This window comes from Eriocheir sinensis, unplaced genomic scaffold, assembly GCF_024679095.1.
Source record: "Eriocheir sinensis breed Jianghai 21 unplaced genomic scaffold, ASM2467909v1 Scaffold645, whole genome shotgun sequence".
Taxonomy (NCBI): Eukaryota; Metazoa; Arthropoda; class Malacostraca; order Decapoda; family Varunidae; genus Eriocheir; species Eriocheir sinensis.
Genome location: NW_026111993.1, coordinates 112,861 through 184,949, shown reverse-complemented (window position 1 = coordinate 184,949; position 72,089 = coordinate 112,861). Strand labels below are relative to the sequence as shown.

The following is a 72,089-nucleotide window of genomic DNA, read 5'->3' as shown; positions in this document are numbered from 1 at the left end:
ACGCTATTATTGGACATATGAGATTGATATCATTAATTCGAATGTTAGCCCTTGATGTAGCCAATACCAGTCTGAAAGGTTGACCTCCCATGCACAAGTACTGTAAGGCACTTGTAAATGCTTAACAATATAAAATATTTATGAATATTTGGAAAACTAAGAAAATTTTGTGTATTAATTATATTTCGTGTTGACTCAAACCTACTCATATAAAATATACACCTAAAATTTAATTTTGAGCTACTGATATTTTTCTTATGAAGGACTGCCAAGTACAGGCCCAGATTGATACACAATAGGTGAGGTGGGGGTAACAAAGTGTGTAGTATATACTTTTGAGGGATTTGGGTGTGAGATTATTGCGGACTCTAAACAAAATACCGCACATCCTTGCTAATTTATTTGTAACAAAAGAGATCTGTTGATTCCAATTCATATTCTCATCTATAAAAACACCCAATAATTTTGTGAATTTAACTCTGTCTATTGTGTTTCCCTCTATGTTTATAGGAGGAATGTTATATTGTAATGAACTTGATTTTGAAAAAATATGTAATTAGTTTTGCAATATTCAGACTCAATTCATTAATTTTAGTCCAATAAAATTAATTTTTCTAGTTCTGTAACTAAATTTATATGAAGATCGTTAATGTTTACATTATTTAATAAAAAAGATTTGTATCGTCAGCATTAAATCGTATATTTGAATTTAGAACTTACATTAACAATGTCGTTTATATAGATGAGAAAGAGTATCGGTCTAATATGGACCCTGCGGTACACCCTTGTTGATTGCCCTAAAAGAAGAATACATTGGCGTTGCAATATACAGACTTTATGACCTATTGGTTAAATAACTTTCAAATAGTTTTACAAGGAATTACCTCCCTAACGCCATAGTGACTTAGCTTACTCAATAAAATTTTGTGATTCAATGCTTATCAGATGCCTTAGATAAATCTAAAATATTCCAATTAAATAATGTTTCTTTCTAAATACTGATATACATTAGATATGAACTGTAAAATAGCTGTTTCTGTTAGGAACGACCTGCCCTAAACCCATGCTGGTAGTCTGTGAGTAGATTATTGTTTCAAAAAATTTACAAGACGGGAAGTAATAACTTTTTCAAAAACCTTGCTAAATGCTGGAAGTATTGAAATAGGTCTATAGTTTTTAATATCGGATCTACTGCCTGATTTAAGTAGTGGTACAACTTTGGCTTTTTAGTGCATCCCGAAATATTCCAGTTTTAACATCAGATTCACTATGTTATTGTTAATGGAATGGATATATTATTAACTGTGCGTTTCAAAACAATTGGGAAATATCATCAAATCCGGAGGAAGAAGTTTTAAATGCCGTAATATATTTTCAATTTTCTAAGTTTGTGGCTTGGCAGGAAATAAATACATAGAAAAAAAGTGGGAGAGTTGTGTAAAATAATTTAAAATTCATTACCTATAGCTTCTGCTGCTTGCTGACTTGCTTTCAAAAAATGTTCATTAAATTTATCTGGAATGTTATATAACAAATTGATCATAGCTCAATTTCACTGTTTTTACCATCTGTAGATCTACCTAATAAGTTATTTATTGACTTCCAGTGAGACTTAGGGTTGCCTTGGCTATTAGCTAATAAGTTGGTCTTGGTGATACTTCTTCTTTGCTTCTTTAAAAGTGATGTTAGCTCCTTATTTCTGAAAAGTCTCTATATTGCTTCTCGAAAGTTAAAAGGCCATTTATATGCTAGTTTTTCAAGTCTATATTTTTCTCTAATGCCTTTCTCTTTAATTAATGCTGGAGTAATGTGGACTGCGATTATTTTTGTTACTAACTTTAATTGTTTGTTTTCTTAGGGAAGCAATTATCATAATTTGTTTTGAAATTGCTGTAAAAATAGATTATAGGAGTTGTTAGAACATGTACAGTTTATGAGGTCAGACCAATCTGTGTGAGAAAGTGCAGCCTTCTGAAAATGTGTCTAAAAGCTTCCTGGGTGAACGTTCTTTCGTGATATGAATGTGTGGGAGGAGATGAATATTGTAGATTTAAATAAAGATATCACTGGAAAATGATCAGTAATATCAGTTTTGATTACATAATTTCTACGTTGTTCTCAACACATGTAATGGACCAAATGTGATCTATAAAGGGTGGCGGATGTGGCCGTAACTCGTGTTGGCAGGGTTGTCAGTGGAAACAGGGAATAACTATACATTAAATTCATAAGGTCCTGAATGTTACCGTCATTATTATGTAATAAATTCATATTTAAATCTCCAAAAATAAATATTTCACTAGGATTTTGTGTCTTTTTGCAGTAGTTAAAATTTCATTGAGAACATTAAGAAAATTATTCTCATTACCTTGGAGGAGGTCTATATATACATATAAATAAAATATTTTACCATTAAATTTTATTTCCACTGCCACACTCTCAATAAATGTTTCCATTCGACTGGAATTCAATTACTTTATGACTCATATTATTGCCTGTTCGAGACGTAACAGCCACAGCCACACCCCCACCATACCTGTTTCCTGTTATTTGTGAACATATCCTATATGCTGTCAGATAATACAATGTAGAAATGTTGCTGCGTCGAGCCTTCGGTTTCAGTGAAACATCAAGCACGTCATAAATTACATTGTCAGACAGTACAGTGTCTTTGAAATATTGGAAATTGGTGGATATGGATCTTACATTCAGTGTTAATAAATTAAAATCACTATTGTTGCTAAAGAGAAGATAGATTATCAAGAAAAATATATTCAGATTTTAGGAAGAGTTAATGTTTCTAGATCTTATATAAAACTGATTGACATCGATATCATTGTTATAATTGTTATCTTGCACACTTTAAGGGATCAAAGCTTTCATAAATTTCTTGCCTGAATATTTCATCGAAATTAAAAACATCCATCAAATCTTCATCACGAAACATTGTTAAAAGGAAACATGTGGTTATCTAACGTAGTAGTAGTAGCAGTAATGGTAGTAGTAGCAGCAGTGGTAGAAGTAACAGAAGCTGGGAAGTGGCTGAGTAGTAGTAGTAGAAGTTGTTAGTAGTTGGCAGCAGTAATAGTAGTAGTAGTAGTAGTAGTAGTGGTAGTAGTGGTAGTGGTAGTAGCAATGTGTAGTAGCATAGCAGCAGTAGTAAGCCAACAATGGTAGTAGTAATAGCAGCAGTGGGTAGTAGTAGTAGTAGCAACAGTAGTAGTAGTAGTAGTAGTAGCAGTAGTGTGTAGTAGCAGTAGTAGCTAATGCGTGTAGCAGTAGTAGCAGTAGCTACTACTTGCCAGTTGTATGTGTCTGCTTCCTGCCTGCCTGTCTGTCTGTATAAGTCTTGTGTGCTTGTATGGTATTGTAAGTCTGCATCCCAAATAGACAGATTTTCAGCCAGGGTCAGCATCCCACCCAGGCAGTTAAGCCAAGGGTCAGCATCCCACCCAGGCACTAAGCAAGGGTCAGCATCCCACCCAGGCAGTTAAGCTTCAGGGTCAGCATCCCACCCAGGCAGTTAAGCCGGGTCAGCATCCCACCCAGGCAGTTAAGCCAAGGACAGCATCCCACCCAGGCAGTTAAGCCAGGGTCAGCATCCCACCCAGGCAGTTAAGCCAGGGTCATCATCCCACCCAGGCAGTTAAGCCAAGGTCAGCATCCCACCCAGGCAGTTAAGCCAGGGTCAGCATCCCACCCAGGCAGTTAAGCCAAGGTCAGCATCCCACCCAGGCAGTTAAGCCAGGTCAGCATCCCACCAGGCAGTTAAGACCAGGTCAGCATCCCACCCAGGCAGTTAAGCCAAGGTCAGCATCCCACCCAGGCAGTTAAGCCAAGGTCAGCATCCCACACAGGCAGTAAAGCCAAGGTCAGCATCCCACCAGGCAGTTGCCAAGGTCAGCATCCCAGGCAGTTAAGCCAAGGTCAGCATCCCACCCAGGCAGTTAAGCCAAAGGGTCAGCATCCCACCCAGGCAGTTAAGCCATGGTCAGCAGCCCCCCAGGCAGTTAAGCCAAGGTCAGCATCCCACCCAGGCAGTTAAGACAAGGTCAGCATCCCACCCAGGCAGTTAAGCCAAGGTCAGCATCCCACCCAGGCAGTTAAGCCAAGGTCAGCATCCAACCCAGGCAGGTAATACAAGGACAGCATCCCACCCAGGCAGTTAAGCCAAGGTCAGCATCCCACCCAGGCAGTTAAGCCAAGGTCAGCATCCCACCCAGGCAGTTAAGCCAAGGTCAGCATCCCACCCAGGCAGTTAAGCCAAGGTCAGCATCCCACCCAGGCAGTTAAGCCAAGGTCAGCATCCCACCCAGGCAGTTAAGCCAGGTCAGCAGCCCACCCAGACAGTTAAGCAGGTGTAGCTACATGGAATGGGGCCAAGCCAGGGTCTTCATCCCTTCCCATTACTTTTATTTTTGATACCCTTTCGTTGTTGTGGTCTTCCCCCTTCTCCCAAACACACACACACACACACACTCACACAGTCCTATTGTTTGTGCAGTTGGCAACGTTTTTTCTGCATTTTACAAGATTTTCTTCAAGCGCCGGACGACTGTTGTGAGTGGAATCCTTGCTCCTTTTTCAACGTTAAACTTAAATCCTTATTTAAATTAAAGTTAAACTGAACTGAAACTTAACCAAGTTGTAAAACCTTGCACACATTTTTTTTGGTCTTATCTTTTTTGCTTGTTTTTTTGGCTGTTTTTTTATTTTTTTTATTTTTTTTTACTTGTTTTACTTTTCTTTTTTAAAGGCCATAGCGCTGCCGGGCAGGGCGGGTGAGATGCTTAGTGCATCGTTTTGGCACTCTTCGCTTCTGGCGCCGACTGCTCCTCCCCTTCCCTCGCTCGCTTCACCCTCGGTAGAATAGGCCTAACAAACTGCTCAAGCGGCCAGCCGGTCTCTTTATACATCCTTTCCTCCTGTTGCTTGATCCTCTCGGCATCCCGCCTCACCGTCTCTTGGGCCGCGAGAAACTGCGCCCTGACCTCCGCCATGTTCTCCCCCGGCCTCTCTCCCAGCCAGCTGGCTCGCAGTTCAGGTACTGCTCCACTTCTCCTCTTCACGTCTCCGTTTGGCCTCCTTTCTGTCCTCCGCTCTCTCCCTCGCCCGCCTCTTTTTCTCCTCCTCCTCTTGCTCTCGCAGCAGGCGGTCCCGGTGTTCAACAAACCTCTTCAACTCCTCCTGCTGACGGATCCGTTCCTGTTCCCGCCTCTCCCTCTCCTGCTCGTACAGCATCTGTCTGTACTCCCTCTCCTGCTCCATCCTCTCCTCCTCCTCCTCCAGCCAACGACGCTCCTCCTCCTCCTCCCTCTCCTTGCGGCGGCGATGTCTCCAGTACTTCCGATCGGCTCGCCGCTTTTCCCGCTCAAATTCTGTCTCCGCGCTCCCCTTGGGGCTCTTCTTGGGCTCTTTCTTTTGCTTCTTTTTCTCTCTCGGCGGGGCCTCGCTCTGACCACCTTCCTTCCCGAAACACTTGGTGCATCCGGGCTTCCCGCAGCCCCCTTTTTTCGACGACTTTTTCTCTTTCCGAGGAGCCTCCTGCCCGCCCTCGGCCCGCTGAGCTTTCCTCCTGAAGCACTTGGTGCACCCAGGTTTCCCGCAACCCCCCTTCTTCCGCGGCAGGCCCCTCTCCTCCCGCTCCTTCAGCACCCTGAAGGCAGACTGTAGCGCCTGGAACTGCTTGGTGGCAGCCTTAATATTGTCCGGGTTTTTGTCGGGGTGAAGCCGCAGGGCCGCCTTGTGGTAGGCCTTCTTCACCTCGGCGAAGGGCGCGTCCTCGGCCACGCCAAGGAAGCGGTAGATGCTGCGTTGGGGGCAGGCCATCGGGGCTCTCGTGCTATCATAAGGGCGCCGATTCAACACGTCACCTCGGTTTGGCATTGGCGGATTTAGGTAGCCTGGAGTTGACATTGCACCCCCCCCGAGTCTAGAGCTGGTGGCACCCAAGACCTTGGTGGCACCTGCTGCTGAACTCTGACGACTTCACGCGCCTCACTCCCCCTGTTTCCTGACACTGTCGCTTGATATTAAGAAAACTGCGGCCGCCATCGTCTCCCGCAGAAACTTCCGCATCATATTGCCGCGAATCTGCAACAGTAATGTGAACATAAGGATGCACATAATTATCTTCTCGCCCATGTTATTGAGATCCATGAAAGGACACGTTTCCTTCCATCTAATGCGGCGTCCACACAATGCGTGACTTGTTATAATTCCCCTGCCATTCCTCTGCTTCCCTTCCCTTCCCCTGGCCCCCCCCACCCCCCCCCGGCCGCCCCCGCTCATTCCTGTGCTGCCCGTCCCCTGCCGGCGCCACCTGACCCCGTCCGACCCCGTGCCCTTCCTCGGTGTCCCTTCCCCTCGCCACCCCGTCTCTGCCTTCCTTCCCTTGCCATTCCTTTGCCTCCTTCTTTCTTTTTCCCCTGCCACGCCCTCCCTGGATTCCTTCCTTCCCCCTTCCATTCCTCTGTTTTCCTTCCCCTGCCGCACCCTTCCCTGTCATCCTTCCGCCCCCCAGCCATTCTCCTGCTGCCATACTTTAACCCTATCTCACTTCCTCCCCCTGCCAGTCCTCTGCTTCCATTCTTAAACCCTACCTCACCAACCTGTCTTACTTCCTCCCCCTGCCATTCCTCTGCTTTTGCTTTCCCTGCACGCCCTCCTGCCTTCCTTCCTCCCCTTGACGTTATTAGAACTTAATTTATCTGATTAAATTTGAAAACGTCTAATGTCTGGGCAAAGAAGGAGAGGGAGAGGGCGAGGAGTGTGAGAGGGCGAGTCAGAGGAATGCACGAAGACCTAACTTAACTCTGCCTTACCTGACCTGACCTAGCAACCTAATCTATCTTAGCGACAGGGCAAGGGCGAGAGAAAGGGAGAGGTGAGAGGGACGACTTACCTAACCTAACTTTACCAAGCCTTACCTAACCTAACTTAACCTAATTTATCTTAGCGAGGGCAAGAGGAGAGGGAGAGGGCGAGGGAGAGGGGGGGAGACGAGGGAGAGGGGGGAGACGAGGGGGAGGGGGGAGGCAATGGGTGTGACAGGGAGGCTAGAGAAATGCACAAAGACCTAACCTAACCTAATCTATCTTAACGAGAGGGCAAGGGCGAGAGAGAGGGAGAGGGTAAGGGTGTAAGAGGGACGCCTTCGCTTAACCTAACCTAACCTAGCTTATCCTAGCCTTACTTAACCACATCTAACCTTACCTTACTTTCCTAACCTTACCTAACCTAGCTTATCCTAGCCTTACTTAACCACATCTAACCTTACTAACTTTCCTAACCTAACCTAACCTAGCTTATCCTAGCCTTACTTAACCACATCTAACCTTACCTAACACCACCTAACCTAACCTAACCTAGTTTATCCTAGCCTTACTTAAACACATCTAACCTTACCTAACTTTCCTAACCTTACCTAACCTAGCTTATCCTAGCCTTACTTAACCACATCTAACCTTACCTAACTTTCCTAACCTAACCTAACCTAGCTTATCCTAGCATTACTTAAACACATCTAACCTTACCTAACTTCCCTAACCTTACCTAACCTAGCTTATCCTAGCCTTACTTAACCACATCTAACCTTACCTAGCTTTCCTAACTTTACCTAACCTCACCTAGCACCGAGCCTTCCCTAACCTAACCTTGTAGCAGCCACCGCTCAAGCAGTCGCGTGCTCTCTTCCAGTGAAAACGGAAAATGGGGCGTTGCAGTATAGACTCATTGTTCATTCTTATTTTGTGTCAATGTTTTCGTTCGTGCTCCCGTCTCGCTGTTTCTTGTGCGTCTAATTGTTTATCTCTTGTTACTTGTTTACCTTTGACTGTCCGTCCACGTTCTCTTGTTGTCCACCGTTACACATTGTTCCACACATACACCAACACTTAAATGTTAACCTACACAAACAACATTCACACAAACGCATACACAAACAAACACCTATCATATGTGTTGTCCTTGTGATGATGAGGTGTGTAAGTTCTGTCCAATAAAGTAACCCTGGCGGATATGACTTTCTCTATTCGTGAACCGATTAGCACTTAGAACACTCGTTACCACCAACAATTGGTGACCCCGGAGTGTTGCTATGGTTCAAGGTGGCTTATAGCCGGTGCCGTTTTAAGGGCACTCTCTCCTAGAGTGGAGGACCTGGGCAGGGTAACTTGTCCATTCGTCCGCCCTCTCCTGGGGCAAAAATCCTCACCTCCATTCGGGGTTCGTGGGGCTGAGCACTCAGGTCGGGAGAAACATTACGCCATAGGCGTAGTTGCCACCTTCAGGGTTTTCCCCCGCCCTCCCCTAGGCGCCTTCTGCGCCTTCCCCAGGCACCCTCTGTGCCTTCCCCAGGCACCCTCTGTGCCTTCCCCAGGCACCCTCTGTGCGCCTCTTCCAGGCACCCTCTGTGCGCCTCATCCAGGCACCCTCTGTGCGCCTCTTCCAGGGACCCTCTGTGCGCCTCTTCCAGGCACCCTCTGCGCGCCTCTTCCGGGCACCCTCTGTGCGCCTCTTCCAGGCACCCTCTGTGCGCCTCTTCCAGGCTCCCTCTGTGCGCCTCTTCTAGGCTCCCTCTGTGCGCCTCTTCTAGGCTCCCTCTGTGCGCCTCCTCCAGGCATCTTCAGCGCCCTTCAGGCATCTTTTGTGCCCCATGGTGCTTCTCCCGGCGCTCACCCACCCACCCCCACCCTTCCTCCTCCCTGCTTTTCTGCTGGTCCGGCGACTGAGACACGCACACCGTGTGACACACTACACAGACTCAGTGAACACTCAAACACAGTGCGACACAATATTGAGACACACAGTGCCACACAGACTCAGTGTACACGCCACACAGACTCAGTGTACATGCCACACACAGACTCAGTGTACACGCCACACACACTCAGTGTATACGCCGCCACACACCACACAGACTCAGAGACACGCAAACACAGTGTGACACCCCACTGGGATTACTAGCTGCCCCCTGGATTAACCACCGCCTCCTGGATCTACCACCGCCGTCTTGGATTATCCTACACTTGTGGATCCTTGTGTATAGTGCAGTGTGTCCAGCAACAGTTCAGTGCAGCAAGTCCCCAGCAACAGTTAGTGTCACAGTGTTCCCACTAAGTGTACAGTGTTGTGTTACAGTGCCTTTTTGAACACTAGTTCACTCCCCGAGCCACAGAGGCCCCTGGCACGTGCCAGCGCCTACAGTACACGCAGTTCGTTTTACTCTCACGACTGCCGCGGCTCCTGGCATATGCTTGCGCCCCTCAATTCTCTACCGGCTGTGGTCCCTGGCACGCTGGCATCTAGCGCCTTACCACGCAGTCATTCGACGCCCTCACGGACTGCCGAGGCCCCTGACACGCTGGCAGCTGGCGCCTTTAATACACGCAGTCGTTCTACTCTCACCGACTGCCGAGGCCCCTGACACGCTGTCAGCTAGCGCCTTCACACGCAGTTCCCTCGACGCACTCTATGACTGCCGTGGCCCCCGGCGCGTTTACGCCAGTGCCTATTGCCCATCTCCACGCCGCTCGACTTCACCATACCTGACGACGACATGCAACTTTTCCTTTACTACGGCGGTGTCCTTCAGAGCACCACTCTTCTGCTCAGGACCCGTCTACGTGGTTCGCGATTCGGGAGTGCGGATTCAAGCCTTCCAGGATCTATTAAACAGCCAACCACTCAACCCACCGCAGCCCACCTTACGCAGCCCACCTTACGCAGCCCACCTCACGCTGCTCAACCCCTCGCTGCTCAACCCCTCGCTGCTCAACTCATCGCTGCTCAACACTTCAGCTCGACTCACCGTAGCTGTCTCCTACGCGCTACTCACTCCAGCTCGACTCACCGTAGCTGTCTCCTACGCGCTACTCACTCCAGCTCGACTCACCGTAGCTGTTGTCACTGCACTACTCACTCCAGCTCGACTCACCGTAGCTGTTGTCACTGCACTACTCACTCCAGCTCGACTCACCGTAGCTGTTGTCACCGCATTACTCACTCCAGCTCGACTCACCGTAGCTGTTGTCACCGCATAATTCACTCCAGCTCGACTCACCGTAGCTGTTGTCGCTGCATTACTCACTCCAGCTCGACTCACCGTAGCTGTTGTCACTGCACTACTCACTCCAGCTCGACTCACCGTAGCTGTTGTCACTGCACTACTCACTCCAGCTCGACTCACCGTAGCTGTTGTCACCGCACTACTCACTCCAGCTCGACTCACCGTAGCTGTTGTCACTGCATTACTCACTCCAGCTCGACTCACCGTAGCTGTGTTCTCCGCTTTACTCACTCCAGCTCGACTCACCGTAGCTGTTGTCACTGCACTACTCACTCCAGCTCGACTCACCGTAGCTGTTGTCACTGCACTACTCACTCCAGCTCGACTTACTGTAGCTGTTGTCACTGCACTACTCACCTCAGCTCGACTCACCGTAGCTGAACACTACTCAACGCAACTCTACCCAGCGCAACTCACCGCGCAACACTACACACCGCAACGCATCAAAGTCTGCCACAGCGCCCCCGCACCTGGGAAGATTTCGTTCCTCCTTCCTCGTCACTGGGAGTAGTACTTGTAGCAGCCACCGCTCAAGCAGTCGCGTGCTCTCTTCCAGTGAAAACGGAAAATGGGGCGTTGCAGTATAGACTCATTGTTCATTCTTATTTTGTGTCAATGTTTTCGTTCGTGCTCCCGTCTCGCTGTTTCTTGTGCGTCTAATTGTTTATCTCTTGTTACTTGTTTACCTTTGACTGTCCGTCCACGTTCTCTTGTTGTCCACCGTTACACATTGTTCCACACATACACCAACACTTAAATGTTAACCTACACAAACAACATTCACACAAACGCATACACAAACAAACACCTATCATATGTGTTGTCCTTGTGATGATGAGGTGTGTAAGTTCTGTCCAATAAAGTAACCCTGGCGGATATGACTTTCTCTATCCGTGAACCGATTAGCACTTAGAACACTCGTTACCACCAACAACCTAACATTGCCGAGCCTTACCTAAGCTAACCTATCTTAACCTAGCTTTACCTTACCTAACCTACCTTAACCTATCCTCACTTAACCTAATATAATCTAATATATTCCAGCGCGCGCGCAGAGAGAGAGAGAGAGAGAGCCAGAACAGGTTCAGGGGAGGCGGTGGCTGAACGGATAGCGAGACGGCCCCGCGTTCAGGAGGACGCGAGTTCAATCCCCGACCGGTGCCACCAAGCTGGGATTTTTCAGCCGCCGCCGAGTGGCTTAAAACTACCCACATGCTGTCCAGAAGACCACCTATCAACCCGGACTCTAGATTCTAGGATTAAAGATGAGTTCCGGGAGGGCAGCATGAGCCAATGCAAGATGGCGCCACTATAAACATTCGCCAGCGCCAGATCGGGCTCGGCCGACCATCAGGACCCACCGGGAAGAAGCCTTGGACCGACCATCAGGATCCACCGGGAAGAGGCCTACCGGCGCAATAGGCCAAGACGTAAAAAAAAAGGTTTAAAATAGTCAGTGACGTGAGGCTGCCGGAGACCGTCTTGCTCCACCTGCACGGTGTCTCTGCCTGCCTGCCTGCCTGCCCCTCGCTGCCTCCCCCTGCTGCCCCCCCCCGCCACCCACCCACCTCCCACCCTCTCTACCCCCTCCACTACCCATCCACCCATTAACACCCACCCACAACTCTGACTTTCCACCTTCCCTTCCATTCCCTTCCCTTCCTTAACTCTGATTAATCCTTCTCCTTTTTTTCCATTCTACGTCCTCCTCCTCCTCCTTATCAGACTCCTCCACATTTTCTTCATTTCCTTCTCTTTCTTCTCCTGCACCTTCTTCTCCTTCTCCCTCTCTTCCTTCTCTCCTGCTTCTCTTCTCCCAAACCTTTTATTTAACCTTCCTTTCTTCTTCCTTCTCTTCTTTTCTTCTTCTGCTTCTTCTTTTTCTTCTTCTTCTTCTTCCTTTTCTTCTTCTTTTTCTTTTTTTAATTCTTCTTCTTTTTTTTTCTTCTTCTTCTATATCGTTTTCAGTTCCCGATGCCAATCCTTTCTCTTCCCCCACTCACCCAACACCCACTAACCCCGCCACCACCCATCTACCACCCCATCTACCACCCACTTACCGACCCAAACTACCCTCCCACTCTCCCTCTCTTCTTCCTGTTGCCGTTTCTTCTCCTCCTCCCTCCCCTTCCTCTCCCTTACCTACCCACCAACAACCTTATCCACAACCCCCGCTACCTACCCTCTCGCCCGCCCACTCGTCTCCGTGATGCCATTTCTCCGCCTTCCTTTCTCTTAGCTCTGATTACTCCTTCCCTTTCCTCGCTCCCGCCCACCCACCCACCTCCTCACCCACCCGCCCACCAGACTCCGTGATGCTCTTTCTTCACCTTTTCCCTTCCCTTCTTTTCCCTACTGTAATTCCTCCTCCTCCTCCTCCTCCTCCTCCTTTATCCACTTGTCCTCTTCATCCTATCCCATTTTCTTTTCTTCATTTCCTTCAGTTTTTTTTTATATTTTTACTTTCATCACATCTTGTTCTCTCCACTTTCCTCTTTCCTTAAACTCATATTCCCCTTTCCCTTTCAGTCACTTTCCTCTTCACTCAATTTCCTTTTCTACATTTTCTACCCACCTGATAATTCTGCTTTTATCATATTTCTTCTCTCATTTTTTATTTTCCCTTCCCTTTCCTTCCCTAAGTTCTAATTCCTCCTCCTTCCCTTCCTCACCCATCTCTCCTCTTTTCCAGCATAACCCTTCCTATCCTCAACAATATCCCCTACATTTCCTACCCTCTTTGGCATTCATTCTCCCCCCTTCGCTAATCTGTAATTCCTCCTTCCCTTCACCCAAGCCCTTCACCCAAGCCCTCTTCTCTACATGTCCTATCTCTCCCTCATCCATCTCCTTTTCTACATTTCCTAACCTCTCCGTAATGTCACTCTAAGCCAATTTACTTTAACAGGTCATTCATCTTTAACCTCCGTTCCCTATGTAACCTCTAACTCATTCCTTCCCCTTCCCATCCCCATAATCCTCATCCATTTTCTTTTCTATAATTCCTAATCTCTCTATAATATTACTCTCATCCCATTTTTTAACAGGTCATTCATCCTTAACCTTCCTTCCTTATGTAAACTCTAACTCATTCCTTCCCCTTCCCATCCCCATAATCCTCATCCATTTTCTTTTCTATAATTCCTAATCTCTCTATAATATTACTCTCATTCCATTTTTGAACAAGTCATTCATTCTTATCCTTCCTTCCTTATGTAACCTCTAACTCATTCCTTCCCCTTCCCATCCCTGTCATCCTTATCTATTTTCTTTCTATATTTACTACACTTCTTGAAAATATTACTCTCAGCACATTTTTTCCACACGAGGTCATTCATTCTTAACCTCCTTCCCTTATGTAACCTCTAACTCATTATTTCCCCTTCCCATCCCCTTTATCCTCACCCATTTCCTTCTCTACATTTACTAATCTCTTGATAATTTTACTATCAGCACATTTTTTCAACAGAAGGTCATTCATTCTTAACCTCCTTCCCTTATGTAACCTAACTCATTTTTTCCCTTTCCCATCCCCTTTATCCTCATCCACTTCCTTCTTTACATTTACTAACCTCTTGATAATTTTAGTCTCAGCACATTTCTTTTAACAGGAAAAAGAGGGAGAGAGCAGGTAAGGTTGAGGATGTGAGGGGGACGATTTTATACCTAACCTAACACCTATCCTAACCTAACCTACCTTAACCTAATCTAGCAAGCAGGCGAGCGGGCCAACCTAACCTTACCTAACCTTACCTAACACCTTACCTAACTTAACTCCTTTCCTTATATAACCTCTGACTCGTTCTTCCCCTTCTTATCCTTCTCTCCTCTACCCACACATCCACCCTCATCCTCATCCTTTCCCTCTTCTCCATTCACTCCCCTCTGCTCTACGGTTTTGGTCCCGGCTTTTTATTTTTCCTCACAGGCAAGCTATTTAGTCTCCCCAGCTTCTCTTTACTAAGTCTCTGATTCCTCCTTCCCCTTCCCCTCCTCGGTGTATCCGTTTTCAGTGTATTCCTCTCCTATATTTACTTTCCTCTGTTCTATTTATTTATCTACCTTTTATCAGCATTTTTTTTCAATCTCAAACTCACTCTCAGATTCTTTCAGCTCTCACAACTATTTCCAAAGGCTACAAAGGAGATTAGTCGGGTTCTCATGAGTGTTTCTTCACGTTCATGGTCCAGAAGCCTTGGCAAACTCTCACTAGGCTCATAAAACTACCCATGGAAATACTACTAACATGACCTCTACCAAAGTGTTATCTAATGTGTGAATCGTGAAATGTTTGAGACTATTGGCCTTTTTTTCAATCTCATGGTACAGTAGCCTTGTCAAAGTATCACCAGGCTCATAATACTACCCATGGAAATACTACTAACATAACCTCCACGAAAGCCTTGCCAAATGTGAGTGTGTGAGCCCCGAAATGTTTGAGAATATAGGCACTTTTCCACATACATAGTGCGGAAGCCTTGTTAAACTCCCCACAACTACTAACACAACTCCCACGAAAGCCTTACCATGTGTGTGAGGATATGTCAGCCTCGAAATACTTGAGTCACTCCTTTGCCTTATCTCCGTTTCGCTTCGGCACTACACAGCAGGCACCCGCATTTGGCAACTCCTCCCTTGGGTCCTCTACTGCCCTCATCGCTCACGTCCCTTTCCTTTCCTTTTTTTTTTTCTACCCTCTTCTACCTCTCCTCCTCTCCTCTCCTCCTCTTTGCTTACCCTCCGTTCTGCCTCCAATAGTCAGTCCCAGCTCTTGTTCCTTCACCTCCAGCTTGCCTTCCTTCCCTCATGGCCCTTTCCTCTTTTTCTGGCCTCTTCTGTCTGTTCTCCCTACCGCCTCCCACACTTTATTCCGCCACCTCTCTGCTCACCCTCCGTCCTGCCTTCAATGGTCAGTCCCAGCTCTTGTTCCTTCACCTCCAGCTCGCCTTCCTTTCCTCGAACCGCCAATCCTTTCGTCTGAACTCTTCTGATCTCTTTACATCCAACCCTCGCCTCAGCTTCCTCTCCTCCTCCCCTTCTCTGTGCTTTCACCGGTGTCTTAGAATAGAAGAGCAACGCTTGACAGAAGTGTGGCCGTGTGACATTTGATAATAGACATCTACTGAAGGGTACAAAGGCGGTGGCTGAGCGGTTAGAGTGGGAGCTATCAACCCAGACTCTCGATGCTTGCTCTAAAGAGGATCAAAGATGGGCTCCGTGGGGCAGCATCAGCCAAGCAAGCAAGAAAAAAAAAAAGAAAAAAATACTCCCTCGGTTGGAAATTTTATCTCTGTGCCTGGAAAGGTTATAATGCCGCCATGATGCTGATAGTTTATGAATAGTCGTGACTGCAATGGCCTCGGCTGTTATGTTTCACGTTGATTACGTTATAATTTTCTTGTCCACCCACATCCCATTTTAGGTGACGAGGGAAGGGCGAGGGCAAGGGCTTCCTGGACAATGGTAAGTGAATAAACAGATAAATGGTCTTTGTTCTTATCTTCTACGTCGTTTACGTTAAGGGTTGTCCATTTTTCCTCACCACATAATATTTTCTCACCCACCACAGGCTCAAAGGCTAATGTGACGGAGATGAGCACCGAGGCCACGCGCAGCTATAGCGGATGCTCTCAACTTTACTGCCTTACATAATATTTTGGATGGCCACGAAAGGGCAAGGGCGGGGGTGTGGGAGCAGCGATTAGCGGGCTTTGTTTTGTACACTTTTTTGTTGCCCTTGAGTTGACTCCCTTCCTGTAAATAAATAAATAAATAAATAAATAAACGACTAACCCAATCAATGACCTCTGCTGTAATTTTTCTATATGCTGCTCACGGTTCATCTTTATTTCTTAACCCATAACATTTAAGGCGAGAAGGAAAGGGCAAGGGCGAGGGTGAATGCTTCCTGGTAAACAACTAACCAAATCCATGACCTCTGCTGTAGTCATTTTTATATGCTGCTCACGGTTCATCTTTATTTCTCACCCCAGAACATTTAGGGCGAGAAGAAAAGGGCAAGGGCGAGGGTGGAGGCTCCTGGTAAACAACTAACCCAATCAATGACCTCTGCTGTAATCTTTCCTATATATTGCTCACGGTTCATCTTTATTTCTTAACCCAGAACATTTAGGGGGAGAAGAAAAGGGCAATGGCGGTGGAGGCTCCTGGTAAAAACTAACCCAATCAATGACCTCTGCTGTAACCTTTTATATATGCGGTTTAAGGTTTACCTTCATTTCTTACCCCATAACACTTTAGGTGACGAGGCAAGGGCGAGGGCGAAGGCTTCCTGGGAAACGACTAACCAAACCAATGACCTCTGCTTTAATCTTTTCTATACGTCGCTAACAATTCTTCTTTATTTCTTACGCCATAGCACTTTAGGAGACGAGGAAAGGGCAGTGACGAGGGTGAATGCTTCCTCGTAAACGACTAACACAATCAATGGCCTCTGCTGTAGCCTTTAATATATGCTGTTTACGGTTTACCTTCATTTCTCACCCCATAACACTTTAGGTGACAACGAAAGAGCAAGGGCGAGTGAAGGCTTCCTGGCAAACGACTAACCAATCAATGACTCGTGTTTCATCTCGCGGGCACAGCGGCTCCGTCTATCTCCATGACGAATGACCCGCCTGCCGATCGGTCACCCGGGTCGCTGTCCTGCACTAACACGACCATTTCCAGCAGCAGCGGCAGCGGCGGCCTAAAGGAGAGCGACAGGTGTTTGGTTGGTATTTTCAGACGCTTCCTCCTCACGCTCCTCTCACGTCAACTGTTTACAAAGGCCTAAAAGGAGATTAACAGGGTCTGCATGAGTGTATTTTTACGTTCATGGCACAGTGGAAGAATTGGACTACCACCAGGGTCATGAACGTACCTCTAGATATGTCCCAAACACCTCCGAAAGTCTTGTCAAACGTGTGTGTGCTGTGGGATCGAAAAGCTTAAGAATATGACCCTCAGACGCTTCCACCCCTTACATCAACTGTTTACAAAGGCCCAAAAGGAGATTAGTCCAGGTTTTCATGAGTGTTCTTTAACGTCCATGGTAAAGAAGAAGGATCAAACTACTACCGAGGTCATAAACGTACTTCTAGGAACGCCCAAACACCTACAGCTTTGTCAAATGAGTGTGTGCTTGGGGCCAGAAATATTCAAGAGTAAGGCCCAGTGACCTGAGTTTCTGCGCAGCGCTCAGTACATCAGTTGCTGGGTGATGCAGGGCAGTCGCTGCAAGCGATAGCCTTTAATAAATATATATATATATATATATATATATATATATATATATATATATATATATATATATATATATATATATATATATATATATATATATATATATATATATATATATATATATATATATATATATCATCTACATTTGTAGTAAGAGAGAAAGTACAGGAAAAGAAAGGCGAAATGTATTGCGATTATGTACTCTCTCTCTCTCTCTCTCTCTCTCTCTCTCTCTCTCTCTCTCTCTCTCTCTCTCTCTCTCTCTCTCTCTCTCTCTCTCTCTCTCTCTCTCTCTCTCTCTCTCTCTCTCTCTCTCTCTCTCTCTCTCTCTCTCTCTCATTTCAGCTAAGATGGCGCCTAAGAAGTGCAGTACTTGTAACGGTAGCTTCTCAGCTCACTTTTTTACAGGGCGTTCTGCTGTCTGTCGACTGTGTCTGTCCAGGCAGCATCTCGAGACAAGACTGCAGGAGCAGGAAGAGAAGATGGAAGAAGGCCAGAATAAAATAATAGAGCTTTCTCTCACCAGGCAGCATCTCGAGACCAGACTGCAGGAGCAAGAAGAGAAGATGGAAGCAGGTCAGAATAAAATAATAGAGCTTTCTCGCACTGTTGCCTCCTTGCAGGAATTCATCCAGGCTAACGTTGCTGTGGTGCCAAACCCTTCTCCAACCGCCCCCTTGCCCTCAGCGGTACCGTCGACACCAGCAGACAACACCACGCAACGGGAGGATGCTAGTGGCACCGCCCATGATGGCTTCACCGTCTTGAATGGAGGAGCCAAACCAGCCAGACAAGCGATTTATCCTGTTCATTGCTTCAACAGGTTTGCCATTCTGGAGGAGGAGGACGAGCAGGAGAGCACCTTCCTGGTGGGTGACTCCATGATTCGCCAGCAGGTCGTTGAGTTCTGCGGCAGAGTTCCTCGTCGAAGACGGAACTATTGCTATCCTGGTGCTGGGATCGACGACATAACTGCTGCTCTTGAGGAGATCTCCCCCCAGGCTACTAATGATTCACTGTTTGTTATTCACACAGGTACGAACGACGTCACCACGACCCGGTCTGAGGAACTCCTGGAGAAGTACCGTAGGCTCATCCAGCAGTATAAGACTAAATCCCCTAACATTTTGATTTCAGGAGTTCTACCAAGGACTTGGGCGGAGAGCGACTTTTTCAGTAAGGCCTTCAGCCTAAACAACCGCTTACAGACTCTTTATAGGGAGCTTGACGTGGAGTTCCTAAACGCATGGGACAATTTCTATGGACAAAATGAGCTCTTCCACAGGGACGGATTGCACCTTTCTCCCATCGGGGCAGCCAGACTCGGAAGGCTCCTCAACGAAGCAGTGCGTGTCATCCGAACAAAAACGAGTCACGGCCACGTCCTCCACCCCACCCGTGTAAATAGACGCCGTGCATCGCAACAAACCCGTAACCGTGATCCCGCAAGTACCACCACCTCTATTACTAAGCCTCTAGATAACTTAAAAATCCTTAATTTCAATGCGCGTAGCCTAAGAAACAAATTTGATGAACTGAGATGTCTTGCTTTAACAGAAAATTTTGACATAATTGCTATAACCGAAACATTTATCGACACCACAAATATTGATTTAAGTTCCGAATACAACATAGATGGCTACAGACTCTTCAACAAAGATCGTGTAAACCGTAGAGGCGGTGGCGTCGCCCTTTATGTCAAAAGCTATTTGCAACCCACTGACAAAACACCGGGAAACAGTAACGTTGAACATTTGTGCGTGCGAGTAAACATTGCAAAGTCAATTTAAATATATCTGTCACCTACAGACCTCCCGGGCAATCACTCGATGACGACCTTGAAATGTACAGCGTCTTAAGGCACTTAATAACAGCGACTCACTGATATTAGGAGACTTTAACCTCCCCCATATCGACTGGGCGACACTGTCAGGTACAGAAGGCGAGTCACATAGAATGATCGAATTTCTAGAAGAAAATTATCTAAGCCAAATGGTTTCTGAGCCAACTCGACAAAATAATATACTCGACCTTGTTATAACGACCCAAGATAACCTAATCAGTAGTGTCACGGTAGGAGAACACCTCGGTTCTTGCGATCATAAATTAGTGCGCGTCGACATTAAAGCTCAATCATCAGTGACTGAAAATAAAGTAAAGGTGCCCAATTTCAAAAGAGCTAACTTCGTAGAAATCCGACAAAAACTAACAGAAATACAACTATCAGATGACGGCAACGTAGAGGAAGCCTGGCTAAGCCTTAAAATCACTTACTCACTCAGCAGAACACATTCGTCCCCTTGTGCGAGAAGCGAATTAACACTAATAAAAGCCCACCGTGGTTTAATAGCGAAATTAAACAATCAGTCAATGAGAGAAAATTGTTTTACAGGTTAAAGAAAGAACAAAGCACGCCCGAAAACATTAGACTTTATAATGATGCCAGGCGACGAGTCAAAGACTAGTAGGTCAGGCAAAGCGTAGATACGAAGAAAATATTGCAGCCAACTGTAAAAATAATCCGAAATCTTTCTTCAGTTACATAAACAACAGAAAGGCGATCAAAAGTGGTATTGGACCTTTAACAAACAGCGACGGTGCACTAGTGACTGACAGCCAACACATTGCAAACCTCTTAAACAATTACTTTTCCTCGGTGTTTAATACTAACAGTCTTCCTCTCGCTACCACCAACACCAGTACTATTGTAAATCTCGAGCATGCATTGCCTAATTTTGAAATAACAACCGAGGAAGTCCTTAAAGCTCTCCATTCACTTAAAACAAATAAAAGTCCTGGACCTGACAAAGTATATCCAACTCTGCTGAAAGAAACCAAGAGCGAAATACTCTCCTCCCTCACAACCGTATTCAATATGTCCTTGCGACAAGGCATCGTCCCTTCAGATTGGAAAAAGGCTAACGTGACACCGATTTTCAAGAAAGGAGACAAAAACGTACCAGGTAATTACAGGCCCATTAGTCTAACTTCGGTTGTAGGTAAGCTACTTGAGGGCATAATTAGAGACAAAATTGTGAATTACCTTGAAAGCCACTCATTGATTGGGGACTCACAACATGGCTTCCGAAACAAAAGATCCTGCCTATCAAACCTATTAACCTTTTATAACGACCTCTTCACTGTTTATGACGTAACCAAATCACTGGACGTAGTCTATCTTGATTTCAGAAAGCGTTTGATAAAGTCCCGCATCATAAATTACTTTACAAATTAAAGCAAATAGGTATTGACGGTCAAGTAAACCAATGGATCGCGAATTGGTTGAGCAACAGACAACAAAGAGTAGTGATTGACGGATTTAACTCAGAGTGGGCGCCTGTCACTAGTGGCGTCCCTCAGGGCTCAGTCCTTGGCCCAGTGCTCTTCATTATTTACATCAACGACGTGGATGTTGGACTCAATAACCGCATTAGTAAATTTGCAGACGACACAAAGATTGGCAACTCGGTTCTCACTGACGAAGACAGGCAAAGCCTCCAAGAGGATTTGCACAAAATTTCAACTTGGTCGGATAGATGGGAGATGCCCTTTAACGTAGACAAGTGCCAGGTCCTTCAAGTTGGAACGAGGAATAAGAAGTTCGAATACGAAATGCGCGGCGTTAAACTCAAAAGCGTTCAATGCGTCAAAGACTTGGGGTCAAAATCGCGTCAAACCTCAAATTCTCACAGCAATGCATCGATGCAGCAAATAAAGCGAACAGAATGTTGGGCTTCATTAAAAGAAACTTTGTATTCAAGAATAAAGATGTAATACTCCCGCTCTACAACAGTTTAGTCAGACCCCACTTGGAATATGCGGTACAGTTTTGGTCTCCCCACCATGCAAAGGATATTGCTAAATTAGAAGGTGTTCAGCGTCGGGCAACGAAAATGATCCCTTCCTTGCGCAACAAATCCTACGAAGAAAGGCTTTCTACCCTTAACATGTTCTCTCTTGAGAAACGTCGCCTCCGAGGAAAACTGATCGAATGTTTTAAAATACTTAATGGTTTCACGAATGTAGACAGATCAACATTGTTTATGATCGATGACACTTTGCGCACGAGGAACAATGGCGTAAAACTCAGATGTAGACAAGTAAATTCAGACTGCACCAAATTTTTCTTCACCAACGTTGTAGTGCGAGAATGGAATAAGCTTCCACCGTCAGTGGTCCAGTGTAACACGATTGACTCCTTCAAAAATAAGCTCGACCGTCACTTCCTTCAACTTAATATCAACTAGAGTAGAAATGCAACGTTTTGGAGTCTTCTGATTAATGTAAAATCACTTAGGTTTAAGGACAGACCACCAAGTCTGGACCATGGGGTCTGTGTGGTCTGATTTTCTATGTAAATCTATGTAAATCTCTCTCTCTCTCTCTCTCTCTCTCTCTCTCTCTCTCTCTCTCTCTCTCTCTCTCTCTCTCTCTCTCTCTCTCTCTCTCTCTCTCTCTCTCTCTCTCTCTCTCTCTCTCTCTCTCACACACACACACACACACACACACACAGGCAAGGGAACAAACAGGGGAGGGGTTGAGGTGAAGGGAAGGCGCAGGAAGTGGTGCGGGCGTGCCCCTGGCGTGGCGGGGCCGGAATGTAAACACACAGGCCTCGGCGGACAGGTGCATGGGGAGGGCCTCGCCGCGCCGCCTCTGCCCGGCCCTGGCTGTACGTGTTCTTTTTCTCCTTTGTATGCCTTTGTTTAATGTTTTCAAGTTAAATATCTCCCACTCGTGTAAAACAGTTCGCCTATGTTGTAGTGGAATGTGTTCTCTTTCCGCCATCGCCAGAGCTGTCTTCCTTCAGTCTGGCGGCGGTGTGTTTCAAGCAGGTCGCAGCAGCCTCGTAACACGGCGGGGATTGTGTATGCAGCGCGTGCGTTCCCTGCTCGTGTGTCCTCTGCCTGCACCGGCAGCCCTGATCTTGGAGGCCGGAGCAGTAACTAAGTCAGTTCGCTCCACTTCAAAACAGTGCGCGGAAGGAACACGCCGGAGAATGTTCATTATTCAGGTACGAGCAAACAAATGCTGTTGTTCAGTTTATTTTATCCCTCTCATGCACATCGGCGCGCCATAGAAGGCAGCATTAGTTTTGTCACTTGACAACGGGCCGCGCCATTACGGTTGAGAGGACCACTTGACGCTACTCAACAGAAGGCCAGCCCGCCGAGCCCCCGCCGGGATACGGGCGGGGCGGGGCGGGAGGGCAGCGCCGCAGCACAGCGCCCGCACGGCTGGCGGCCCCGAGCCCCCACGGGCCCACAGGACGGCCGTGGCCCGGCCTTTTATGTTGGTGCCTGTTTTACCGAGTGACTGAGCTCCCGTGGAAAACAAGTTGGCTTTTACGCCGCACCAAAGAAATTACCGGCACAAAAAGGGCGAGTCCGAGTCACGCCAGGGAGGCCCGCACAAAACCTCGGCCAGCCCCGGCCAGGCGCCGCCACAATGGAAGGGCAGACTAACTTTCTTGCCGTCTGCAGGAAGGAGAAAGACAAAGAGCCGCGGAGGAGTTGCTCGTTATCTCCGTCGCCAGATTGCGCTCCCGGCCACTGGTGGATTACAGCAGCTTTCAAGATACATTTCCATTTATTGTAACTGTCAGCTGCGAGGGGAAAAAAAGACCAGAACGAGACGGGATAAAAGAAAAGGAGAAAATGGGATAGGGAGAAAACACGGGCTGAGCGAGGCTTTGATCAGCAGGGACAAAGGGAGAGAGGACGGAGTCACCTCGTCCTGCCTCGCCGTCTGCCGGGACGCAAAAAAACTACCTCACCTGCTGCGCCTCGCCTTTGTTTGTGCCGAGACTTTGTCCGACTCTTTGTGCCGCCCTCAAACTTTGTCTTGTGTCTCACGCTTCTTACGTCCCGGCCGTCATCGAGTTAACTTGAGGCTTCAGCTCTATTCAGGAGCAGTAAGTAGCGGCCTTTTTTTTTTTTTCATTATTGTTATCTTTTTTTCCATGCCCTTGAACTGTCTCCTTTTCTGTAAAAAAAAAAGAAATACTGACGGGACGCGACTTAAACAGAAAAAATATCCTGACCCTCAACATTTAAGTCTGTATTTTTAAACGTATCGGCCCTGCAGTTCGTCTGTTTGAAAAGCCTCTCGTGGAAGTCGCTGGGGTTCTCATGGGCTCCTATGAAAGCCTTGTCAAATGCGTGTTTCTTAGGTTCATGGTACATACGAAGTGTCATACTACAACCAGGGTGATTAAACTATCCCTGGAAATGCCCAAAACTCCTATGAAGGCGTTGTCAAATGCGTGTTTCTTAGGTTCATGGTACATACGAAGTGTCATACTAAAACCAGGGTGATTAAACTATCCCTGGAAATGCCCAAAACTCCTATGAAGGCGTTGTCAAATGCGTGTTTCTTAGGTTCATGGTACAGAAGAAGGGTCATACTACCACCAGGATCATTAAACTATCCCTGGAAATGCCCAAACTCCTAGGAAAGCCTTGCCATAATGTGTCCCTGGGCCCCGGAATGTTTAAGACAGTGACCCTTGGAAAACGCATGTAAATTCCGTGCATTACTTGGCTTTGTACCGCTTAATGTGACAAACGTTCAGTAGGAATGATAAAACAAATGCAAGTGACAAGCTGTAAGGAGAGCAATGGCGGGTTGTTCTTCACCGTTTGTCACAAATGTTAAGTAGGAATAAAAAAAAGTTAGTGACAAACCATAAGGAGAGGATTGGCGGGTGTTATTTTTTACCGTGTGTGTGTCTGTGTGTGTTGGGTGGGTGTCGCCAAGGCCATGAACAGACCCCAGTTCCATCCATAACAGCTCGGAAGGGAGGGGTTCACCAGGGTCCCAGAGAGGCTGCTGTGTCCTGGTAATGGGTGTGTTATTCTTTCCCGTAGCAGCTGTGTGTTGGGTTATGTCGCAAAGGTCATGAACAGACCCCATTCCACCCACCACAGCTAGTAAGGGTCGAGGGGGTTCAGCAGGGTCCCAGAGAAGCTGCTGTGTCCTGGCAATGGGTGTTATTCTTTCCCGTAGCAGCTGTGTGTTGGGTGCATGGCTGGGTAAGATCGCTAGAGCCAAGAACAGCGCCCCAACCAGCAGCGACAGCAGAGGGAGGGTCGAGGGGGTTCACCAGGGTCCCGGGAGGCTGCTGTGACCTGGATTGGCGGGTCGCGGTGATGAGCGAGCAAACAAACCTCGTCTTGACAAGCGCAGCGGAGGCGGAGCACTACCACCACCACAGGTTTATAAATGGATGAAGGGCTTTAATAAGGGAGATATTCATAAGGTTTTGTTGGTAAGAGAACCGGGTAGGACACGAAGTAATGGGTTTAAACTGGATAAATTCAGATTCAACAAGGACATAGGCAAAAATTGGTTTACTAACAGGGTTGTGGATGAGTGGAATAGGCTTAGCAGTCATGTGGTGAGTGCTAGTATGATAGTCACATTCAAAATAGTTTAGATAAATTCATTGACAGCGATATTAGGTGGGGTTAGATAAACGGAAGCTTAGGGTTAAAGGAGCTGCCTTGTATAGGCCTACCGGCCTCTTGCAGACTCCAGCGTTCTTATGTTCTTATGTTCTAGCCACCCACCCACTAACCTCTCCTCCAACCTTTCCGTGCGTGACCGCCAGGGAAGTCCTCAGTCAGAATACCACAAGACGAGTTACGAGAAGTTTCTCATGCGCGTGCAATCGTGTCCGACATCAAAGCTTACAGCGCCACCACGAAGGCAGCGAGCGACGATGAGTGGTCAGGCATATTCTCAAGCATTTCGGGCTTACACACACTTACATTTGTTAAAAATTTGGTTAGGTTATGTTAATATTTCCATGGGTAGTTTTATGAGCCTAGTGGTAGTCTGACAAGACCTCTGCACCATGAACGTGAAAGCGCACTCATTAGAACCCGACTCGTCTCCATTGTGTCCTTTGGAAATAGTTGTTGTAAGAGCCTTAGATCCATATCCTCAAACATTTCCAGGCTTACACACTCACCCACATTTGTTAAGGCTTTGGTATAGGTTAAGTTTATATTTCCAAGGGTTGTTTAATGAGCCTAGTGATAGTTTGACAAGGCCTCTGCACCATGAACGTAAAAACACACTCATTAGAACCCGACTCATCTCCTTTGTGGCCTTTGAAAAAAATGTTGTGAGTGTCGAAAGCGCCTGAGAACACGGACCTCAACTAATCAAGGATCTTTATACCGTGTCGGCGCAGAGCAATGTTTGAGAAGCCGTGTAACATCCATCTCACTGAACACATTCTTTGCATCATCTCCTCTTCCTCCCCCTGAAGTTACCTGGTCTCTTGTTTTAGTGCTTTCACTCCCAGCTGTCCTCATTTCCATCCGCTATTGTCCATGGATACTTTTTTTTACTGCATGCCAAGGGAGCCGCCAGAATGTGTGTTAGCTATGCCCCTCCAACCTCATTGCCACGTCTCTCATTTGTAGTCCTTCCTTTTGTGTTAGTCTAATGCTTGGGTATACAGGTTCATATCCATTTGACATATACTTTCCTCCACAAGTTGACTGGCTAAAGGGCACCACCAAAACATGTAGAAACTATGCCCCTCCCACCTCATCACCACGTCTTTCATTTGTATTCCTTCCTATTGTGTTGGTCTAATGTTCGGGAATACAAGGTCATATCCATTTGACATTCACCTTCTCCGTAAGTTGACTGGCTAAAGGGTGCCAACACAGTGTCTATTAATCATGCACTCTTCACCTAATTGCCACGTCTTTCATTGGTAGTCCTTCCTATTGTGTTATTCTACTCTTTGGCGATACAAGTTCATATCCATTTTGTCTTTAACTTCTAGTTCTTTCCATTGTGTTATTCTACTCTTTGGCGATACAGGTTCATATCCATTTAACATTCTTCTCTCTGCGCTGACCGGCTGAAGGGCAAACATACGCATTCCCAGCCTTCAGTTTTTAGTCTATTTCTATTCCTTCCTTCCGTGCTCTGTTGATGTTTGCCAGTGTACGTTCATAGCTTCATATCCACTTGACATAGTCTCCTCCATTCGTTGACTGTCTAAAGGTTAAGCTAAACACACACATTCCTGTCCTTCAACGTAACTCCACCTCGGGTCATTCTATCCACCACGCTGCCCTTCCCCTCCCTCCCTACTTCCCCCTTACTTCCTTTTCCCTTCAACTCCCTTCATTTGCCTCAGCCTCCTCTGTGCGCTGACTGACTAAAGAAAGGTTAAGTTAAACACGCATTCCTATCCGTCAATTTTTTACTCCCATATTCTTTCCTTTTGTGCTCTACTGATGGTCGTTAATACAAGTTCACACCCATTTGACACACACATATATACTTTCCTTCGTAAGTTGGCAGGTTAACTATTTTAACGATAAATATAGATGAATCTCGTTATTGGGGACCAGAAGACAGATTTTGGGTCGGAAGTCGGTAAATATAAGAGGCTGAGTACAGCAATCTGGCAACGTTGGTGCCTCAACGCATAGGCCTGGCTGCATGTATATAGTTATCCACTGAGGGGAGAGAGAGGGAGGGCAGTGGAAGAAACGGAGGAAGAAAAATATGTAAAAACACAAAAATAAGAGATTATCTATTAATTATCTATTTTAAAGGTCCCTCCCACCACCCATCTAATAACTAAGTCTTTCATGTACACTCCCTTGTTTTCTGCTTTATTCTGCCTTCTGTGTGGCGGCGTACGTTCATATCCATTTGACATTCTCCTTCTCTGTACGGTGACTGTCTAAAGGTTAAGCTAAACACACACATCAGCATTCCTGTCCTTCAACGTGACTCCTCCTCGGGACATTCTATCCAACACGCTGCCCCCATTCACCGCTCCTGCCTCGCCCACTCATGCCTCACCACCACCACCACCACCACCCACGGCTCCTCATCCTCGACCTTTCCTCCCTCACGCCACCCCTACATCCCCGTCCCCTTCCCGCCCAGACTCACACCCACACCCTCAATCATCCAATAGTCTCAGATCCGCGAGGCTTGTTCTATCAACACGCGAGTCACACACACACACACACACACACACACACACACACACACACACACACACACACACACACACACAGCAACTGGTAGAGCGCTGCGCTGCCGGGCTTCACGATCTGACAGGGCGGCGGTTCGAGCCCGCTCAGGCCGGATTCTTTCAGTTGACAAGAAGAGGTTACTGTCCCCCCTTGAGCAAGGGGAATGGGGTGTGTGAGGTCCTGGCAGTACCCAGAGATCGACTAAAGCCCCGTTCACACTGTGCCGACTCTGGACCACGACTACCCACGACTCTAGGGTGCACGAAGTCTTGGGTGTTGATGTGAAAGGGTCGGGCATATCTTGAAAGAGGTCTTGAGACTGTTGCCGAATGCTGCGCCGACATCGTGACGGGAGTCTGGAGTCGTGAGGGTTACACGACATACTGGCAACTAGTTTGCCGAATGTCCCAGACAGTCGGCAAGACACCAAGACCCCAATAAAACCTCGCCCCCTTCTCGGAGCGTGGGAACCAACTTGTCAAATGGAAAAGTCGCTGGGTTGTCGAGGCCAAGAGTCGGCACAGTGTGAACGGGGCTTAAATGAGCACTTGCTCTGTCAGGAGGGTACCTGCTAGCGATTACGAGTCCAACTCGCGATCAGGCCGTGGTGAAACACACACACACACACACACACACACACACACACACACACACACACACACACACACACACACACACACGTACATATTTGACAAGACTTTCTTAGGAGTTTTGGGGATTTCCAGGAGTAGTTTTGTGACCCTGGTGGTAGTGTGACCCTTCTTCTGTATCCTGAACGTGAAAAACACTCATAAAAACCCGATTCATCTCCTTTTGGCCTTTGAAATAGTTGATGTGAGCGGCGGAAGCGTCTGAGCATACCGACCACACACTCCTCCCCCTCCGTCTCTCTTCTCCCTCTCTCAGTAATTTTATCAGCCTTTCTTTTCTTCCTCCTCCTCTTAAGTCATTCCCGTATGCCCTCCCTTCTTTACATGCCCCTTCCTCTCTCTCTCTCTCTCTCTCTCTCTCTCTCTCTCTCTCTCTCTCTCTCACCTCTTTTCCTTCTTCCTTCCCTCTTTCCTTTCCTTCCTCTCCCTCCTTCTCCGTGCCTCTACCTTCCCTTCTCCTACTTTCTTCCTCGTCCTTTCCCATACCATTCTCCTCAAACCTTCCTTTCCTTCTCCTTCCCTTCCCTTCTCTTTCTCTTTCCTTCCCTTCTCTTCCTTCCTTCCTACCCTGTCCCTTCTCCCTTTCACCCTTTCCAAATCCCTTCCCCTTCCTTCTCCCACGTCCCATACCCTCCCCGTCCACTCCCCTAACTCTTTCCCTTCCTTTCCCTTCCCTAATTTTGTCAGCCATTTCTCATCCTCCTACAGTCCTTGCGTTCCCTTCCTTCTCAACAAGCGTGACCTCGTGCCATATCCTCGCTCTCTGATGCCGTACCCTCACTCGTTGAAATGCAGATCACCTTTTTTTAGTCGTGGTGTAACAAGTCCTTCGTCCACTTCCTAGTCCGCTGTTTCCATTCTCTCTCCCCTCTGTTGAGCCCCTCGAGGGAACACGCGGCCTGCAAGTGTGTTCTCCCTTCCCCTTATTCCCCTTCCCCTCTTCTTCTTCTTTGTCCACTTTCCTTCTACTTCTTCCTTCTTCCCATCCCTTCTTTTCCCTCCTTCCCTGCATGTCTCTTCCCCTTACTCCTTCACCTCCCTTCTTTCCCCTTACCCCTTCCTCCTTTCCATCCCTTCTTTTCCCTCCTTACCTGTCTCTTCCCTTTTCTTTCCCCTCCCTTCTTTCCCCGCTTCTTCCTTTCCTTCCTTCCCATCCCTTATTTTCTCCCCTTTTCTGTCTATCCCCCTTCCTTTCTCCTCCCTTCTTCCCCCGTTCCTTCCTTTCCCTCCTTCTCCTCCTCCTCCTTTTTCTGTATCTTCCCCTTCTTACTTACTTCCCTCTCTCCTTTCCTCTTCCTTGACGTGCCTCTCCTTCCTTCCCCTCCCTTCTCTCTCCTCCTCCCTTTTCCCTGTTCATTCCTCTTTCTCCTTTTACTCCTTTCTTACCGCTCCTTCCCCGTCCCTTCCTATCTCTCCTTTCTTCCCCTTCCCTTCCCCTCTAATCTTCCTTTCCCGTCCCTTCCTCTCCCTCCTTCCTTTCTTTTACCATCCCTCCTCCCCCTTGTCTTCCCTTCCCCTCCCATCCCTTCCTTTCATAACCCTTCATTTGTCTATTAGCTTGTCCTTCGTTACGTTTTCCTTCCCATTGCAAGAGTGATCCTTTCCCGTCTCTCCTTCTTCCTCCCTTCTTAATAATTTCCCTTCCCCTTCTCCCTTTTTCCTTCCCTTCATGTCTCTCTTAGATTGCCCTCCGCCCCGTTTCCCTCCTCGTTTCAAGTGTTCGTGCGTGCGCTACCTATCCACAGCTTCAGCTTCAGCATTGTGGTGAGTCAGGCAGGGAAGGTTCACTGCTCGGCACGAACTAATATTTGTAAACACCTGATCCGCCGTGGGTGTCGGATCAGCCTGGCGACGGTTGCACTGGATTCCTTTACTGACACACTGACGCATTCACTCCCCTCTGCCTGGCCGTGGATTGCTGCGTCATGTGGGTATTGACGTTTGAGGCGTGTATTCTCAGCTGCAACAAACTTCCCAAGGCCACAAAGGAGATTAGTCGGGTTCTCAAGTGTTTTTTTCACGTTCATGGTGCAGACGCCTTGTCACACTATCACTAAGCCCATAAAACTACCCATGGAAATGCCTACAACCTTTACCAAACGCTTTCGCCTCTCACAGTCAATATTTTCAAAGGCCACAAAGGAGGTTAGTCGGGTTCTCATGGGTGTTATTTTTACGTTCATGGTGCAGAAGCCTTGTCAAACTATCACTAGGCTCATGAAACTACTCATGGAAATACTAACACAACCAAAACATCTACGAAAGTCTTACCAAATGTGGGTGAGTGAGCGCTGAAATGTTTGAGAATATGGAAGCCTTTTCAAACTATCACTAGGCTCATGAAACTACCTATGGAAATACTACTAACACCACAACCTCTACGAAAGCCTTACCAGTGGTGGCTGAGTGAGCCCTGAAATGTTTGAGACTATAAGTGTTAAAGAGAAGAGGACTATGAGGCGTGGTGTTAGATATATGAGGAGTATGACTCGTGAAGGTGAGGATAAAGAGGAACATGAAGTTTGAGGGTGTGAAGGTGTTATTTTTTTTTTTTACAGTAGAGGAAGCAATTCAAGGGCAAAAAAATATCAATGAGAGAGAAAAAAGCCGCTAAGCACTGTCCCTTTAAAAAAAAAGACTTCAGAAGAGTGGCCAAAAGAGAGGTCAACTTCAGTCAGAGGTCAGTTTCAGTTAGTTAGTTAGTTTGTTGGTTACTAGCAAATTCTGACGAACTTTTTGTCTAACCCGTCAGCAAAGAACCTAAACTCCCCCTCCACACACACACACACATCCCTTCCCTTCCCTCCCCCTTTCTTTCCCTCCTTCCTTCCCTTTCCTTCCTTCCTTGCCCGTCCCTACTCTTCCTCGTTCCTCGTTTCTTTCTCTTTCTTTCCCTTCCCTCCTTCCCGTTCCTTCTTTTCCATCCTTTCCCGTGAGAACAAAGAGAAATATGAGGTTGAAAGGTATGTGGCGTTAGTTAGTTAGTTTGTTACTGACACATTCTGACTAACCGTTTTCTACCCCGCCAGGAAATAGCTTTAACGTCCCCCACGCCTACACACATCGGTGGTCACTGCCCCCCAAAAGCCCTTACGCTATTATATGCGTCGATAAACAGTGACAGACCCAGCACACACACACACACACACACACACACACACACACACACACACACACACACACACACACACACACATATGGTTGCTCCTCTCCCCTGCCTTCCCTTCCTCTCCCTCCCCTGCCTCCCCCTTCCCCTCCTCCGCCGCCCTCATGGCATACTTGAGGTTGTTGGTGTGACGCGCCCCTCTCCACCACGAGAAGGCTGTTGTTGGTGGAGCACTGAACTTGCTTTTCTTATTTCTTTTCCTCGTGGTTGACTTGAGTTCTGGCGGTGAGTTCCAGGTCCATTTGTAGAGTCCATCATGCTTACAAATGACTGAAACCATGAAAACAAGACCGCTTCTTTTACTTGACTTCCACTGTAAATCATCTGAAAGCCTTGGAAAATAATTTTTCTTTTTCCTACTTTTCCTCAACGTTCACTTCCTGTTTAGTTTCAGGCCCATCCGGCAGGTCTTTCATGCTTAAACAAAGACTTAAAATTAGAAAACAGCTTTCATATGACGTCACTTGTTAATCATTTCAAAGACTTTTTATATTTAAGAATGAGTAACACCATAGAAAAACACAGCTTGTCATACCCAGCTTCTTTTAAACGACTTTGTGTGTTCATCATTTGGAAGGCTTTTCATGCTTTAAAAATTACTAAAACCATGGAAAAACACAGCTACTTTTATATACGACTTCAATTCTTTGTCATTTCCAACGCCATTTATGTTCAGAAACGACTACAACCACAGAAAACAGCATTTCCACATTGATGGTGCAGAAGCTTTGTCGAATTATCACTAGGCGCATAACACTACCCATGGAAATGCTAACACAACCTCTGCAAAAGCCTTATCAAATCTTTGAGAATGTGGGCCAAAGACGCCTGCCCGATCAGAGCCTAGAGGGACAGTTTTACAGTCCAATACAATAGCAAGTTGGTAAGTCCCCCAGCCAAACACAAAACACGAAAATTCTTTGTCTAGTCTTTGGCGTTGATGTAAAAAGGAAACTTAAAAAAAAAAAAAACAGGTAATCTTTAAATCTTTAAATAACGGATCATTGTGGAGAAAATAGCTTGGTTTTGGCGCTAACAATGACTGTGTTGGAGTGTCGAACTGGGGGCATATTCTTAAGCAAGGCTTTCCCAAGAGTAGTGGGCATTTCCAGGAGTAGTTTTATGGCCCTGGTGGTAGTTGGATCCTTCTTCTGTGCCATGAACCAAAAAAACTCACATTAAAACCCGAATTATCTCCTTTTTGGCCTTTGAAAATAGTTGGTGTGTGTGGGGCGGGAGCGTCTGAGAATACCAACCCTGCCCTTACATCCGCCCTCGCCGCCACGCCAACCCAGTGCGAGACGAGCTCAACTCTTAGCCGCTGGCATGACAAGAGCTCGAGGCCGTTCACCTTATTGAGAGCGTAGAGTAGGCGCTTCCTTGTTGTCCTCGCGGCGACTGAATTCCTAATGGACATGTCTGCGAGGAACTACTGTGAGAATATGTTTGTTTGTGTGTGAGTGAATGTATGTGTGTATGTGTGTGTGAATGTATGTATGCTTATATGTATGGGCAGGAGGATGGTCGGAAAAAGAGAGAGAGAGAGAGAGAGAGAGAGAGAGAGAGAGAGAGAGAGAGAGAGAGAGAGAGAGAGAGAGAGAGAGAGAGAGAGAGAGAGAGAGAGAGAGAGAGAGAGAGAGAGAGAGAGAGAGAGAGAGAGAGAGAGAGAGAGAGAGAGAGAGAGAGAGAGAGAGAGAGAGAGAGAGATTTACATAGAAAATCAGACCACACAGACCCCATGGTCCAGACTAGGTGGTCTGTCCTTAAACCTAAGTGATTTTACATTAATCAGATTGCTCCAAAACGTTTCTTTTCTACTCTAGTTGATATTAAGTTCAAGGAAGTGACGGTCGAGCTTGTTTTTAAAGGAGTCAATCGTGTTACACTGGACCACTGATGGTGGGAGCTTATTCCATTCTCGCACTACAACGTTGGTGAAGAAAAATTTGGTGCAGTCTGAATTTACTTGTCTACATTTGAGTTTTGTGCCATTGTTCCTCGTTCGCAAAGTGTCATCGATCATAAACAATTTTGATCTGTCTACATTCGTGAAACCATTAAGTATTTTAAAACATTCGATCAGTTTTCCTCGGAGGCGACGTTTCTCAAGAGAGAACATGTTAAGGGTGGAAAGCCTTTCTTCGTAGGATTTGTAGCGCAAGGAAGGGATCATTTTCGTTGCTCGACGCTGAACACCTTCTAGTTTAGCAATGTCCTTTGCATGGTGGGGAGACCAAAACTGTACCGCATATCCCAAGTGGGGTCTGACTAAACTATTGTAGAGCGTAAGTATTACATCTTTATTTTTGAATAAAAAGTTTCTTTTAATGAAGCCCAACATTCTGTTCGCTTTATTTGCTGCATCGATGCATTGATGTGAGAATTTGAGGTTTGATGCGATTTTAATCCCCAGGTCCTTAACGCATTGAACACTTGTGAGTTTAACGCTGCGTATTTCGTAATCGAACTTCTTATTTTTTGTTCCAATTTGAAGGACCTGGCACTTGTCTACGTTAAAGGGCATCTCCCATTTATCCGACCAAGCTGAAATTTTGTGCAAATCCTCTTGGAGGCTTTGCCTGTCTTCGTCAGTGTGTGTGTGTGTGAGAGAGAGAGAGAGAGAGAGAGAGAGAGAGAGAGAGAGAGAGAGAGAGAGAGAGAGAGAGAGAGAGAGAGAGAGAGAGAGAGAGAGAGAGAGAGAGAGAGAGAGAGAGAGAGAGAGAGAGGAATTATGCTCCTCTACAAGGCCCAGGTAAGATCCTACCTGGAGTACGGGGCTCTGACCTGGATGTCCAGCGCTACCACACACCTGCAGAGACTGGACAAGGTGGAGCGACGGGTGCAGCGACTGTTACAGGAGAACAACCCCCAGCCGCCCCCTCAGGATATTATACATCTAGACACTCTGGAGCACCGCCGGGACGTCGCTGCGCTGGTGGTGTTCCACAAGGCCCAGGTACAAGGAGTACCACACCTGGCGAGGCTGAGGCTCCCCCCGCGAGAGGCTGTGAGAGATACGAGAACGGTACTCTCCAGCCACGAGCAGGTCGGGGTGCCGAGGTCACGCGCCAGCCAGCACCAGCGGACCTTCACCTCCAGGGTGTCCCGCCTCTGGAACACATTCACTGCAGCAGGGCCAACAGTGATTGATATGTCCACCCAGCAGGTAAAAGTGGCTGCTCACAGGTGGCGAAGAACATGCCCCACACCACTAGTGATGCTAAATACACAGTGAACAAGTGTAAAGGGCTTTTGAAATAATGCAAAAGAAAAAGTGACATTTTAAACCCTGAAAAGTGCACACTGAAACATATGCTACTCGAAAGATCGCATAAAGTGTCGTCGACAAAAACAAATATGTTGTGTACTATAGATTCGTCAGTTTAAATAAGAGAGAGAGAGAGAGAGAGAGAGAGAGAGAGAGAGAGAGAGAACGTGGAGTGGACGAACCGTATACAAGTGTGGCGAACAGGGTATACTGGGTTTCCTCTCAAGGAGCGTAAGCAATAGGAACGCTGAGGTCATCTCCAAACTCTACTTAGCTCTAGTTAGACCTCACCTAGATTACGCGGTCCAGTTCTGGTCACCCTACTATAGAATGGATATCAAGATGTTAGAATCTGTACAGAGAAGGATGACAAAAATGATTCAGGGTGTGAGAAACTTGCCCTATGAGGATAGACTTAAGCATTTAAATCTACACTCTCTAGAAAGGCGAAGGCTGCGAGGAGACCTTATCGAGGTCTATAAATCGATGAAGGGCTTTAATAAAGGGGATGTCAACAGGGTTCTGGTAGTAAAGGAGCCAGGTAGAACACGTATCAATGGTCTCAAGTTAGATAAATTCAGATTCAGCAAAGACATTGGCAAGAACTGGTTCACAAATAGAATGGTGGATGAGTGGAACAGGCTTGACAGTTATGTTGTGGGTGCCAATACCATAGATACATTCAAGAAGAGACTGGATAAATTCATGGATAGTGAGGTAAGGTGGTGTTAGGATAACAGGAGCTGCCGTGTATAGGCCGACCAGCCTCTTGCAGACTCCTTACGTTCTTATGTTAAATCACAGCAACCCTCAAATGAAGAGCTTTTTTAATAAACACACTAAGTCCTGACCAGCACCACGCCGCTCCCCTGAAGAACAAGGTGTATACTCGCTGCATCCCGCCAGCCCTAACACATGACTCAGACACTTGGCGCCGCACGTAATAATACTTAGACAAAGCTAAGAACCGCACAGAGAAGAATGGAGAGAAAGATGCTGGGTATAACATGGAGACAGATAGATAGAGAGATAGATGTGGAGATAGAGAAGATAAGAGAAGAGAAGAAGAAAACAAGAAGAGATTGAGATATAGATAGATAGATAGATATGGAGATGGAGATGGAGAAGAAAAGAAAAGAAGAAAACAAGAAGAGAGAGAGAGAGAGAGAGAGAGAGAGAGAGAGAGAGAGAGAGAGAGAGAGAGAGAGAGAGAGAGAGAGAGAGAGAGAGAGAGAGAGAGAGAGAGAGAGAGAGAGAGAGAGAACAGAGACAGACAGACAGACAGAGAGAGCATCATGGATTAGGTAACAAACACAAAATAAAGATAATCCAACAACAAACAAGAACGAGAAATGGACTCGGCGGGACACAGCACGCGGATAACTGACATCAGGAGGACAGCCAACGCAACAGTGACGACCCAGAACATGTACAAGTCAGGGCGGGCAGAGGGCGAGCAGGTGGAGAGATTACATTAGATCATTGGCCGGAGCAGGATGGAGTACACTAACATCAAACAGAGAAAGGTAGAGGAACAGACAACTGGGAAAGGCCTTTGTAATAGACTAGTAATAACTTACGATGGTGAATATTAGAGTATTGCAGTCACTTAAGTTAGAGCATTTGCCGAAGCAGGATGGCGTAATCTAACATCAAACAGACAAAGGTGAAGGAATAGAGGTGGACCATTGAGAAAGACCTCTGCCATAGACTGACGATATGAAGTTTACAGTGTCAATCCCTAAAGTTAGAGCATTTGCCAGAGCAGGATGAAGAAGTCTAACACCTAACATAGAAAGGTGGAGGACGTTGGGAAAGGCCTTTGTTTTGTATTGGACTAACAAGGCCTTAAGATGAAGATTAGATGAAGTTTGAGTATTTCCCAAACCACAATGGAGTATACTATCAGAGAAAGGTGGAGGACGTTGGGAAAGGCCTTTGTTCTGCAGTAGACTAGCAATGCCTGAAGATGAAGATTATATTAAGTTAAGAGTATTTGCCAAAGCACGATGGAGTAATATATCAAACAGAGAGGGGTGGATGACGTTGGGAAAGGCCTCTATGCTGCAGTGGACTAGTAATGACTGAAGATTATGAAGGGCAGAGTGGGGTTAGGTTAGGTTAGGTGGGGTTAGGAGAGGTGGATGACGTTGGGAAAGGCCTCTATGCTGCAGTGGACTAGTAATGGGTGAAGATTATGAAGATCGGATTGACTAGTGGCGTTAGGTGGGGTCAGGTTCACGGGAGCTGCCTTGTATACGCCCACCGGCCTCTCGCAGACTCCTTGGTTAGTATTGGCAGACACTTCCCCTCACACCAACTATTTCCAAAGGCCAAAAAGGGGACCAATTGGGTTCTCATGAGAGTGTTTTCAGGTTCATGGTACAGAAGAAGAACCAAACTACTACTAGGACCATTAAAATACTCCTGGAAATACCGAAAACTCATACGAAAACCGTGTCAAATATGTGAGCTCGGGCGTCTAAATGGGTTAAGATTCGTTTTAGATCCGTGCCAGTATCTCTTTACCTACTTTATGAAACATCAGTATCTCTTCATATATCTTTTCTACAAACCTTTAACAGTCATGGAAACGCTTTGAAAATCCAATTCAAGGACTCTTTTTTTTACTCCTGAAAATAGGGGATAATGTTTACGAAAGCGCGTCGCCTCCTCTGGCGGCGGCCGCGGCGACGCTGCAGCCGGTGTTGCGAGAAATACCTCCTCGCTGAAATAAGTCACATATACATGTGGGGAGGGTCCAGGGGGGGGGGCGTAGACCCCCCTGGTTAGAAGGGGGGCTCGAGGGGGGCACAGTCCCCCCGTTAGTAGGTCGTAAAGTTCGGTTGGAGTAGTTTAACTATGCTCCCCGACCCTAAACCCTCTGCGAGCTATTTCACGGCTGCGCTTTCGTAAACATACAGCACGGTTGTAAGCTCCCCAACTAAACACAAAACACGACGAAAATTCCTTGTATAGTTTTTTTTTCACATTTGTTACCTTTTTTTATGCTGTAGGAAAAAAAAAAAACTATACAAGGAATTTTCGTCGTGTTTTGTGTTTGGTTGGGGAGCTTACACACGTGCTGTACTGGACTGTAGGACTGGCCCTTAACATCAGGTTCTTTGTTTTCGCTACCTTTTATTTGCATTATATTCGTCACACATGAGTCATGCCTTTACTTTTAGTTGTTGTTGTTTTCATGGGAACCCTGGAGCCTAGATTTAGGTCAGATGAGAGTGTGACGTCATCATGCTGTGCGTGGAACGACTGTGTATTCTTATAGCATTTCCACGAGAAACTATGTAGAGGTGTACAGATAGAACCTAGAAGAGGGTAATTAGAAGAAGAAAAGGAGGAAGAGGAGGAAGCAGCGGAAGAGGTGGAGGAAGACTTTAATCCAGACCCAATAATTCGTAGATAAAACTTTCTTCTCATAAGGATCGAACCCCATTTTGCTTCCCCATCTCTTTCATAACATTTACCCGTTCAGTCATTTTTTCCGACATACTCATAGAATAAGTTCCGCACAATGGCAACATAAATAAAAAAAGCTGCATGCTGAACTTTCATCAACATCAAATGAAACTCCTATGATGTGAAAACTCAATGAATCAATGAAAGAAAAGAAAAAAAGAGAAAAAGCACTTGATGGCAGCTATTTTTTTCGTGTGTTTGTGGGAGAAGTGGCTGACAGACTTTTTGTGTGTTATTGTTTTACCTTTGAGCTGCTTCCTGTGATGCGAGAATAAACAGATAAATGGGAGAGAAAAAAAGGAGAAAAGCACATGATGGTGACTGCTTTCTGATTGTGGGAGAAGTGGTTATCGTTTTTTGTGTGTGTGCTGTGTGTTAACGTTTGCCTGCTATGATGCGAAAATAAATATATAAATGGGAGAGAGAAAAAGAAAAAAACACATGATGGTGAGTGTTTTCTGATTGTGGGAGAAGTGGTTGGTGTTTTTTTAGTGAGTGTGTTTTGTTTTGTCTTTGAGCCGCCTCCTGTGATGCCAATACATTAGTAAATAATTAACAGTGCATATCCTTAACCCAACAAGAGGACACTCGACTTATACATGACAACTCCTAGGCCGGTATTCTCAGACGCTTCTGTCTCTCATACCAACTTTTTCCACAGGGGTCAAAGCAGATCAGTCTGATTCTCATGAGTGTTTTTTTTAGGTCCATAGTACAGATAGGAGGTCAGACTACCACCAGGGTCATTAAACTACCCCCGGCAATACCCACAACGCCTACGAAAGCTGTGTGTGCGTGTGTGTGTGTGTGTGTGTGTGTGAGAGAGAGAGAGAGAGAGAGAGAGAGAGAGAGAGAGAGAGAGAGAGAGAGAGAGAGAGAGAGAGAGAGAGAGAGAGAGAGAGAGAGAGAGAGAGAGAGAGAGAGAGACGGAGAGAATTAAATAAATAAATTCATAGATGGAGAGCAAGGATGAAAGAAAGGGAGAAATAGAATGAAATAGAGAAGAGAAAAATAAAGAGACAGACGACTAAAGAGAAGTGGGCCCCGATGCGAATGTTAGGAAACTCTCACTGGTGTTTTCTCTCGGCAGGTGTGTGGGTGCAATGTACACCTGAATGGTGTTAATTGGTGAGCAGATTCCTACCAAGTAAAATCAATCCATCAATCAATCAGAGAAGGAAAATATAATAAAAAAGAAAAATTGGAATGAGAAAGAAAAGGGAAATGGATGCTGCGTCGCAAGCCGTCGCGAGGATTCCTTTGGATGCTTGTGCGCGTTTCCCAGGCCCGTCGGTCTTCCATCCCTGAACCGATAAACGCGGTGACCGGCGCCTTCACAGTAATTATGATTAATTTTATAATCCAGTCTGGTAGTTTTAAGAAGCGAGTTCTTGCATCCTCGCCTCGGCGGGGGTGTGGAGTGCCAGCGAGCCCAAGGTCTCCCTGGCGAGCATAGCAGGAATGGAGGGCTCCAGGCAGGGCTCCTCGGCGTCCCTCCGGGCCCCGACGGAGGTGCCGGAGATCTTCCGGCTACAAACCCGGGCAGGTGAGGCTCGTAAGCCGTGGAAGGCAATTCACCTAGGAGAGCAAACTTTATACAAACCCGGGCAGGTGAGGCTCGTAAGCCGTGGAAGGCAATTCACCTAGGAGAGCAAACTCTAAACAAACCCGGGCAGGTGAGGCTCGTTAGCCGTGGTAGGCAATTCACCTAGGAGAGCAAACTCTATACAAACCCGGGCAGGTGGAGGTCGTTAGCCGTGGGAGGCAATTCACCTAGGAGAGCAAACTCCGAACAATAAACCCGGGCAGGTGGAGGTCGTTAGCCGTGGGAGGCAATTCACCTAGGAGAGCAAACTCCGAACAACAAACCCGGGCAGGTGGAGGTCGTTAGCCGTGGGAGGCAATTCACCTAGGAGAGCAAACTCCGAACAACAAACCCGGGCAGGTGGAGCTCGTTAGCCGTGGGAGGCAATTCACCTAGGAGAGCAAACTCCGAACAACAAACCCGGGCAGGTGGAGCTCGTCAGCCGTGGTAGGCAATTCACCTAGGAGAGCAAACTCTAAACAAACCCGGGCAGGTGGAGGTCGTTAGCCGTGGTAGGCAATTCACCTAGGAGAGCAAACTCTAAACAAACCCGGGCAGGTGGAGGTCGTTAGCCGTGGTAGGCAATTCACCTAGGAGAGCAAACTCTAAACAAACCCGGGCAGGTGAGGCTCGTTAGCCGTGGGAGGCAGTTCACCTAGGAGAGCAAACTCCGAACAACAAACCCGGGCAGGTGGAGGTCGTTAGCCGTGGGAGGCAATTCACCTAGGAGAGCAAACTCTAAACAAACCCGGGCAGGTGAGGCTCGTTAGCCGTGGTAGGCAATTCACCTAGGAGAGCAAACTCTATACAAACCCGGGCAGGTGGAGGTCGTTAGCCGTGGGAGGCAATTCACCTAGGAGAGCAAACTCCGAACAACAAACCCGGGCAGGTGGAGGTCGTTAGCCGTGGGAGGCAATTCACCTAGGAGAGCAAACTCTAAACAAACCCGGGCAGGTGAGGCTCGTTAGCCGTGGTAGGCAATTCACCTAGGAGAGCAAACTCCGAACAACAAACCCGGGCAGGTGGAGCTCGTTAGCCGTGGGAGGCAATTCACCTAGGAGAGCAAACTCCGAACAACAAACCCGGGCAGGTGGAGCTCGTCAGCCGTGGTAGGCAATACACCTAGGAGAGCAAACTCCGAACAACAAACCCGGGCAGGTGGAGCTCGTCAGCCGTGGTAGGCACTCTGCCTAGGAGAGCTCACTCCGAACACGCAACCCGGGCAGGTGGAGCTCGTCAGCCGTGGTAGGCAATCTTCTTAGGAGAGCAAACTGAACAACACACCCGGGCAGGTGGAGCTCGTCAGCCGTGGTAGGCAATCTGCCTAGGAGAGCAAACTCCGAACAATAAACCCGGGCAGGTGGAGGTCGTCAGCCGTGGTAGGCAGTCTGCCTAGGAGAGCAAACTCCGAACAATAAACCCGGGCAGGTGGAGGTCGTCAGCCGTGGTAGGCAGTCTGCCTAGGAGAGCAAACTCGAAAAAATACACCCCGGCAGGTGGAGCTCGTCAGCCGTGGTAGGCAATCTGCCTAGGAGAGCAAACTCGAACAATAAACCCGGGCAGGTGGAGGTCGTCAGCCGTGGTAGGCAGTCTGCCTAGGAGAGCAAACTCGAACAATAAACCCGGGCAGGTGGAGGTCGTCAGCCGTGGTAGGCAATCTGCCTAGGAGAGCAAACTCCGAACAATAAACCCGGGCAGGTGGAGGTCGTCAGCCGTGGTAGGCAATTCACCTAGGAGAGCAAACTCCGAATAATAAACCCGGGCAGGTGGAGGTCGTCAGCCGTGGTAGGCAATCTGCCTAGGAGAGCAAACTCTAAATAAACCCGGGCTTGTGGTGCTCGTTATACTGTCGTAGACAATCCACGCGATGGGAACACCAAAGAAAAGGAAAATAAAAAAGAACACCAGAAAAATGGAAAATACAGAAACGAAACATCAAGAAAAGAAACAAAAAGATCATCCACCTTTAGGCCCTAACATCGCCAAAATTATGAGTGGGTCTCTTCTGGGGAGAAAGCGGCTCATCCAGACCAAAGAACATCAACAAAAGGATGATATGAATAAATGAACATAAAAAAAACAAAGAAAAACACATCAAGGAAAGAAAAATATAACAAACATCATCCACCTTCCGGCCCTGACTAACATCACCAAAATTATGGGTGGGTCTCTTCTGGGGAGAAAGCGGCTCACCCAGACCAAAGAACATCAACAAGGGATGATATAGAAAAGAACACCAAAAAAATATGGAAAAAGAACAGAAAAAACATCGAAAAAGAAAAGCAACAGAAATAAATGAGCAACATCGAGAAAAGAGAAATACAAAGAAACATCATCCACCTTTCGGCCCCAAACAACATCACCAAAATTATGGATGGGTCTCTTCTGGGAGGAAAGCGGCTCATCCAGACCAAGGAACATCAACAAAAGGATGATGGGAAAAAAATAACAACAAAAAACATCAAAAAGAAGTAAAAAGAAAAAGACCAGGAAAACATCGAAAAAGAAAACAAAAGCAATAAAAAGAACGAAAAACACGACATCAAGAAAATAAAATAAAACAAACATCATCCACCTTTCGGCCCTAACAACATCTCCAAAATTATGGGTGGGTCTCTTCTGGGAGGAAAGCGGCTCACCCAGACCAACGAACATCAACAAAAGGATGATAGGAAAAAAGAACACCAAAAAAGAACATCAAAAAAGAAAACCAACAGCAAGAAAACACAAAGGAAAAAAGAAAGAAAAAGAAAAGAAAAAGAAAGCAAATAGAAAAAAAGAAAAGAAAAAGGAAAAAGAAAAAAAAATAACAAAAAAAATAAATAAATAAACAAAATAATATAAACAAATAAATAAATAAATACAGAATATAGTAAAATTAACTAACTGACTCTACCTGCTTAACTAACTATCAAACTATCTATTTAACTAACCTACCTAACTAACGGTAATACAGCTGTTTGACTACCCATTAACAAACAAACTAACAAACCACTTAACGATCTAACATGGATAGTGAGGTAAGGTGGCATTAGACTTACAGGAGCTGCCTTGTAGAGACTAACCGGCCTCTTGCAGACTCCTTACGTTCTTATGTTCGTTTACGTTTAAGAATATGGCCCTTAAACCCCATTCACACCTGTACTAATACCTGACAGGTTGGGTGACTCCTTCTACCTCTGCCTGCCTCCCCTCCTGCTACTGTCTCCGCTATCAGCACACAATCTTCCCTCAACCATAAAACCCACACCTAACCTAACCTAACCTTCCTGTATACTCCATTCACACCTGTGCTAATACCTGGCTGGTTGGGTGACTCCTTCTACCTCTGCCTGCCTTCCCTCCTGTTACTCTCTCCGCTATAAGCACAAATCTTCCCTCCCCCATAAAACCCACACATAACCTAACCTAACCTTCCTGTATACGGTATACCCCTTTCACACCTGTACTAATACCTGGCTGGTTGGGTGACTTCTACATCTGCCTGCCTCCTCCTGTTACTGTCTCCGCTATCAGCACACAATCTTCCCTCAACCATAAAATCCACACCTAACCTAACCTAACCTTCCTAGCCTAACCTTATTGTATACCCTTTCATACTTGTGCTAATACATGACTGGCTCACTTCCCTACATTCAACCACTAACACCTCCAACCCCCCCCACACACACACACGCATAAAACTATCAAACACTCATTTAAAACAATATATCAAACACTCACAAGAAAAAAACACCAGGACGCAACACTGTATAAGGCAAAGATGACGGTGGGAAGAGGGGTGAAGGTGTGTGTGTGTGTGTGGGGGGGGGGGAGGTCACACAATAACCTACGCATTACCCCTCCGTCCCCTTGGCCCGTGACCCCGCGCAGGTAACAGCAGACCCCCTCAGCCGGCGACACAGGACCGATTGTGACACGCAGGTTACCTCATTTTACCTTTTCCAGGCATACCCATTTCACTGACCCACGCGTGAGGAGGAGGAGGAGGAGGAGGAGGATAAAATAGCAAAGGAAAAAGACGACGAGGTGGAGGTCAAGAAAGGGGAGCTAGCGAGAGGGAGAAAAAGGAGGAGGAGGAGGAGGAGGAGGAGGAGAAACTCAACGTGGAGGGTAAGGTAGTGTAGGCTGCGGGGTCAGCTAAGCTCCGCACCATTATCCCCTATTTTCAGGAGTAAAAAAAAAGTCCTTGAATTGGATTTTCAAAGTGTTTCCATGACTGTTGAAGGTTTGTACAAAAGATATATGAAGAGATACTGATGTTTCATAAAGTAGATTATGAGATACTGGCACGGACCTAAAACGAATCTTTACCTCGAAATGTTTAAGAATATGGCCCCTTATGTTCTTACGAGTATAGAGGTTTTGCAGTGACGTCACGAAATAGCGTCGTCTGCACCTTGTGCGTCGTCTGCAAACCCTCTGGTGGTCCCCTCCCCAGCAGAGCGAGCGGACGCACCACGTGTGCCCCATCCCTAAGTCACTACCCGCGGGCAAATGGCAGGACCGTCAGCATCATTTGTGTTAAGTGATTACGCGAAATCGCTTGAGAATGCTGCGAAGCTAAGATACATCGAACAAATCAGTGCTTTTGGAGGAGGAGACTGGTAGACTGGCTGTCTAGCTGCCTGGCTGGCTGGTTGACTGGTGGGTTGACTGGTTGCCTGGTGGGTTAATTGGCTGGCTGATTGGTAAGCTGACTGTCTGTCTAACAGACCGACTGGATGGCTGATTGGTAAGCTGACTGTCTGTCTAACAGACCGACTGGATGGCTGATTGGTTCATTGGATGACTGACTGGGTGGTTGACTGACTGGCTGATTGGTTAACTGGCTGGCTGATTGACTGGCTGATTGGTTGGTTAGCTGACTGTCTGGCTGGTCGGTTGACTAGCTGTCCCTCTGCCTGGCCGATCTCCTGTTGCTGACCAGTGATACCCAGGTAGGCAGCACAGGCAGGCAAACAGGAGAGGGCAAGTGACGACAGGTGAGGGCAGGTGACGGCAAGTCACCTTACACTACGCACTCTTGGTCACTTCCCTGCGTACACTTATATACTCCACCCAGCACTGAGCTCTGTCCCTCTCTGCACTTTGCCTCCACTGAGTTTCCTTTCCTATTTTCTTCCCCTGCTTGAGCGCCGGCATGCGTGTTTACCTCCGCCAGCTCATGTAAATCCCGTTCCAGAGTAATCCCCCGCCACATAATAAGCTAGGGGACCCGGGACAATACCTAAATGAGTGTTAGCTCATGTAATAATCTGATGTCTTCCCTGTAATATATCTTTGACAAATTGAGCACTGCAGAGTCGAGATGAAGCAGACGGCCGCCAGTTCTCCCTCCTCATAGCTGTTATCCACTTCCCCCGCTGACATGATTTCATTATTCAAGAAATAGACCGTGGAAAAAACCGCGGGAGTCCCCGCCATTTTGATTGAGAGAGCGGGAAGATGCATCACCAGCAGGCGGGAGCAGAGCGCTATTTCAAATCATATTCGTTATTACTGCCATAGCTGAGCTATGTGTGGGATGCATGACCCACTATTACCTAGTGCATGTGTTAGGTTATCAATAATGAATAATAATCCATATAATAGCCGTAGGGCGTTTAGCATAGGTGTAATGCAGAAAAAACGAGATGTCAGTGTGGCGAGAGCTGGCATCTTGACCGCGGCCGGGGCGCTGAGCCTTGTGGGTCTTGCCGCTCCCCGCAGCATTCTTCCACCCAGACTCCAACGAGACTAGACGTCCCTCTACTTGTTACTTGCTACTTGTGTTTCTTATTTATCTGGTCCCACTTCCGCCGAAGCGCTCTGCAGGACCCACATATTTTAATTCATTAAATTTTCAATATTGATCACAACTTATATGGCATGTTAATTGTCAATGTTTCCATGTCAAAGCAGTCAGAGAACAGAAAAGTTTTTAGTTCTTTCTTAAATTTGGAGAGATCCTTTGTTCTTTTAATGTCAGGAGGGAACTTGTTGTACAGTCTTGGGGCGGCAGAACTGAAAGCGCGCAATCCAACATTTGAAGAGTACCGCGGTTCATGAAGTGTGATTCCAGAAGTGGCTCGGCGAGTGTTAATGCCTTCACCTGGCTGTATTTCGTGTAATAATTATCTCAAATACGGTGGACGGCCAGTAATCAAAGCTTGGTGTGTCAAAACACATAACTTAAATACTATCCTTGCTTTTATTGGCAACCAGTGGAGCTCTATCAGAACAGGAGTAATTCTCTCTCGTGGTGAAATTAATCTCTTTCTAATCACTGTCCCTGTTGCGCTAGACATATCGAAAGCCTTCGATAGAGTCTGGCACAAGTCTTTGCTTTCTAAACTGCCCTCTTTCGGATTCTATCCCTCTCTCTGTTCCTTTATCTCCAGTTTCCTCTCCGGCCGTTCTATCTCTGCGGTGGTAGACGGTCACTGTTCTTCACCTAAAGCTATCAACAGTGGTGTTCCACATGGCTCTGTCCTATCACCCACTCTCTTCCTGTTATTCATCAATGATCTTCTTTCCATAACAAACTGTCCTGTCCACTCATACGCCGACGACTCCACTCTGCGTTATTCAACTTCTTTCAATAGTAGACCCTCTCAACAAGAAGTACACGACTCCAGACTGGAGGCTGCAGAACGCTTAATCTCAGACCTTGCTATCATTTCCGATTGGGGCAGAAGGAACCTTGTGTCCTTCAATGCCTCAAAAAATCAATTTCTCCACCTATCAACTCGACACAATCTTCCAAACACCTATCCCCTATTCTTCGACAACACTCAGCTATCACCATCTTCAACACTAAACATCCTCGGTCTATCCTTAACTCAAAATCTCAACTGGAAACTTCACATTTCTCTCGCTAAATCAGCTTCCTCGAGGTTGGGCGTTTTGTATCGTCTCCGCCAGTTCTCCCCTGCGCAGTTGCTATCCGTATACAGGGGCCTTGTCCGCCTTCGTATAGAGTATGCATCTCACGTGTGGGGGGGCTCCACTCACACAATTATTCTGGACAGAGTGGAGTCTAAGGCTCTTCGTCTCATCAGCTCTCCTCCTCCTACTGATAGTCTTCTACCTCTTAAATTCCGTCGCGATGTTGCCTCTCTTTCTATCTTCTATCAATATTTCCACGCTGACTGCTCTTCTGAACTTGCTAACTGCATGCCTCCCCCCCTCCCGCGGCCCCGCTGCACACGACTTTCTACTCATGCTCATCCCTATACTGTCCAAACCCCTTATGCAAGAGTTAACCAGCATCATCACTCTTTCATCCCTCACGCTGGTAAACTTTGGAACAATCTTCCTTCATCTGTATTTCCTCCTGCCTACGACTTGAACTCTTTCAAGAGAAGGGTATCAGGACACCTCTCCTCCCGAAATTGACCTCTCTTTCGGCCACCTCTAATGATTATTTTTTTTAGGAGCAGTGAGTAGCGGGCTTTTTTTTTTAGTATTGTTTCCTTTTCGGTGTGTGCCCTTGAGCTGCCTCCTTTGTTGTAAAAAAAAAAAAAAATCTCGCTGCTCTATTTAAGACCATCTGTAATTTCCTTAATTGGAGCTTTGGCAGGTTATAGTAGATTGAGTTGCAATAATCCACTCTTGATATGATATTGTTAAACATCAATTTCTTGATAGAATCTTCATCCAGGTATTTCTTGATAAAAGCAATATTTCTAAGGTGATATCAGGCAATCCTTACGACATTATTTATCTGACATTTCAGTGTCAAATTGGAATCCAACAACACTCCCAAGTCCCGAACACTTTCAACAATATGAATTTCATTACCACTTATTCTCTTGCATTCTCTAGAAGGGCGAAGGGTACGTGGAGACATGGTCGAGGTTAGTAAATGGATGAAGGGCTTTAATAAGGGAGACATTCACAAGGTTTTGTTGGTAAGAGAACCGGGTAGGACACGAAGTAATGGGTTTAAACTGGATAAATTCAGATTCAACAGGGACATAGGCAAAAATTGGTTTACTAACAGGGTGGTGGATGAGTGGAATAGGCTTAGCAGTCATGTGGTGAGTGCCAATACAATTGTCACATTCAAAAATAGACTAGATAAATTCATGGACAGCGATATTAGGTGGGGTTAGATACACGGGAGCTTAGGGTCAAAGGAGCTGCCTCGTACAGGTCTACCGGCCTCTTGTAGACTCCTGCGTTATTATGTTCTTATGTTCTTATGTTCTTATAGTCATGTTACCGTCACCAAAATAACGTAGAGTGTCCTTCTTCCTCACAAGCATGAATTCAGTCTTATCATCGTTTAATTTCAATTGCTTATAATGCATCCAATCCTTGACTGAATTAATAACACTATTGATCTTAGCACTTGTATTTTCAATATCAGTGATGGAAAAGTAGAACTGGGTGTCATCAGCAAATAACTTGAATCCTACACCATGTTGTTGTAGTATCCTGGATAAACTAATCGTGTATATACAAAAAAAAAAAAATAGGTCCCAGCATACTTCCTTGTGGAACTCCTCTTGTCAGAGCTTCATATGAAGAAAAACATTTTCCAATTTGCACACAATAACTTCTGGTTTGTAAATAACTCTCAAGATACTTTAACGCATTGTCTACCACTCCAATGTTCCTTAAGTCTTTTATAAGCAATTCATGAACAACCGTATCAAATGCTGCACTAAGATCTAGAAGAACCACTATAGCACATTTACCCCCATCCATCATTTCTAGTAAATCATTAACAACAGAACAAAAAGTAGTCTCAGTAGAAAATATTGGCCTATATGCAGACTGACTATCAGGCAAGACATGGACCTTCTCTAAGTGTTCCATCAACTGCTCAATAATTGCATACTCTAATATCTTAGACAAAAAGGCAAATTTGATACTGGTCTATAAGAGCTTACATTTTGATAATCAAGTTTTCCCTTTAAGACTGGTTTTATAACAGCTCGCTTTTCAGAATCCGGAAATTTACTTGAAGAAATACTAGTATTGGCAATTCTTAGCACCATATCCATGAAACTAGGAAAATTATCTGCATCCATGATATCCAATACAGGCAATGGGTCACTGGCACAATATGTTTTCTTAGCTTTCTTGAAAAGTCGAACAAGATCATCCTTCCTAATGATTTTAAAACACTGCAATCTACAATCCACCTCAACATCAGCAACAGGCATAAAATGTGTGTACACAAATTCTAAAGCTTTTGAATCAATCCTTAACCGGAAGATTCAAAAGCACCTTTCCACTTCTGACCTCCTATCTGATCGCCAGTATGGGTTCCGCAAGGGGCGTTCTACTGGTGATCTCCTAGCCTTCTTAACTGACTCTTGGTCATCCTCTCTTAGCCGTTTCGGTGAAACCTTTGCTATTGCGCAGGACATATCAAAAGCTTTTGATAGGGTCTGGCACAAATCTTTGCTTTCTAAACTACCCTCCTACGGTTTCTATCCTTCTCTCTGTACCTTTATCTCCAGTTTCCTTTCTGACCGTTCTATTTCTGCCTTGGCAGACGGTCACTGTTCTTCCCCTAAATCTATTAACAGTGGTGTCCCACAGGGTTCTGTCCTATCTCCCACTCTTTTTCTGTTGTTCATTGATGATCTTCTTTCCAAAACGAACTGTCCTATCCATTCCTACGCCGATGATTCCACTGCATTACTCAACTTCTTTTAATAGAAGACCCACCCTACAGGAACTTAACGACTCAAGGCTGGAGGCTGCAGAACGCTTAGCCTCAGACCTTACTATTACTTCCGATTGGGGCAAGAAGAACCTGGTGTCCTTCAACGCAACAAAAACACAGTTTCTCCACCTATCCACTCGACACAATCTTCCAAACAACTATCCCCTATTCTTTGACAACACCCAGCTACCACCTTCCTCAACACTAAACATCCTCGGTCTATCCTTAACTCAAAATCTCAACTGGAAACTTCATATCTCATCTCTTACTAAATCAGCTTCCTCGAGGCTGGGCGTTCTGTACCGTCTCCGTCAGTTCTTCTCCCCTGCACAGTTGCTGTCCATATACAGGGGCCTTGTCCGCCCTCGTATGGAGTATGCATCTCATGTGTGGGGGGGCTCCACTCACACAGCTCTTCTGGACAGAGTGGAGGCTAAGGCTCTTCGTCTCATCAGCTCTCCTCCTCATACTGATAGTCTTCTAGCTCTTAAATTCCGCCGCAATGTTGCCTCTCTTTCTATCTTCTATCGATATTTCCACGCTGACTGCTCTTCTGAACTTGCTAACTGCATGCCTCCCCCCCTCCCGCGGCCCCGCTGCACTCGACTTTCTACTCATGCTCATCCCTATACTGTCCAAACCCCTTATGTAAGAGTTAACCAGCATCTTCACTCTTTCATCCCTCACGCTGGTAAACTCTGGAACAATCTTCCCTCATCTGTATTTCCTCCTGCCTACGACTTGAACTCTTTCAAGAGAAGGGTGTCAGGACGCCTCTCCTCCTGTGTTTGATCTTCCTTTCGGCCACCTCTTTTGTTTTACTTTGGGAGCGGCGAGTGGCGGGCCTTTTTTTTTATTATTGTTTTCTTTTTTTGTTGCCCTTGAGCTGCCTCCTTTGTTGTGGAGAGTGTGGAGAGATACAGATGTTAAGTTCCTCCTACACTCAGTAAGGAAGGTCAATAAATATGTCCAAAACCACCACAAATAAAAAAGTATACATAGATTTTTATTTCAGTAAAGGAAGCAGCTCAAGCCAAAAAAAAAAAAAAAAAAAAAAATTAACTGCCCCATAACAAAGAATATAGACGAGTGGACAAAAGAAAAAAAAAAGTACGGTAAGGTCAGGGGCATATGATCACATTGCTGCGCGTGGCCTCGGTGCTCATCTCCGTCGCATTAGCCCTTGAGTCTCTGATGGGTGGAGAGAGAAAAAAAATATGGATCGAAAAAAATACAATTCTTCCACCACTCCACAACAGAAGGCGCACAAGCACGCCCTCAGCCGCCGGTCCTGATACAGAGAGGAGTATTACCCATCCAGTGTCCCGCCCATTGTAAGTCGCCAGTAAATTTTAAGCCCCGCCGCGGACGTCCATAAATTCGTGAGGCAAAAATTATCGGAATAGCGGGGAAATAAATATTTACAAGCACGCACGCACACACACTCACTCACTCACTCACTCTCTCTCTCTCTCTCTCTCTCTCTCTCTCTCTCTCTCTCTCTCTCTCTCTCTCTCTCTCTCTCTCTCTCTCTCTCTCTGTTACATACACTGTCACGTTTGGCCGAGGCTACGACCTGCCCCAACCAAAGCACCTCACGACTGACAGGCACGACGCGGTGAGAGGCAGCTGCCGACACTCACGACTTTCCACTCTAGCTCACCCCCATGCCGCCCGAATCCCTTATGCAAGAGTTCACCATGCAGCATCTCAAGTCTTTCATCCTTTTCGCTAGTAAATTCTGGAATAGCCTCCCTCTGTCTGTATTTTCTTCTGCATTGGACTTGAACTTGAACGTGAAGGGAGTATCAAGCAACGTTGCCAGATTATCGTACTCAGCCGCTTATATTTCCCGACTTCCTACCCCAAAACTGTCTTCTGGGCTCCAGTAACGAAACTCATTTATATTTATCCTTAAAAGAGTTAGATCCTGATGTTTCTTGGCAATAGTTAGGCGTCAGAGACAGGTAAATACTATGCTCTGAGTACGATAATATGGCAACGGTGGTATCAAGACACCTCTCCAACTGACATGCAGTGACCTCTCTTCTGGCCACTCGTTCTGGGGTCATATTCTTAAACATTTCGGCGCTTAGGCACACACATTTGACAAGGCTTTCGTAGGAGTTGTGGGCCTTTCCATGGGTAATTTTCTGACCCTTCCTCTGTACCGTGATCCTAAGAACACACTTACTAGAACGCGATTGATCACTTTTTTGGCCTTTGAAGCTTGTTGATGTGAGAGGCGGAAGCGTCTGAGAATACGGGCTCAGTACTCTTGTTGCTGGAACATTGCTTAGCGGGCTTTTGTTTTCCGTTTTTGTTGTTTTGAGCTTCTCCCATTGCTGTAAAAACAATAGTAAAGACAGAAAGCTTCGTTGTGTTACTAAGAATTGATGGATCACTCCAACTCCAAAAGAAATAAACAATGATCGGCAGCGGGCGGCCTCGGCGAGACGTCAAAACTTGCTGCGGCGGGGCGACGAGAGATATTTTACATCATTACCGATCCAACATAGAAGAGAAGTTAGTACGTGTGAGAGCTGAGTCTACATCACAACTCGTACTGCCTCATAGAGCACTACTTGCACTGCCTAGTAGAGGACTAAACCTTGTATATTTTTTTTTACAGGAAAGGAAGCAGCTCAAGGGCATAAAACAAGTGGAGAAAAAAAAGCCCGCTAAACGCTGCTCCTAATATATTGCCTAACAGAGAACTAACTCTTGTACTGCCTCACAGAACACTGAAGATCTCACTAAGAAGAAGAGTTATCATTATGAAGGATATTGTCAGGCTGTCCCCCTCCCTTGTACAGCCTCATGCAGTGCTGAGCCGTGTACTGCCCCACCGAACACTGATACGCTCACTAAACATAAAGAGTAACCATTACGAAGGACAGGTTCCCTCCTCCCCCTCTACTTTGGCTTCCGTAGCGGCCCTCCCTCACAGCACCAAGCCATCATGTCCAGAGCCTCGTCTCATTCAGGCCAGCAACGAGCAACACCTGTGAGTCCCGGATCAAATTACCGTTCATTTGAGTGTCGATCCTCGGCCAGTCAGCCCGCATATTCCCAATCTCTACTTGTATGTGGCGCCCACTCTTGAACAGGGCAGGTTGCGTTAGGCTAGGTTAGGATGGCTTATGTTAGGTTTCGTTGTAGTCATATGAGGAAATTTTGAGTGGGAACTAAAATGAGAGTATTTTCCAGAGCACCCAGTGGTTAAGGTATTTCCTATATACCTAATGATATGGGGTGCCCACTCTTGAACAGGGAAGGTTACGTTAGGTTAAGTTACGTTCGGTTAGCTCGTTTGGTTAGGTTACGTTAGGTTAGCTTAGGTTAGGTTAGATTAGCTCAGGTTAGATTAGCTCAGGTTTATGTTATATCAGGTTAGGTTAGGCAAGCTCAGTTTAGGTTAGGTTAGGTCAGGAAAGGTTTGGTTAGGTTTAGAAGTAGTCATTTAGGGTAACTTTGAGAAGGAATTACAATGAGGGTATTTACCAGAATGAACCGTGGATAGTTTCGAAGCTACAGCCGAGCGTCTTCACTCAGGGACCACAAAAACGTAGAGAGACTGGGTATAAACAGCCCGCCCTGATATGCCTGGCGTGGCGGGGGCGAGGCCATGCACAACGAAGCGCTGCCACACTGCTTACCCGCCTCCCACCCGCCTTGCCTCGCAGTGACCCGACTCGAATGTTTCACTTCTCACAGACTGAATTTCACGCTCAGGAACTCCACAATCAAGCCACTTACCGACCCAAGACGTCTTTCGCAATGGTAGTCCCGTGTATTCAAGCCGGTTAGCATGTGTTTTATTATCAAGTTCCGTGTCTGTGTTATATAAAAAGACAGACTGAGGTTCATATTCCTAAACGTACCGTGCTCCCATTACGACTATTCTTCAAGGCCACAGAGAAGACTAACCGGGTTGTCGTGGGTGATTTTCTCATTCAAGACGCAAAAGCCGTGTCAAACTATCACTATGAACATAAAACATTCCATGAAAACGCCCGGAACTTTTACGAGAGTCTTTTCAAACAGGCGAACCGAGGCGCGGGGCGTTTAAGAACACGGGTATCAATGTTCCTGATCATGATACTGTCGCAAGGAGCCCAAACCTTACCATTTGAAATAGAACAGCACGCCCTATAAAAGAATAAATAAACAAATACACACACACCAAACAGCCTTAACTTGTCTCCACTCCCTAAATTTGTCAAAAACCAGCATTTATTTACACTTAGAAATAAACATTGCATCGCTGAAGATCATCCGTTGCTCACGTGGCAAAATAAATAAATAAGTATATAAATAAATACTCCTATACACACCAAACAGCATTAACTTGTCTCCACTTCCTGCATTTGCCAAAACCTACATTTATTTACATTTCAAAACAAACACTTGCCTCGCTAAACATTACCCGTTACTTTCGTGGCAAAAAAGCTGCTTGATATTCGCTACAAAGTTCATTGCCTCCGGGTAAAATCGTTTCCCGATATTACGCTCCAAAACTATGCCTTCACGACCCGGTAAATACTTTAAGTGCTCGGGATTTCATGGAACCATTACGGGGCCGGAAACACAGGTAAAAAGGTTCCCATCGTGGACGGCCATCACCTGTGCTGGCTGGCGGGTCGGTGACGCCGTGACCCAGACAGGCTAGCACCAGTGCGTGTGCCATGTGGTGAACCTCTGTTTATATAGCTGTAATATGTATTTTGTTAAAAAAAAACTCTCTCTCTCTCTCTCTCTCTCTCTCTCTCTCTCTCTCTCTCTCTCTCTCTCTCTCTCTCTCTCTCTCTCTCTCTCTCTCTCTCTCTCTCTCTCTCTCTCTCTCTCTCTCTCTCTCTCTCTCTCTCTCTCTCTCTCTCTCTCTCTCTCTCTCTCTCTCTCTCTCTCTCTCTCTCTCTCTCTCTCTCTCTCTCTCTCTCTATCTCTCTCTCTCTCTCTCTCTCTCTCTCTCTCTCTCTCTCTCTCTCTCTCTCTCTCTCTCTCTCTCTCTCTCTCTCTCTCTCTCTCTCTCTCTTTCAATAGACATCTTTTTCTAACAACTTTTCTTTCATTGTGAACTTGAGGGACGGAAATAAAAGATTCTTCCCACAACAAAGGACATAAAAATAAACATATGAGGCGTGTGATTTAGCGTCGAGGTGTTTGTGTCGCCACGAGTAATGTTTTCCATCAATACCAAGTTAGTGACGCTGCCCACAACTTGCCAGCACCTCATCTACTGACCACTGTTCTATATCACACACTGTTCCGTCTGGGCAGTGCATTTACAGCTGAGCGTCGGGTACAATCGTCTATCCATCAACCAGAAAACCCAATACAATTTTCCTTGGTAACTTATACAAGAAAGGCAATTCAGAGATGACACCGTGCTCTTAACTTGCCAGCACCTCCTTTACTGACCACTGTTCTTAATCACACACTGTTCTTTCTGGGCAGAGCACTCACAGCTGAGTGTCTGGTGCAGGTGTATGGTTGGGAGCTAGATAGCCCAATACAACTTTCCATGGTGACCTATAAATGAAAGAAAGGTAAGAGAAGACACCGTGCTCTTAACTTGCCAGCACCTCCTTTACTGACCACTGTTCTATATCACACACTGTTCTTTCTGGGCAGAACATTCACAGCTGAGTGTCTGGTGCAGGTGTATGGTTGGGAGCTAGATAGCCCAATACAACTTTCCTTGGTGAACTATAATGAAAGAAAGGCAACGTACGCTTAACTTGCCAGCACCTCCTTTACTGACCAATGTTCTGTATCACACACTGTTCCGTTTGGGCCAAAGCGTTCACAGCTGAGCGTCTGCTACAGGCGTATGAGCTCCATTATATTAAAAGCGCATATCTAGTAGCTAAAAGACAATACAACTTTCCTTACAAGTATAGACCAATAAAAGAGAGAGGCAGTTAAAAAATCAGTAACTCCGTAATATTCTCCCCAAAATCGAGCCCAATCTACTTTTCGACACTCTCCAAACTTTCCGGAACAAGGAGTGTCAGCACCTTATCGTTTCTAACTCTCCTAGTGACCTCCGGCGCCTCGCCAAAATACTTCAAACTTTTTACCCCATCTTTCCCGCCTCGCCTGCACCCAGAAGGCAGCCTTGTCGCCTCCATCACAAGGGAAGGCTCTGCCTCCCCGAGTCTCGTGCGTACAGATTCACCCTCAGAAGACCCTGTATTTTCCATCCTTCCCAACCTTCGCCCATAAAAACTTAAGCTAATCAGGGATGAAGATTTCTTTTGATTTTCGTTTTTTTTTTTTTGACAATGCTGAAGTTTTTGCCAGCGAGAAGAGAATAAACTAGTGTTACTTATTTTTCTTCCTTCTCCGTCTTCCTCAAAACACCAGCTAATCAGAGGCCATACTCAAACTCTTCCGCGCCCATGCAAGCACACATATTTGACACGGTTTTCGTAGGAGTTTTGGACATTTCCAGGGTTAGTTAAATGGCCCTGGTGGTACGCTGACCCTTCTTCTGTACCGTGAAATTATAAAAACACTCATTAGAACCCGATTGATCACCTCTTTGACCTTTGGAAATTGTTGATGTGAGAGGCGAAAGCGTCTGAGAATACCAACCCAGGGCTACAGACTTCCTATGAGTTTCGTTCTTCAATGTTTTGCAGAGCTGGTTGAGTTTTTGCCAACGCCCTTAGAGTATAGTGCTTCTGTCCTGATGGTCTGCCTGCTAAGGCATCCCATGAGCACACAAGGGCACACACACACAAAGGGGCAAGAGCTCTATCGCTACTAACAAGCATCGACCTCTACACTTCCCTGGATACTCGTTTAAAGTCATTCATTGCGGACAAATGACAGAACGATATCACTGCTGCCCATTGTTAAAATATAGGAAGCTTGTTCTGAGGTTACGGGTGTGTATAACTAATTTCCAGCACGAGAAAAACGATATTTGATACGTAAAGACGGAAAGGTTTGATCGGGGACTTGCGAGGTACAGCGCCGGAAGGGTCAGGCTTGAAAACTCGATATTGAAGATTTTTAATACCTGGGAGAGAACCATCGCACGGGGAGAGAGAGAGAGAGGATGCTTCGATTCGTCTATATTATTCTTGCCGGGAAAACTCTGAGCCAAGAACGGATATTGAGGGTGAGGTCAGGTGAGGTCAGGTGAGGTCAGAGCAGGGGTGGCGACCTTCGAATTAAGTTAAGGAAAGACAAAATGCGAAGGAAAAGAAAAATACGAAGGCGCTGACAGTGAGGAAAGTTTTGGTGATATCAATCTTTTGTTCGGTGCCGAAAAGACAGAAAAAAGTTGAAATTTGGGAAAGTTTTGAAGCTGCGAAAAAATGTGTGTACAGAAATACACACACACACACACACACACACACACACACACACACACACACACACACACACACACACACGAAAAGCGTTTAATAATTTCCTATATATGTTGTCCTCCTCTCCTCCTCCACCTCTTCCTCCTCTTCCTCCTCCTCCTCCTAAAGCAAATCCTAAAGATTTTTTGCCTACGTAAGAAATAAAAAAGTTTTCACCACCAGTATTGGCCCAATAGCAACTGTAAATGGCGAATCCAGGAATGATGATAAAGATATCGCTAACATATTGAATTATTTTTTTGCCTCCGTTTTTACAGAAGAAATCTTATCCGAAAGGCAACCGGAAGCCCCTAGATATATTGATGACACATCCTTGAGTAGTATTAGCGACACTGTAGAAAGTAATACAGTACGAATCATCGACAATATCAAAGTAAACAGAACGCTCGGCCCAGATAAAATATCCCCGCGTATTCTTAAAGAGGCAAAACATCAGATCAGCAAGCCCCTCTTGAGCATATTCTCAAAGTCGCTAAACACAGGATAAGTGCCACTAGAATGGAAACTCGCTAACATAACTCCTATCTTTAAAAAAGGCGATAAGTCCCAACTAGGTAATTATCGACCGATCATTCTAACGTCAATCGGGTGCAAAATTTTAGACAATCATTCGCGAAAAAATGGTAAAGTTTTTTTTAAGATAGCAGACTAATTAAGGATTCGCAATATGGTTTTCGAAACAAACGTTCCTGTTTGACTAACCTTCTCGATTTTTTCAACTACATCTTTAATGTATACGATGAAAGTCAATAAGTAGACATTGCATATTTGGATTTTCAGAAAGCATTTGACAAAGTCCCTCACAACCGCCTCAGTAAATTGCAAGCTCACGGTATACCTGGTAATATTCATAATTGGCTCAAAGACTGGCTTACCGACCGTAAACAGAGAGTTGTTATGAATGGTATATCATCTGACTGGCGAGATGTCAGAAACGGTGTTCCACAGGGGTCGGTGTTGGGACCTGTTCTGTTTTTAGTGTACGTAAATGACATTGACGAGGGGCTATCGTGTAAAATATCGAAATTTGCAGACGACACAAAAATAGCCAGCAGGGTCACTACGACAATGGATAAAGAACACTTGCAAGGTGATCTCGAACGTTTAAGTAGTTGGGCATGAACATGGCAAATGAATTTTAATATTGAAAAGTGCAAGGTTATGCATATCGGAATCAACAACAATCGTATTCAAAATCAAATTAACGGAGTGCAACTCTCTGAAGCCAACAAAGAAAAAGATCTCGGAGTAATAATTTCGAACGATCTCAAACTGAGTCAACATTGCACAGAAGTAGTAAAAACTGCCAACAAACTGATCGGATTTATTGGTCGTACATTTGAACACAAATCAGAAAAAGTAATATTGACATTGTACAATTCGCTAGTTCGCCCACATCTTGAGTATTGCGTTCAGTTTTGGTCTCCCTATTACAGAAAGGATATTGATAAACTCGAGAGGGGGCAGCGTCGAGCCACGAAAATGATCCCTAGACTGCGAAATAAACCGTACGAAGACAGACTTAAAGAACTTAACTTATTCAGCTTATCACAGCACAGGCTGAGAGGTGACCTTATAGATGAGTTTAAAATTTTCAAGGGATTCGACAACGTTAATGTTCATGATTATTTTACAGTCTTTCAATCAAGTGTAACAAGAAACAATGGATACAAAATAACGAGGAAGCGTTTCAACTCAAGTGAATCAAAGCACTTCTTCAACCGTGTCATCAATGTATGGAATGGTCTGCCTCGAAACGTCGCTATTTGCACGTTCACAAACCGACTGGACAAATATTTAGATGCTAACCCGAACATCCGCTATTTTGCTCCGGTCTAACAGAGAGTAGTGTTAGCTTAGTTGTCGTGTATGATCTTCCTTCTGTCCATGTAAAATTCCATTGTACTTTTTCTATATTATATGGTATTCTTCCTTTCCATGCCAGCCTCGGCTGGAGGGACTGGTGGGAGGGGAGGAGCCTTCGCCTTTGCTGTCCTGTGTCTCTGACTCGTAGATTAGAGTAGTTGGTAGCAACAACAAACAGCCTAGTTAGGACCAAGAGGTCTGTTGCTGTTTGCTTTTCCTTTGTACTTTGTACTCCTCCTCCTTCCCAGGAACCAGAATTGAGGACGTAGCTGAGAAGGTTGACGACTTAGTCGCTACTACCTCAGAGGAGACAATGTTTGTCTACGTGGTAGGAACAAACAATGTAGCGAAAGGTAGATCAGAGGAAATTGTTGACAAATATAGGAAATTTGTCGGAAAACTAAGAGAAAGCAGGAGACGTTCTGTAGTGTGTGGTTTGCTCCCCCGCCATGATGTTAACTCCCTCATTCTCAGTAGAATGCTGGGGATTAACGAACGTGTCAAGGATTTGTGTACATAAGAACATAAGAACATAAGAACGCAGGAGTCTACAAGAGGCCGGTAGGCCTGTACAATTCAGCTCCTTTGACCCTAAGCTCCCGTGTATCTAACCCCACCTAATATCGCTGTCCATGAATTTATCTAGTCTATTTTTTAATGTGACAATTGTATTGGCACTCACCACATGACTGCTAAGCCTATTCCACTCATCCACCACCCCGTTAGTAAACCAATTTTTGCCTATGTCCCTGTTGAATCTGAATTTATCCAGTTTAAACCCATTACTTCGTGTCCTACCCGGTTCTCTTACCAACAAAACCTTATGAATGTCTCCCTTATTAAAGCCCTTCATCCATTTATAAACCTCGATCATGTCTCCACGCACCCTTCGCCTTTCTAGAGAATGCAAGTTTAACTGTTTGAGTCTTTCCTCGTATGGCAAGTTTCTCAACCCCTGAATCATCTTAGTCATCCTCCTCTGCACCGATTCTAACAAGTGTAGTAGTAAGGGAGTCATGTTTGTGGACGTATGGGATCATTTTATTCATGACAGAAGCCTGTTTGCTAACGATGGCCTTCATCTAAATTGTGTGGGCAAGGCGAGGCTAGGCAGAGTGTTAGAGGAGGAAATTTCGAAAGAGCTAAGACAGGTGCAGCAATGAGGTGAGGTAGCTTCCGGCTTAGCCGGGAGGAAACCACACCCTGATAGTGAGGTCAGGCCGCAGGTGTACAGTACTGCGCAGGATGTCAGGTCACCAGACCCACAGGTGATGGGTACTGAGGTAGCAGTGAGGTCAACAGCCACGCAGGTGGTTGGTGAGGTAGGGGTAATTGAGGGTAGTCAGGTCTGACGCGCTATTCCATTGAAACTACAGTTGATAGATGGCGCTCACTCGACGAATAAATTAAACATCTTTTACGTAAATGGCCGTAGGATCATTCAGAAGCGTAGCCACTTGATAATACATGCACTTACTGAAAGACCCGTCTTCATTTTGATCATGGAAACATGGCTGAATATGCTCGATAAACATCACTTAGGTGAAGTAGCTGTAAATGGTTACAAAGCGTTTACTAAGTGTCGATTTACACAAAAAAGGAGGAGGTGTAATAATATATGCGAAAAATAATTTAGAAGTCATTCAGCTAAACATTGCCGAAACAGAGGCTTATGATTCATTGTATGTACAAGCAACGATCAATAATGAAAAGTATGTTCTGGGCGTAATTTACCGACCTCCTAAATCAAATGAAGACATTGATGGAAATCTCTACGCAGAGATAAACAGCGTTATCAGAAATAAAAATGCAATAATATGCGGTGACTTCAATAACCCCTCCGTTAACTGGAATACACTTTCTGGCGACAGAGAAGGCGAGAGATTAATTAACTTTGCACAAAATTAATTTCTTAATCAAACTGTTACCATGCCGACACGCGGAAATAATATTCTTGATTTAATCTTCGCGACCGATAGTCATCTCATAACTACCTGTGAGGTAGGTGAGCCATTTGCAAACAGCGACCACAACATAATAAGATGTGCTTTGAATATTGAAACAAAGCACGAGCAAACTCACTCTTAATACCTAATTATAGTTAAGCAAATTTTATGGACCTAAAAAGAGAACTGGCTTCAGTAAATTGGAATCATTTGCTCAACAACGTCAGCGTTCAAGAAATGTATAATCGTTTTACTGTACAAATCACAGCGAGCGTAAATAAATTCATTCCACTCAAGCCACGAAGGACTGATAATCAAAAACCATTGTGGATGAATAATTACCTACAAAAAATCATCGTCGAAAAAAGAAAACTGTATAAGAAGTATAAACTGTCACATAATTCACAGGATCATACTAATTACATCAATGTCAAGAGAGAGTGCGAAAGGAAAATCAGAAAACAGAAACGCGAATATGAGATGAAAATATCACTTGATGCCAAGAAAAATCCCAGGTTATTTTTCAGTTACATAAGAAACAAAAAAAACTGTTAATAATAATATCGGCCCACTACTATTAAGTGGCAATACGATTAGTGATGATAAAGGCATGGCGTCGGTCCTAAATTCAACCTTTAGTAGCGTATTTACAAAAGAGAACATGACATCGATTTCAGCCCCGAAGAAAATTCTTCAAGGCCCTGAAGAACATAAGCTTGCATTGACTGACATTGATATCAGCGAAGTGCGTGCGTACCTGCAGTAAATAGATCCAAATAAATCTCCGGTCCCCGACAATTTATCTCCTCGCGTGTTGAGAGAATGTAGTCAACAGCTAGAATTACCCATAACATTAATATTCAACAGGTCATTAGCACAGGCCAGTGTGCCTCTCGAGTGGAAAAAGGCCAATATTACCCGATCTTTAAAAAAAGGAGATAAAAAACAAGTCAGTAATTATCGTCCCATCAGCCTTACGTCTGTCCTAATTAAACTATTCGAAAAAATAATCAGGGACAAAATGATCACTTTCCTTGAAACAAATGATTTGATAACTGATAGTCAGCATGGATTTCGAAATAGTCGGTCTTGCCTTAACAACCTATTAACCTTTTTCAACGATGTTTATACATGTTGGGACGCCCGAAGCCCATATGACGTAATTTACTTAGATTTTCAGAAAGCGTTTGATAAAGTTCCTCACGTTAGGCTTATTTCTAATCTGCGTTCCCACGGTATTAACGACCATCTATGTACGTGGATTCATGACTGGCTCACCGACAGAGAACAACGTGTAGTTCTTAACGGTGAAGCATCGGATTGACAACCCGTTACCAGTGGCGTGCCCCAAGGTTCGGTCCTGGGGCCAACACTATTCATAATTTACATGAACAACTTAGAGACTGATATCCTATCAAAAGTAGCCAAATTCGTCGACGACACCAAATTAGGAGGTACGGTAATGAACAGTCAAAGTTGCGAGAATATTCAATCAGACTTAATAAGACTTGCCGACTGGAGCGAAAAATGGCAAATGAGTTTTAACGTAGATAAATGTAAAGTAATGCACATAGGTGAAAAAATCCTAACTTTATATATCAGATTCAGGGCATGAGCTCAGCGAAGTAAAACAAGAAAAAGATCTTGGTGTCATTATCAGTAACACTCTTAAAATTTTGGAATTTCGAGAACTTCGCGCGCCAGAAAACGGTGTTCCCGTCGGAAAAAGGAAGCGACGTTTTACCACCATCACAAACTTGTGTCTCGCTGGACGCCGCCGCAATGAGTGATCAATGTTCTGCAGCGAGTAAAAAAGCCAATATGATGTTAGGATTAATCTCAAGAAACTTCGATTATAAATCACCCGAACTTATGAAGAGATTATATTTAGCATTTGTAAGACCACACCTAGAATACGCCGTTCAGTTCTGGTCACCGAACTATATCAAAGATCAAGTTTTGCTAGAAAAGATACAGCGACGAGCAACCAAACAAATTCCAGCGCTCCGAAATTTGCCATATGACGAGCGTTTAAAGCGTTAAGATATGTTTTCCCTAAAAAAGCGAAGGATGAGAGGGGACTTAATTGAAGTGTTCAAAGTCCTTAATGGATTCGACAACATTTACCCAGATAGTCTATTTCAGAGAGACACCAACACAATAACACGCAGCAACGGTATGAAGTTAAAGGGAGACCGATGTAACACATTGGTGCGCAGAAGTTTTTTCAATAATAGAGTCGTCGATCACTGGAATAGACTCCCACCGTCAGTAGTTAGCGCACAGAGTATCAATAGCTTCAAGTCTTCATTGGCTAAGTACTTCAGGGATATAAGATTATACTGACCCTTCTTCGCATGTTTTCAGACAGATTGCAGAAAGACCTCAACCTAAATCCATATTATTCTCCCTCACAACCTAGATTGAGGGTAGCGTAAGTTAACAATAGAGTAAAGCAACAGTTAATGTCCGCATGACAGGTGGAGTGAGGTGTAGGTGCAGTAAGGTGACAGGGTACTGGTGCGTGCATAGTACCGCCGGTAAAATGAGGATCAAGCCTCCACCTGTGCCCCTGAAACTACACCTCACCCATCGTGAGTATTAGGGGGGATTCTGGGGCTGCCCTGTGTAGGCCACTCGGCCTCTTCCAGTCTCCCTGTGTTTCTATGTTCTTATGTTCTTATGTGATGAAGTCGTTTTCCCCCACAGCTTAGGTTACCAGTAGTGTCAGTTAAGGGTAGTAATTTCCTCTTATTTCTCTCTTTACTGTAAAATTTCCATGTCCCTTTCTTCCTTAAAGGGTACTGGGTGTTCTCTTCTAACTATTTCCTGCGGCACCGTTGCCGGAGGGAGAGGTGGGTGGGGAGGAGCCTTCATCTTTTCTGTCTGTCCTTCCACACGTAGATTACTAGTAGTAGCGGTAGTAAACAGACATAGACCGATGGGTCTTCTGGTATCTGTTCTTCCTATGTATTCCTATGTATTCCTCCTCCTCTTCCTCTTCCTCTCCTTTTCCTCCAGCTCCACCCCCCTCCACCTATTCCTCCTCCTCCTTCTTCTTCTTCTTTTTCTTCCTTCTCCTGATCCTCCACCTCCTCCCAATCAACCACACAGCACACCATTAACACTTACCCACATCCGCTGCCTCCACACCCTCACACCTTGCATCACTCACCTGGAAAGACAAATTCTAGGTGATTAAAACGTGTTATAACATGTTTTATCTCCTTCCAAAGTACGTTATTACGAGAGATGGGAGCACCAATAATAATATACACATAACCATAGACACAATACATAATACATACATAATACATAATCTTATAACTATAATTAACCATACAACTGTCAGGTGTGTGTGTGTGTGTGTGTGTGTGTGTGTGTGTGTGTGTGTGTGTGTGTGTGTGTGTGTGTGTGTGTGTGTGTGTGTGTTCTTTTTCCTTCCCTCCCTTCTTCCTTCCTTCCTTCCTTCCTTCCTTCCTTCCTCCTCCTCCTCCTCCTCCTCCTCCTCCTCCTTCTGAACAAGCTCAGCAATGCTGATCACTCCAAACTCTTCACACCACAAAGAAACCCGAGGACAGAAACAATGGAAAAACAATTCAAGCAAAGCGATGCAATACCGACATCGGCAGGAGTTATTTCTCGAAAAGAGTTGTTCGCCACTGGAACAGCCTTCCTGTATAAGTAGTTAGCGCAGAGACAATCAACTCCTTCAAGAAACGCATTGATTGCCACTTTGCTGCATCGGAGGTGAACTGAACGTATCACAGCGTAGGGACATAAGTGCTTTAATCCTTCCCGGCAAGCCACTCCTACGACTAACGGATTGATTAAATCACTGAAAGCAGGCAGCCTTATAATGAGCCAACAGGCTTTCTGCTGCCTGCTAGTCCATGTTTCCATGTTTTGCTCATTCTTTTCTTTTTCTTTTCTTTTCTTTTCTTTCTTTCTTTTCTTCTTCTTCTTCTTCTTCTTCCTCCTCCTCCTCCTCCTCCTCCTCCTGTCGTGTGAACTTGTCGAGAGTAAGGTTAGGTGTGTGTCTCCACGCCGGGAACTTGTTCAGGCTAAGTTCCGCCGCTGTGAACCTGTAAGCTGACTTGTCGGGAGCTATTCTGAACAAGCCGGGTGACAGACTCCGACCCCCCGACAAGATGCAGACACGATTAGAACATTTCCCGCCCAGCACGCGTGCCGGGCGTCGTGTGTGTGTGTGTGTGTGTGTGTGTGTGTGTGTGTGTGTGTGTGTGTGTGTGTGTGTGTGTGTCATTAACCTGGTTTGGTACACTTTAATACAAAATCCATACAGCTTTTTTTTTTTTACAACAAAGGAGACAGCTCAAGGCACACAAAAAAAAATCAATAATAAAAAAAGCCCGCTGCTCGCTGCTCCCAAAAAGAATCAAAAGAGGTGGCCGAAGAGGTCAATTTCGGGAGGAGAGGTGTCCTGATACCCTCCTCTTGAAAGACGTCAATTCATAGGCAGGAGAAAATACAGATGAAGGAAGATTGTTCCAGAGTTTACCAGCGTGAGGGATGAAAGAGTGAAGTTGCTGGTTAGCTCTTGCATAAGGGGTTTGGACAGTATAGGGATGAGCATGAGTAGAAAGTCGTGTGCAGCAGGGCCGCGGGAGGGGGAGGCATGCAGTTAACAAGTTCCGAAGAGCAGTCAGTGTAGGAATATCGTTAGAAGATAGAAAGAGACAACATCAAGGCGGAATTTAAGAGGTGAAGACTATCAGTAGAAGGAGGTGAGCTGATGAGACGAAGAGCCTTAGACTCCACTCTGTCCGGGAGGGCTGTGTGAGTGGGGTCCCCCCACACGAGATGCATACTCCGTACGAGGGTGGACAAGATTCCTGTATATGGATAGCATCTGGGAGGGGGAAAGAATTGGCGGAGACCATACAGAATGCCCAACCTCGAGGAAGCTGATTTAGTTAAAGAGGAGATGTGACATTTTCAGTTATTTTGAGTTATAGATAGACCGAGGATGTTTAGCGTAGAAGGTGACAGCTGAGCGTTGTCGAAGATTAGGGGATAGGTGTTTGGAAGATTGTGTCGAGTAGATATGTGGAGAAATTGAGTTTTGAGGGCGTTGAAGGACGCCCTACCCCAATCAGAAATGATAACAAGGTCTGAGGTTAAGCGTTTCGCAGCCTCCAGTCTGGAATCTGGTAATTCCTGTTGGGAGAGTCTTCTGTTAATAGAAGTTGAATAATGCAGAGTAGAGTCATCGGCGTACGATTGGATTGGACAGTTTGTTGTGGAAAGATCACTGATGAATAACAGGAAGAGAGTGGGAGATCGGAAGGAGCCCTGTGGGACACCACTGTCGATAGGTTTAGGGGAGGAACAGTGACCGTCTACCACAGCAGAGATAGAACGGCCGGAAAGGAAGCTGAAGATAAAGGAACAGAGAGGATAGAATCCGAAGAGGGCAGTTTAGAAAGCAAAGACTGGTGCCAGACTCTATCGAAGGCTTTCGATATGTCTAGCGCAACTGAGAAAGTTTCACCGAAACAGCTAAGAGGATGACCAAGAGTCAGTTGAGAGCAAGAAGATCGCCAGTAGAATGCCCTTGCGGAATCCATACTGGCGATCAGATAAAGGTTAGAAGTGGAAAGGTGCTTTTGAATCTTCGGTTAAGGATTGATTTAAAAGCTTTAAATGAACAGGAAAGTAAAGCTATAGGGCGGTAGTTTGAGGGATTGGAACGGTCACCCTTCTTAGGCACAGGCTGTACAAGGCATACTTCCAGCAGGAAGGAAAGGTAGATGTTGATTGGCAGAGACGAAAGAGTTTGACCAGGCAGGGTGCTGCCCTTGAACTTCACACACACACACACACACACACACACACACACACACACACCACAGCAGGGGCGCCAACTCCACCTCGGCCGCCAGATATCACCGCTAGATGGAGACACAGGACCATATTTTAAAACACATATTTGACAAGGCTTTCGTAGGAGCTTACGCCATTTCAGGGGTAGTTTATGTCCCTGGCTGTAGTTGACCCATCTTCTGTACCGTGAACTTAAAAACACTTATTAGAACCCGATAGATCCTCTCTCTGACCATTGGAAATTGTTGATGTGAGAGGAGGAAGCGTCTGATAGCACCGACCACAGACCCGGCCGCCAGATAGAGACAGCCACGGCCGCCACATCAAGGGGGGAGAGTGTCGCCGCCTGTCACACAAGGGACGTAAAACCAGAGCCACGAATTACACTCGCTGGTCACAGGGCGCGGCTATCTAGTTTTACTTGGAGTTGGAAATCAGGTCACAGATGAAACGTCCATTTAATACAGGGAATTAGAAGCGTTTTGGGGCTGTATGTGTTTCTTGATCGTGGGCCATTTCTTTCCTCCTCATAAATCTACGACAAAATTATTAAACCTTAGAATTTGAAATCATGCTCCTATTGTTCTTTTAGTCCTGCCCTCTTTACTGTATAAGAGGACGTCAATTTACTACTATATATTAAAGACTAATTGAAATTCCATGTACGGATATCTTGATTCTTGATGAAAAAATATTAAACCTCTGAATTCTAAATCATGGCAAGGCTTTCTTTTATCTTTTTCTTTGTAGCTTTTAAACGTCAATTTACTGCTATCAGTTAGGATTTCTTGTTCTGTATTCTGCCTGTTCCGTTTCATTCCGTTCCTCTTGATAAATCCACGATGAAAAAATTACTAAACCTCAGAGTTCGAATGATGCTCCTCTTTTTTAGTCCTGCCTTCTTTACTCTAATAAACGACGTCAATTTACTACTATTAATTAAGGGTTTCTTGTTTTCTATATTTCCTGTCCTGTTTCACTCCGCTCCTCTTCATAATCCACGATGAGAATTTTAAACCCATGACTATGAATCTGCGGGCCTGGGTTTGAATCCCGGCCTGGACTGTCAGCGTGCAGCCCACCCAGCTGTTCATGCTCCTTTCGGGTTGGTCGATAAATGTTACCTGGGGACCCTCTGGGAAGGTAAACTGTGGTAACCTGGATGTCACACTGGCCCTGCGTCGGGTTAATGGTTCTCTCCCCCCACACGCTCAAAGGGCCAACGGGACGGAGATGAGCACCGCCGCCACGCGCAGCTGTAGCGTATGCTCCCAACTTTACCTTACCAACACTTATTAGTCGCCCGCTGAGAGGCTGCCTCCCCGCCGCTGTTATTACTTTGTCCGCTACGCACACCAGCACAACACACCTTCCCCAGGCACGGCAAGGAGGAAGGATTATGGTGCGGCCTTGAGATGCGTAAAACAACAAAAATCCAATCAGTATTAACAAAGAAAAATACATAAAAAAAATAGAAGAAAAGAAAAGAAGAGAGGAAAATAAATGGAATAAAAATAAAGTAAATAAATAAAATAAAAAATAAAATAAAAATAGAATATAGGACAATAAAAAAAAATACACAAATAAAACCAAATAAAAGTAGAAACTAAAAACAATAAAAAAGAAAAAAATATATAAATAAACAGATAGATAAAATAAGATAAACAAACCGTCGTAACATGATATTTGCTGTTTCATTGTTTCTTTTTTTAATACTCCCGAGCGGGGATTTGCAGCGCCTTCACACGTGTCCTCGTCTCGCCTATGGACGCGTCTTTAGGGAGTTTTAGTTCGCGTCTTTTATAAACTGTTTTTCAACGCGTGTTAAGATACGAGGCAAAGTTAGTTCATTATAATAAAACCTGCACACACACACACACACACACACACACACACACACACACACACACACACACACACACACACAAAGACTCTCCCTCTCCCCCACACACACATAGACAGATACATACAACAACTACATTTACAACAACAACAACAACAACTCCCTTGACCATCAAAGTCCCACAGTCTGTTACTTGAAGTTACCATTCGGGCTACTGACTACAGCACGGCGATGGGTTGGAGTGTCCCCCGCGCCGACACCCCGACCCATCAACCCTCGGGTGGCCGTAAACAAAGAGTGCAGCGCCGCGGGCTGCCCCTAAAGTGACCCCAATGTGTCCGCGCGTGCATTAGGTCTTCCCTCACTGGCCCATTATTCTCTTAAACATTTGGTAAGACTTTTCTTGAGGATCTGTTAACATTTCCATGTGTAGTTTTATGAGCCTAGTGTTAGTTTGACAAGGCTTCTGCACCATTAACGCTAAAACACTCATGAGAACCCGACCAATGAAAAACCTAAAGTGCTCCCAAGGTGTCCGCGCTGGCATAAGGCTGTCCCTCACTGGCCATACTCTTAAACGTTGCGGGCTTTAAACACACATATAAGATAAGGTTTTTGTAGAGGTTGTGTTAGTATTTCCATGGGTAGTTTTATGAGCCTACTGATAGTTTGACAAGGCTTTGCACCATGGGGAGGCTGTGGCTGAGTGGTCAGCGTTCGGGCGCGGGGTCCAGGAGGACGAAAGTTTGTCACGCCCGCTGCTACAACCAAGCTGGCAATTTTACAGTCATCGCCGAGTGGCCTAAGACTACCCACATGCTGTCCTGAAGGCCGCCTATCAACCCGGACTCTAGATTCTCTCTAAAAGAGACTCAAAGATGTGCTCCGAGGGGTAGCAGCAAGAGCCAAGCATGATGGCGCAACTATAAACACTTCCCTGCGTCATTACGGACTGGGGACGACCACCATGGCCCAACAAGAAAGCTTACTGGTGCCATAGGCAAAACAAAACAAAACAAAACTGAAAAACACTTATGAAAACCCAAGTAATCTCCTCTGTGTCCTCTGGAGATAGTTGCTGTGAGAGCCGAAAGCGACTAGAAATACGAGCCACTTGGCCTTTGGAAGCAAATGATGTTTAAAGCCGAAAGTGTCTGACAATACGTTTCTCATCCACGCCCTCTAGACACATACACAGAAAACACAAGAGAATATGAAGGAAAAGAAAAAAAACTCAAGAAACACCGCCACTCCGAGCACAAGGAGGCAAAGGGTGCGTGTGATGGACAGTCCAACAGGTTACGAGACCAAGGATTCCTCATTCAAGGATAGGATGTGACACGGCGCGTAAGTATTCTCCATGATGACAAGTTCAGTGTAGCTTGCAGGGCTGTGTGTGTGTGTGTGTGTGTGTGTGTGTGTGTGTGTGTGTGTGTGTGTGTGTGTGTGTGTGAATAGAATATAATAGAATGCATATATTGCTCAGACTTTTACAAAAAAAAAGTATGGAGCACAGCCCCTGTATAACAAGTTATATCATTAAGTCTTTATCTAAACAGCCTCAGAACTAATTTAATAAACTGAGCCAAATTGCTTAGCATGTGCACATTTTTGCTTTGCATCATTTTAACATATTTTCTGTGATTTGGATTTACTCTGTAGTGCTCTGGTATGTACTTGTTTCTCAGCTGTATAACATCTTGATTTTCACATTTAAACATAACGTGATATTCATCCCCTATTTGTTCACCATTACATTTATCAGAATACCGTTCTTCTCTTCTAATATCACGGTACCTACCACTAACAACTGGTAATCGGTTACTTCCTGTGCGAAACTTACTTTTATTAATACGGTTTGTTTTACTTAGTTTAACAAGGTAATCCTCAATCTCATAAATTTCTTTATACATACAGTAACTACTACATATGCCTTTTGTTGTTATATTCCTATACCAAGTTGATATGCATAAATCTTTCAACCTCTGCTCAACAGTCTTCCTAAACCACTTAACATTGCTGATGGTTTGTGACTGCCATACACCTGACAGACCACATTCAATACATATACGTCTTATACAGTCCAACCATGGCGATATAAAAGTACCAGACATATGTAAGTGCAATAAACATGTGTACATAACATAACTCAGCTTAGTATTTTTTCCCGTAATTAACCTTGACCAATAATTTATCATCCTGCATTTTATACATATTTCCAGTGGATACATTCCTGACTCCCCATATACAATGTCCGTACTTGTATACCTATGTACATACATTACATATTTAAGATACCTCATCTGTAAAGATTCCAGTTCCCTTATAATGTCATAACCCCATATTTCGCAAGCGTAAGTCGCAACTGTCACCACCATACTATTGTACATTTCTAATTGTATATCAAATGGCAAATCATATTTTCGAGAAGTCCCAATCAGTGGATACATGGCCTTAGTTGCGTGGTCTTTAAGTTCTAGTTGCCCTTTCCTAAACCGTCCATTATAACTGAACAATATACCCAGGTGTTTATATTCTCTTACTACCTCTATTTCCTCCTCACCAACCTTGAAATTGTAATTACTGGTTGCAACTCTACTCCTACCGAAAATTACTATTTTAGTGTTACTACAATTTACCTTTAATTTCCACTCTAAACAATACCTGTGAAGTGATACTAAAGCTACTTTCATGTTTTGCTCGCTATCACACAAAATAACAGTATCATCTGCGTACATAATCACCAATAATCTGAGATACGTGTTTACAAGGTCATTGAAATTAAGATAGCTACAATTATACTCTATAAGTTTTCCCAGCAGGTCATTAACATAGAAAGCGAATAACAATGGTGATAGGTTTCCACCTTGCCTCACTCCCATATTGCAGGTAAATGTTTCAGACAACTGTTGGCCAACCATTACACATGACTTGACATTAAAATACATACTACGAATAACATTTAGTATCTTACCATTAACATTATTATTTACAAGTTTAAACCATAGACCTTCCCTCCATACCAAATCAAAAGCCTTTTTATAATCAATAAAATAAACAAAATAATTTCATCATTTTCCACTGAAACAAGTCAACAACGCACTTGAGTAAAAAGATATAATCCAGTGTGGAATATTCCTCACGAAAGCCTGCTTGTGTTTCATTGATGATGTTTTGATCGTCGGAATACTGTTTGAGACTGTCGTTAAGAATGGACGTAGACAATTTCCCCATACAGCTCAAAAGGGTAATACTTCGGTAGTTATTTGCATCATTAACGTCTCCCTTGTTTTTATAAAGAGGTATTATAACGCCAGTGAGCCACTCCGATGGAAAGACACCTGTGTCAAGGATCTTATTGAATAGTTCAACATATAAAGGGCAGAGCAAGTCTTGTGTACATTTTATATATTCATTAATGATGTTGTCACTACCAGGAGACTTGCCGTTTTTCAGTTTACCAATACAACGCTTTATTTCAGCATGTGTTATAGGGTTGTTAAGTGCGGGCGAGTCAGCGTCACTGTAAGTTTCCTAATCAGTTCTCTCGTTTGCATTACTATCGTCGTCCTCTGTGTAGAGCAATTTAAAGTGGTCATAAAATTTATCGAGTGGTATGTGATCATTTTTCTCTACTTTGCTCTTTTTATAATCTTCCAGTATGCCTTTGGGTCTTTAGTTTTGTTTGCTCTTAATTGCTGAAGTATATTACTATTACCTTTATTCCTTACCCTCTTTAGTTCTCTTTTATAATTTCTACTTTTTTAATCACAGCTGTATACGTAACAGTATTCTTTTGTCTGTTATATTTATTCTTCGCCTTGTGATACTCTTTCCTGCTGTTGTAGCATTGTTTGTCATACCCTCCCATATTTGCATTATTGCTCTTCTTTATATATTTTTTACTAAACTGTGGAAAAATTTTCAATGCAGGGTCAATCAAGACACGCTTTAACTGATCATTTCCATCATCAACTGATAATTTGTCAATATTCATTATAAGTTCATTCACCTTACTCTTATCAATATTTTTCTCATACTCAATTTTCCGTT

General features: G+C 45.2%; 2 long non-coding RNA genes across 20 annotated transcripts; one reads left to right on the top strand and one right to left on the bottom strand.

Annotated features, from left to right (window-relative positions):
• Nucleotides 1–38,990: 38,990 nt before the first annotated feature.
• Nucleotides 38,991–40,658, bottom strand: LOC126993629 (uncharacterized). Of its 7 annotated transcripts, none has more exons than XR_007748084.1 (4): nucleotides 40,537–40,658; nucleotides 40,206–40,270; nucleotides 39,943–40,137; nucleotides 38,991–39,475 (listed from the first exon to the last, which is right to left on the bottom strand). It is a non-coding gene; the product is annotated as an uncharacterized LOC126993629 (long non-coding RNA). The 7 variants fall into 7 exon arrangements; XR_007748081.1 differs by lacking the exon at nucleotides 40,537–40,658 and adding an exon at nucleotides 40,336–40,453; XR_007748087.1 differs by lacking the exon at nucleotides 38,991–39,475 and adding exons at nucleotides 39,506–39,605; nucleotides 39,739–39,874 and having other exon boundaries at nucleotides 40,073–40,270.
• Nucleotides 39,510–42,246, top strand: LOC126993628 (uncharacterized). 13 transcript variants are annotated; one of them, XR_007748070.1, is made up of 7 exons: nucleotides 39,510–39,712; nucleotides 39,917–40,040; nucleotides 40,239–40,377; nucleotides 40,511–40,640; nucleotides 40,775–40,916; nucleotides 41,119–41,186; nucleotides 41,255–42,246. It is a non-coding gene; the product is annotated as an uncharacterized LOC126993628 (long non-coding RNA). The 13 variants fall into 13 exon arrangements; XR_007748078.1 differs by having other exon boundaries at nucleotides 39,513–39,712; nucleotides 40,775–40,848; XR_007748077.1 differs by lacking the exon at nucleotides 41,119–41,186 and having other exon boundaries at nucleotides 39,514–39,712; nucleotides 40,579–40,640.
• The last annotated feature ends 29,843 nt before the right edge of the window (nucleotides 42,247–72,089 follow it).